General features: G+C 38.5%; 3 protein-coding genes across 3 annotated transcripts; 1 reads left to right on the top strand and 2 right to left on the bottom strand.

Annotated features, from left to right (window-relative positions):
- Positions 1-26,927: 26,927 nt before the first annotated feature.
- Positions 26,928-31,623, bottom strand: LOC149375839 (uncharacterized). Its single transcript, XM_089597013.1, has 6 exons — positions 31,615-31,623; positions 31,405-31,557; positions 30,920-31,291; positions 29,798-29,977; positions 27,588-29,699; positions 26,928-27,473 (listed from the first exon to the last, which is right to left on the bottom strand). The coding sequence occupies exons 1-6, from the start codon at positions 31,621-31,623 to the stop codon at positions 26,928-26,930; spliced, it is 3,372 nt and encodes a 1,123-aa protein (XP_089453139.1).
- A 2,441-nt stretch (positions 31,624-34,064) lies between these two features.
- LOC149375838 (uncharacterized) lies at positions 34,065-45,485 on the top strand. The gene is made up of 4 exons (XM_089597001.1): positions 34,065-34,214; positions 34,313-36,424; positions 36,539-37,063; positions 45,378-45,485. Exons 1-4 carry the CDS (start codon positions 34,065-34,067, stop codon positions 45,483-45,485), a joined length of 2,895 nt encoding a protein of 964 aa, XP_089453127.1.
- A 740-nt stretch (positions 45,486-46,225) lies between these two features.
- On the bottom strand, positions 46,226-47,884 carry LOC149375837 (uncharacterized). Its single transcript, XM_089596996.1, has one exon. It carries the CDS (start codon positions 47,882-47,884, stop codon positions 46,226-46,228), a length of 1,659 nt encoding a protein of 552 aa, XP_089453122.1.
- Positions 47,885-63,815: the final 15,931 nt, after the last annotated feature.

Raw genomic sequence — 63,815 nt, 5'->3', positions numbered from 1 at the left:
TAAAAGAAAGTATTAGAGTATCAAAGAAAGTATTATTCTAGTTTTTCACTTCAACAAAAGGCAGAGCACGATTGTTAACGGCCCTGCAGTTGTTAGCAAACAGGTCGGATTAGAGGTGACGGCTTCTCATCAAAGCCAGCTGCGAGACAAGGAATAGGAGTTGGTACTGGTGTATCTAATAAAAATATTGAAACAAAGTAACGCGTTACTATTACGATTATTTATACATTAATAATTTATTGAACTTATCTGAGTATTTAATAGGAAGGATTGCAACTCAAGAACATCAACCGCTGCTAAGTTTAGGGCTTGAATCGGACCAACGGTGAATAGCATTAGAGCGGGATAGTAGTAACGGCCACCCAGGTGAGAGGAAGAGCACGACCGCTCATGACACTGCAGTTGTTGATAAATAGGTCGGATCAGTGGTGACGGCTTCTCATCAGAGACAGCTACGAGGTTGGGAGTGGGAGATGGTGCAGGTTCATCTAATAATACAAAGTAAAAGTATAGTGTACTTACTATAATAATTATTTAAGAGTAATACACAAGAACTTATCAGAGAAGGGAATTATTAATAACATATTCTTAAATCAATTAGGAACAATAAAATGGGCACTTAGTACTCGGGGACTCTTATTAAATAAAAAATATGTTCTGGGCTTGTATTAGACCTTTAGACTACAGTAAAAGAGCAGAAACAGAAAGGAACTTTATTAGTGCCTCAAATGAAATAGGAAAAATATCACATGTAAGAATAATTGTATAGCACATCAAAGTTAAATTAAAAAAAAACAATAATAGAGTTTTCATGATGAATAAGACCGTGAGAAATTGCAAAATACTATAAATGGTTTTAACAAGCATATTCAATTGAAGATGAGAGCATATATAATAAACGTCTATTGCACAGTTGATTATGCCTATCCGAGCGTTCAAACCACGTCGTTAAGGCTATGGGATAATTCACTCCTCTCTTACCCCCTAACCCCTAACTCCTAACCCCTCCGTCGACTCTTGCTTCATTAAGAATTTATCACGCGCTCTTCTCCAGCAGGTGCAAACGGCGATCAAGAGTCAAAAACAATAAATATACATATATATGTGTGTATATATACATTATAAGGTTGTAATGGTTCATGCCGCCTGTCAAACTAACCTCATGACAAATCGCCATCCTCAACAATTTTTTTCTAAAAAACTAGCCATTTGTTTGGAAAAAAATAGTTGTATCTTATTCAGGATAACTTAATCTGTAATAAATAAAATTTTCAGCCAATTTAACCGAGAGAGAATATCCTAAGGGTTTGTGCGGGGTCCTTTTGATAATTATTTTATACTTCTTCCTTTTATAAAAAAACAAAATTACACTATATTATCATACGCAGATATCGTTTTAACGCATACTGTTTTGTTTTATTAAATATCTTTGATTGAAATAAAATTTCTCTTAAATGACTAATTTATTTTGAAAAATTAAATTTGTAACATTAAAAAATTAAATTGTAACATGAATACATATACATTAAAACATGTACATCAATATGTACATCAAGTTTTTTAATAATATGGAGTTTTTATTGCGCACAATTTCTTTTTCTTTTAAACATTGCCCATTATCTAAGTTGAAGACATAATAGTAAATTTTACTGAAATATTTAACATATTTCCATAAAGAGGAACAGATAATTTTTACCTTTTTCGCGATAAATAAAGCTACCAGCGAGGTCTAAGGTTAAATGGTACATTACGTCACTAGGGCACAAAGTACAAACATGAGCGCCCGAAGGGCGCGCTTGTTGTATGTTGGTGCCCGAGTCGTATAATAATTTTCTTACCAAGGGCGCAAAGTGTAATTTTGCGCTTGTGGGCACACTTTGTGCCCAGTAAATCCGGGTCCAAAGTACTTTTCTGCCCATGAGCCTAAGGTGATTACAAGGGTGCAAAGTGTGACCCGAGGGCGCAAAGCGTCAGTTGCACTTTGTGCCCATGGTAAGAAAATATTCCATAAAATTGTTCATTGTTTTTTAATTAAGTGAGAAAATATCATGTCATGCTTTTCTATATATATTCAATAATGCAATTATTAAATATATTGAGAATTTGAAAGAAAAAAAAAACCAGTGTGGTATAGTACTACCTGAAGGGTGGTATGGAGATGTATTAACAGATTGTATGGATAAAATGATTATTAAGGAAGAGCTAGAAAAAGTGTCTAAAGAGGATGAAAATAAATATTGAAGTATTGCTCAGAAAATGCTATTAATGAATTGTAACCCTTTACGTAGGCTTTGAGGTAAGAAGCAAAAGATTTTACTGAAAATCTAATACTCTATCTTAAAATAAGAATTGTGTGATGTAACATAACTACTTTATTTTTAGTGTTTAATTATGAGTCGCGTGATTTCGTAACTTGTAAAGTAGTAAGTAATTTTAAACCGCATGAATGGAGCAGAATCCATTGAAATGTTAAGGTTAGTTAACGCAATACTTTATAGTTAATTTAAAGATGCTGTTATTGCTTTAGGTTAAGTGGAACACGATTTACAAATTCATAATATTTTTGAGGAAGCACGTAATGTTATGCTGCCATGCCAATTGAGAATTTTTTTTGCATAATTCTTAATGTTTGAAGATATTGAAGGCAAAAACGTATGAAAAAACTAAAATAAGTTATAATAAAGATTCTAAAAAAGAAAAAGAAAAAGAAAATTATGCTTTATTACAGCTAAATTAAATTTTCAAATTTTAAAAAAAGTCCTAAAAATTGCCAAAAAAGCTTTTGACTGACAAAACATTTTTAAAATTACTATTTGATATTGAAGAAGGAAAAATTGAATCATTGCAAGTGCCAGATCAATGGGAAACAACTGATGTATGTTCCGATATTTTTGGCAAAGGTACCTATTAACTTTTCAATATATTACGTTATGCTTACTTCTCATAACAAATAGAATTTTTTTTCAAGTAGTAAGATTCTAAATCATGTAAAAAAGAAATGAGAACATGCTACAGCAGAGATCATGCTGCTTACAAAGGCGATGATAAATCTGATAGTGATAATCATATAACTTTCGATTGAATTTCTAAACAATAATAATGAAGGTTATGTCCGTAAAAACTTCAATTAAAAATTAAAAAGATTGTTTTGTTCATATGAAATATTGCAATCAACAAGCTGATTCAAAATAAAAGATAACACAAACCACCACAACATAGCACTACCTCAAGGGTGGTGTGGAAATGTGTTAACAAATCACATAGATAAAATAATTCCTGAGGAAGTAGTGGAAAACGTCTGAAGAGGGCTGCAACAAATATTGGAACTTTGCTCAGACAATGGATTTAAAAACTGAAGAGGCTGAGATTGTTTTCTTGAAAAGTGTAGAAAAACCTGACTAAAAATGACATGAGAATCCACATACTTTTATGTCACTTAGAGATACAGCTAAAAGGTGGCTGGAGGTAGTTTTTTGAAATGATGAGGTAAACTTATTGGGTTATATAGCTAGGGATAATAGTGAAGAGGAGAGGGGGCTAAACAAAAATTTAAGCTAGTAGAAATAAGGTAAAAGTTGATAGGATTTTACTTCAATTAGAGGGGGGCTGAAGATGGGCTCTTTAAAATCGAGTAGGGGCTGTGGGGGTTGGAGGGGGGCTTAACAGAAAGTTAATCCAATAAAATCAAGGTAAAAACCAACAGAATTTTAACTTATTGAAAGGGGGCTGAAAGGGGTGGAGGGTGATTGGGTTGAATGACCCTCCAAAAGTACTATATAATAGGTATACACATTCGACGGTATAGCTACTTATTTGACTAATAATGTTATTTAGTCGTTAAGTGAAAATAACTTATTGAGTGAGTAAGGAATCTTAAATTTTATAGAGACTGTCGCTTGGTCAAATAGTTACAAAACATAATAATGAAATAATTATTTATTTGTCACACGCTTATTTTTTATAGGGTATCTTGTCTATTAGCGTTGGCTCAATGTCTCCATTAAAAGTATGACTGATATTTGCCACTCCTGACTTTCACCTGTTTACGTAAACCATCGCCAAGAAACAATCTAAATCATATGTTAGTGATTAAATGATTAATTTCGTTTCTTTATTTTTCATGATCCCACGCTTTTATAGTAGATACTTTAGCAGTACTTTAGTTATACGATTCTTATGTTAACTTTCTAATGACGAGAAATAATATGATTTTCCAATTAATTCTTGCAATTCAAATTTTTTGCTATGAACTAAACTAAACAAATGTAATAAATCGTTTTCTTTTTAGATCCATCTTTTTGAAGCTGTTCAAATAATAGATTATGGAGGTGTTTATGGTCCATTAGATTTTGAAAAAAATAAAGTACTAGAAAATATTTGCCAAGTCTTGGAATATTTTTCTAAAACTAAAACAAATTTTGATAACGTAAATCCTGAACTCTACAAGTACGTTCAAAAACATCTTGAACACGATAAACACATAATGTTTATTATATGTAACCACATAAAAAAAAAAGTAAGTATAGCTGTTAAAAACTTGATACTTTTGTATAATTATTGTAAGTGTTCATAAATACATACTTTATCAAACCATTTTTTTCAGCATTACATTCAAACATCAGTTGACAGTCTTATAGATAACATGAAAAACTGGAATTTGAACAAAGAAAGAAGATAGTTAATGGTTATAAAACTACTTGCAAAAAAAAACTAATTTTTTAACAAACTTATACTAAGCAATATTTTTATACCCGTGTGTACACTTTTAGAATTGGTTTTAATTTTAATTTAAATGTTATTCACATATTTGTAAAAAAATATTTATAATTAATCTGATAAGTTTTAATTTCATACAATTCAAAATTGAATTTTTTAATTTTAGTACAAAAACGACCATTCGTAGATCAGTGATACCGCAGTTAATAAGCAACTGACGTTTATAAATCCTTTTTTTATTCAAAAGTACATGCTTTGAGGTTAAATTTGAGTCTAGGCGAGTTAAAATAATGCAACAGCAGATGAGTAACATGTGGTCGAAGGTCTTCAAAATGCATTTTTTCGGTCTTGAGTAATTTTTTACTCAAATCTACGGGGTTTAGGTATGTACATCCCTACTGGTTTTTTGTTCGAAATGTACCAAAGAATGTTACCAAATTTTTTTTGAAGCAAAACTCCGAATTTTTAATTTGTTACTAAAACTTGTTAATAACAATTGATTGGCAATGATTCAAGTGATCCACCCTTGCTTATCGTATTCAGGGGGTCAAAATGTATAGAATAAAAAAGGGTGGATCCGTGGACCTCGATCGGCCACGCGCACATACTGCTGGACCCGGACATGCAACACGCCTGGCTGCGTCATGCCAGGAGTGAAAGAGATGACTGTAAGAATGCACTTTTTAGTCCGTTTCGCTTGATTGTTAGTCTTGGTAAGTATACTGTGTATACTGTCCGTAGGTCTAGAGTGTATTTAGCAAAGTACTAAAACAGGAAGGCCCTCTCATAAACATCGCTCTCACTCACTGGAATATTAGTAGTATACACAGTTTAATAGGCATCGCGTGCACTATTCTTACACCTCTATGCGCTGTACTGACCTTTCAAAACCGATAGCGATGAGCTTGTGACGGATCCACTTTTTCGTGATAATATTATGTGTGATGTTTATAATATATTTGTGTGCATATGTATGTGTTGGTGTAGGTGTCCCGGACAAAAATGTAAAGCTGTAAATTGATCTATTACAAACAGCTGTTTTTACAGCTGTTCATACAGCTATAACTACCTATAGTATAGCTATAATCAGGTGTATGAATAAGGTGTGCGTAAATATTTATTTACAGGTATAAAATAAATGTATGATACTCAGTCAAAAATATATAGCAATATATAATTACACCTATAAATTATAGCTATAACTAACTATAAATACAGCTGTAAACTATAGCTAAAAATTTTGCTCAAATTTTACATAAAAGTTTGATTTAAAATCGCATTTTTTTAAAGTTTATCAGAAAATTTATAGCTATAATTCATACGAATAATTATACCTATAAATAAACGTTTACGTACACCTTATTCATACACCCTATTATAGCTATAATATAGGTAGTTGTAGCTGTATGTACAGCTATCAAAACAGCTGTTTGTAGTAGCTATATTTTTGTCCGAGATGAATTAATCTGCTTGATGGCTGTATGACACAGGTAAGGTATGTAAATAGTATGAATATACGAGTGGTTTTAATTTTGATTTAAAAGCTGTTTTATTATGCCAAAGGTATTACACCCGAATGGCAACTACCGATATACAAAAATTTTTTATAATTTTTAAAATTTCATAAATTTTAGGCAACTATTACAAATTTTTACAGAATTTAGTTAATGACAAGAATAATACTGCCAACACAGCCATATCAACATAATCATAAGCGCTTCATAATGTTACATATATATATCTCGTGAGTCCCCACGTGCTTGGTGGTCAATCGCTTTGTTTTTCTTAATAAAAGCGATAAACGGTTGTCTTTAAGTCCTCCCACCTAGAGCTTGGCTGCAACCAACTCAGCCTTTATAATACTGGGAGAGTGATGCATCTTGCCTCAGACGAAAGGTCAGGACCGAACATCAGTATTGCACAAGTGATCAAGCTAGTCCTATGTAAACCAAACAAGCATAGTCGAAATGAGGCACAACGAGACTCACGGCAAGAGTAGTCCTGAGTTGAGGTGAAAGAGTACCGCTCCTATACCGAAGACGATACAGCACCCAATGAACCTTTGAGTATATTGATGCAACATGGGCGTTCCATAAGAGATCTCCCGATCAAGTCGCCCCCAAGTCCGGAACCGAACTGGCGAACAGGATCACTCTACCGTCAGCCAGCAGGGGGGGCAGGGCATCACTGTTGATTTGCATCAAGTTCTGGCAAGTGGCCAGAAGTATGGCGTACATCTTTCCAAAATGGAGTTGAAGGCCAAACTCAGACGTCCAAGCCACAACCCTCGAAATATCCTCACTGTACGTACCCACAGCCACAGGCCTACATTGTGTATATACATATGACTGCCAGTCGTTTGCGAAAAGTATACCTGTACTATGAGAGAGTACTGATAAAATAGAATCTATAACTATTAGAAACAAAATTGGACCCAAAGAGGAGCCCTGAGGCACACCTGACGTACATGGAAGAAAATCAATCTGAGCTCCATCCCGACCGACAGCCTACGATCGATCGGACAGGTATGAGTGAAACCACCTAATGGCGTCCGTAGAAAAGTGTTTTCAGCTCATAGCTCACAGTAAGACCGAGTAGCTGATAGAGTCAAATGCGCGCCTGAAATCGAACAACACTAGTATTATGACCCTTCCGCATTTTATCCCAAGGCAAACATCCTCCGTTAACTTAAGGAGAGCGGACTGTATAATGTAGCCCCTCTGAAAATCCGATTGCATAGGCAAAAGAAGTCTTTGACTCTCCAAATAAGCCACCACCTGTCGTAACACAAGAACGTCTTGAAGATTTGAAAAATGCGTCATATTCGCGACCAAACTCACATCAGAAGGGCTGGTGGGCTGCGCTATCTTGGAAATCGGAACAATAATGGATTGTTGCCAAGTTGCAGGATATTTGCAGAACATAAACAAACGATTGATAAAGCCAGTAACGAATAGCATAACTACAGTGAGGGAGCCCCAAAAATGTGAAAGGGACAACCCATCAAAGCTTCTACCTTGTGAACGAACCAATGCAGTACGCAATCGCTTGAGATACTTCCATACACAACACCAGATCCAATACGAATCCGTCAGGCCGGGCAACTACATCCCTCAAGATACTCTCCAGCTCCCACACAGTGCACGGCAAATGGGCATAAGACATCGTTGAGAAATGCCACAGGTGAAATGAAGTGCAATGGTGACCGTAGTAAAACCCTAACTATTCCAAATCTACTGAGAATACTCCAACGCTTAGACGCGTCATGTGCAGCCTCCGAAGTATTACGTTGGTACACGCCTCACGCCACTTTTATGTCATGCTTCAGGGCTGACTTTAATCTCTGATACTGTTGAAGAAAGCCAAACAACGCCATACAGATGATCTCGTACCTCACAGCGCTCACCTAGGTCTTCAGTGAACCATGGTGCAGGCTTACGATGCGGCCTTCTCTCTACAAGCGGCGCATGGATGTCCAAAGACGACCTCACTAGATACCTCCTGAAAGTGTCCAAGCAACACATCCACGTTCGCACTACCGTCTACATGAACCACAGACAATTTTGACGATACCTCCGCTAAAAATCCATCAACCGAGAAATAGTGAAAGTCACGATTCTGCGGTAGAATCCTTACCAACGGCTGAATCAATGCATAGTCTACGTACAAAAAATCATGACCATTGATATATGGAGCGTCAGACGACACTACAGACCGCACCACCTCCCTTGAGTTGGTTATTATTACATCAATCCAATTATCAGTTGACGAACGGTGGTGTATTGCACCTGTAGGCACGAGGTACATCGAACTTTCAAGCATCAACTGCCGTAGATAACGCGCATAATGATCTTTTCCCAGCATATTTGAGTTCAGATCACCCGCTATCACAATATCTGAGAAACGTCCCGAGCTAGCTTGAATCATACTAAATAAATCAATGAGTACATCACCTTCCGGATGCCTGTATACAAACGCAAAGAGCATACCGCGCCCTCACCCAGGACGCAAATTCAATAATATATACTCAGTTTCGTTCAGACGCGTTATCTGTGACGTTGCAATAATTCGAGTATTGAGGGCAAGTCGTGTATAACAAGCGACACCTCCACCCTGCATGTACTCCCGCCTCCCATTGATCACCCTGAGGCCTCTGTCATTCCATACAAGAATGTAACCGGACATTTTAAAGAGCAACAAACAGTGGCACGGTGTTAGCCATGACTCTGAGATCGACAATATATCAATATTGTTTTAACAAAATATGCGCATTTTAGATCAGTACCATTTGCTTTGAAGGATAAGATAGAAAAAGAATTAGATAGACTAGTAAAAGAACGGAAAATTGAGCCGACTGAAACGAGTGAATGGGCTACACCGATGGTATCCGTATTAAAACCAAACGGAAACGTAAGAATTTGTGCAAATTTTAAAGTGACAGTTCATTCACAGTTAAAAATAATTCCTTATGCACCTCCAAATTTTTATCTCACGGTAATTAAATTATAAACAAACTCAAACAAACAAATTAATTATAAAAAACGTTATTCGAAAATTGATTTAAAAGAAGCATTTTTAAAAGTACCAGTAAAAGAAAGTTCGCAACAGTTACTGACAATAAACACACATAAAGGATTGTTTAAATGTAAGTACATGATGTATGGTATTGCCTCAGAGCCTGGTTGTTTTCAAAAAAATATAGAAGAAATTCTAAAAGGTATTGAGGGGACAGCGAGCGTGATTGATGATGTAATCATAATAGAAGGTACTGATAAGAAGCATTTAAGAAATTTAGATTCGTTATTACCGTGTTTAGAATGGTGCGGTCTTAAAGAAAGAATATCAAAATGCAATTTTTTCAAAGATGAAGTTTGTTATTTGGATAATAAATTACGAGGTAATACTATTCAGGTGGATGACCAGAAATATAAAGCTATAGTTTAAATGAAAACTCCTGAAAACCATGGTGAATTACAAATATTACTTGGAAAAATTAATTACTTTGGGAGGCTACTTAAAAATCGTGCAAAAGCTTTAGCCCGTTTATATAATTGCAATAATGTTATAAAATTTGAATGGAATAAAAAATGTAAGGACGCATTGGAAATGGTAAAAATAGAAGAAAAACAATGTAATTGAGAGTTACAACCCATCTTTGCCATTAAATTTAACTTGCGATGCTTCTCCTCATGGGCTAGGGGCTTGGATAAGCCAACCATAAAAAAACGGGAAAAGGCCTGTAGCTTTTGTATCGATACGATTAACACAAGTGCAAAAGAACTATTCACAAATCGATAAAGAAGCAGCAGCGATTATTTTCAGCGTAAATAAGTTTTATAATTATTTGTTTGGACGAAAATTCACATTGAAAACTGATAATAAACTATTATCCAGAATTTGGCTCCAGAAAAAGGTATACCCAAAAATGGCTAACAGTAGACTGCAAAATTGGAGTCATTTTTATCAGCGTTCGATTACAACATAAAATGTATTAGTACAAAAGATAATATCTTTGCCAATACTTTATCCAGATTACCCGTAGGCTATGTAGATAAGATTAATATTTTAGAAACTTAATTAATATTTTAGAAAGGCAGATTCACATGTTTACATCATATTTACACAAATAATTATGCTTGTTTAAATTATAAAACGGTTGCGCGCGAAACACTATCTATTGTAAAAAGAATGGTAATCGAAGAATGGCCAGAGCGATCTGTAAAAAATTTGCCAAACGAATTACAACCGTATGTATTGCATAAAGATGAAATTCTCCTCGAAAAAGAATGCCTATTGTGGGGTTCGAGAGTAATTATTCCTCTAAAATTATGAGAAGCAGTTATAGAAAAATTCTACGAGAGCCATTTTAGCATTCTTAAAATGAAAAGTACGGCAGAATCGGTTATATGGTGGCCTAATATAGATAAACAGTAAGTAGAAAAATGTAAATTTTGTAAATATTGCGCCAAAACTAAAGACAATCCAATAAGAATGGAATTAACTCCATGGTAATGGCCTAGCCAATCTTGGCAAAGAATCCATGCCAATTTTGCAGGGCCATATTTAGGATACACATACCTTTTAATATTAGACGCTTATTCAAAGTTGCCCGAAATTTTTACTATAAAAAATGTAACAACAGAAATGACTGCAAAAATTTGAAGAAGTTTTTACAACTCATGGATTACTAAGTCAAATCATTACTGATTCGGGAACATAATTTACGAGTAAAGAGTGTAAAAACTTCTTCAAACGAGTAATATTGGTGAAACAAAATTTTTGTGCACCAAAACACCCAGCAACAAACGGGGCAGAAGAAAATTTCGTAAAGACGTTCAAGCGTAAAATTAAAGCAATTATGAACAATTCAAAAGTAGATGTCAAAGCAGATATACATATATTTTTTTTCTCTTATACAACAACCAAACATGCAACAATAAATAAAACACCGGCCAATCTGTTATTTAAGAGAGAACTTAAAACTCTTTTGTCGTTACTACGTCCCGATACAAGATCTTATGTTGAATCTAAACAGTATGAACAAGTAAAGAATTTCAGTGGTAACAGAAAAGAACATTTTTACGAAGGTGACGTGGTAACAACAAATGATTTTTGAAAAGATAAGCCCAAAATGTCAGAAGCTCAAATTGTAAGAAAGTTTCAAAGAAGTTATATGATTAAATTTAGAGAGGGAGGAGATAAAGAGCATAAAAGACATTATGATCAAATGTGATATTAGTGAAAAAGCGAAAACTATGTAAATAATGATAAGGTCAATAATATAAACAGTGAAAATCCGACACCACCTCAGAGAAAATCTACTAGACTTAAACGAAATATAACTTGATATGATGCCGTGGATTATATATAATACTAGCAGCCCCCCGTCTCGGCTTCGCCCAAGACTTACTAAATAAAACACTGTAGTGTGTTGACATGTAATGTAAAACATTTTCAGTTAGAAATTTTACATATATTCCTGATACATCTCAGAACAAAAATGTTCTTATAAAAACATAATTTTTGGGAATCCATATAGTTTATTTGGTCAAACAATAAGGTATAAAAATTCAAAAAAATAATTATGCTGAAAAGTACCGTGCGTTCTTTATGCCATAAAATGATCGGTGGCCATAAGAAGCCGTTGATTTACAGTTTCTCCCGTGTAATTCACGAAAAGGGCTACTTTTTAAAGCTGTTAAGATTTTAAACCCCCAAAAAATATATATTAAACAAATTTTTTTTTCTCATATCTTACAACTTTATTACCAGAGCAACAAAGTCCTGGACCTTAAACCCTACATTTTTATTGCCACAAAAACACAAATACATTTTCTACTCATTAAAAAATCTGAAGTAGGATCTTTAAAGATTTCAGAGATTGCTGTGAGGGTACAATGAAAAGCTGACATCTCACGTAATGGACTCTTTAGTTGTCGATTTTGACGCTGCTGTTTTAATCTCGATAAATTTTCTGCGTCAGTTTCTTGACGCCAAAGTAAAATTGTATTTATTAGATACACTTGAAGTTTTTCTTCCAATTCACCCTCTTGCGACTTTTGGCATGCTTAAATTTTTGTAACCACTAAAAGCTGTTTTCTGTCAACTTTGTTAAGTTCTACTATATTTGTTGGCAAGGTAGTTCAACGTCCGATGGCCCTAAAAAAGACTGGTGAGCTTCTTAAGTTAACTCTTTCTTCGGGAGAAAAATTACAAAGTCCGAAGCTTTGGGGCTAGTTGTAGTGCTCTTTCCCAACGTCTCCCGGTATAACGTCGAAGACGTTGGTGTCTGAAGCACCTTTTTTATTTGCAGATTCAGTTGTTTTAGTGATCTTAGATGGGGAGATTGGTTAGTGATACTTTTCCAGTGGAGGCTGTCCCGTTGGCTCAAGTTTTTTAGAACGAAGTTCTTTATGTCGCGTTACTCGGGGGGCTGGAATTTTTAAACCGACAGATTTTTTTTTTTTGAAACGAAAGTGGTTTACTCTTCCTCTCAAGTTTCCCCCCTTACCCCGTCCCCCTCACCAAATGTTCTCTATACACTTCCCCTCTCCCCACTATATATGTATATCTGCTAACCGTGCGGTGTTACTCTTCTGCACACCTTTACCCACCATTCCCCCTCACACTCCTAAGCAATTAATTTTTAAACAAATTTTAATTTTATTTTCTCACAATAATTTTTATTTCACTTTGAATTTTTTTCATTTACAATTCTAAAAAAAAAAAAAAAAAAAAAAAAATAAAAAAAAAATAAAAAAAAAATTAAAAAAAAAAAAAATAAATAAACATGTAGAATAGAGTTGAAGAACGTATTAATGGTTTTTAAAGGCACTTATTTCAAATTCAAGAGATAAATTATGTTACGTTATCACATAATTACATAAATAAAGTAATTCATTAAATCAATTATAAATGAATTAGTAAGATCATTATATAAATATATTTCGAGTTTCATATCATTTTAATGGTTTTTATGGGCATTTATTTTTGAATTGATAATTAAATAGTGGAACAATGTCTTTGAGTAATTATATAAAAATAAAACAAAAATGGTATCAATGGGCTATAAAATCGCAAAAAAATAAGTGAAAAAAAAATTTTTTTTTAAATTGATGAAATGAAATATAAATATAACATAAAATAAAATTACAAAAGACATAAATAAATACAAGAGAATGAAAAAAAAATGAAATAAAAAATGGAAAGAAAAAAAAAGATTAAATATGAAAATAAAAAAGAAATTAAATAAAGGAAATACAAATAAATGAAAAAAATGTTATAAAATGAATTATGAAAAAAAAATAAAACAAGAATTTAAAAAAAAGAATACAACAAGAAATAAAGAAAAAAATAAAACAAGAAATTAAAAAAAAAAAAAAAAACAAAGGAAACAATTATAAAGGAAATTAAAACAACAAACCAGGGGGTATTAATGGGTCATGGGACCCACGGTAAGAACGAAGTTCTTTAAACATGAGATGAGTATAGACACAATTTCTCAGGTAACAAGGGGGTCGCCAGACCCACAGGAAGAACGAAGCTTTGTAAACGTTACTACTGCATTCATGTTTTTTCCTAAAACAAAAACTTGAAAAACGAATAAAAAAAAAATAAAATAGTTTAGTACTCACGATGGTTTAACTTCGTGAGTACTGTATTTATGCACGACGTTCTCACGAAGTTAAGCCATCGTGAGTACTAAACTATTTTATTTATTTTTTATTCGTTTTTCAAGTTTTTGTTTTAGTAAAAAACATGAATGCAGTAGTAACAAAAACTTGAAAAACGAATAAAAAAAAATGAAATAGTTTAGTACTCACGATGGTTTAACTTCGTGAGTACTGTATTTATGCACGACGTTCTAACGAAGTTAAGCTATCGTGAGTACTAAACTATTTTATTTTTTTTTTATTCGTTTTTCAAGTTTTTGTTTTAGGAAAAAACATGAATGCAGTAGTAACGTTTACAAAGCTTCGTTCTTCCTGTGGGTCTGGCGACCCCCTTGTTACCTGAGAAATTGTGTCTATACTCATTTCATGTTTAAAGAACTTCGCTCTTACCGTGGGTCCCATGACCCATTAATACCCCCTGGTTTGTTGTTTTTTTTCCTTCATAGCTGTTATAGGTTTGCCCAACGCAGACCTTAGAAAGGATCAGTGATTCCTGGTTGAATGCTTAGAGTCGAGAGGGTAATATAGGGTCAACGGTCACTGGGGTTCCCAGCCTTGCGGCGAACAACTCCGCTTGTGACGTCTGACAGTGAATGACTGACTTTGTTCAATAGTGCCCGTCTTTAGTTAATATGGTCTTTTAGTCAACGAATTGCTTCCAGAAATGGTAGTAAAAATGTATTTGTTGGCAAGGTAGTTTAAACTTGATGAAATTGATGGTTAAGTAGCGAACGTAAATACTTATAATGGACCAAAAAAGCGCCAGTGGTAAAACTTTCAGGCTATTCTTTATTATTATTCCTGATAATAAAGAGCTGGCTACGGGTTGCTTGATTCTTACCCAGGGAGTCTCAATGTACGGAGACTGTGATGGAGGGAGGTACGCCGCTGACCAAAGGATATCTCGTCTCGGGTCGTTCCCCGGATAACCAACTGCTCATCTTTAGATGGGAACATGTGGGTAAGCGCGTTGGGGACGCGACGACCAAGAAGGTAGCCGTTGTTGCTGCCCATGCCCCTTAGAGCTGTTCTTCCCTGGCTTACATTTGTAGTCAAAAATGCTCTTACTGCATCAGGTGGGATGGTGGGACTGCCACACAACTCTGAAGAGTTGGTGCTTGGTGCAGATCGTGTTCTGGCTAGATATGTCTCCTGGTATTATGCCAGAGACGTCATCGGTTGGAATTAATTTTTTTTTGATCGCACTTGTCGAGATTCAGGGTAAATGGACACCTAGGTCCCTTCCCCCTTACAGAAGAGTGTCGTCCGTTACCGGGATACCCAGCTGCAAGACTTTCATCAGCATGTCCTGTACAGTTCATTGAACTGCCTGAGTACATCTGCATGGATTTCGAGACTCTCCTGCTTATTATAACCACACTTTTTAATTCTGTTGCAGGTAGCCTCGATTTTATGTCGACGCCACCTAGCGGATTTCACTGAACTAAAGTGAAAAGCTGGCGTTTTGTTGCAAAACTTTGAGCTCATTTATTGCTATTGTTATTTAATTTTTTATGATAAAAACTTTACTAAAACCATCTAGGGAGTATCATGAATCAGTGTGCAAAATTTCAGCAAAATCGGTTCAGTAGTTTTCGCGGTTAGCGATTACAACGTTTTTAGCGACTTTGCTTTATATATTAGTAAGAAAACTTGAAATAGCCTTTAAACTCAATTTAATTTACCATAATTTATTTTTAACGCTAATATTACTTTACAATATACAAATAAATTTACAAACAATTAAAGCATTGAAGGATGTAGAATACGTAGTATAATAGCGCTAGTGTCGCTATAGCATCAGTGTACACGAAGAAAGAGAAATAAAGAGACAGTCGATTCATAACTATGCTCGAGCGTGTTAGTATATATATTTACTTCTACCCTAAGATAGTATAATAGTTTTTTTCGTAATTCAAGCTTTTCCATCAGTAATATCTGAAAATAATAATTCCAATTCAAGTGCTCGTGTTTGTACAAAAATATTTACTAAGAAATTAAAACTTATTTTCTCATTGGCTAATTATTTCTCATATTCAATCATGTTTTGATAATTCTGATGCATTTTTTTTTTCAATTTTTTTCATCTAGTTCATATTTTTGTGAAATTCACAATGATTTCATCTTGGACAATAAACTTTTAACAAGACATTTTTACCCTTGTATCGATACTCACGAACAGCCAGAAACTACGGTTAAAAAAAATGAGGTGTGCACACTTAACGTATTTTAAGAATATCGATAGACATGCACAGGGGCATCATTACGATTTTTTCCGAGCCCTGGTCAGATTATTATTATATAACCTAGTACCTTGAATATATATATTAGCGCGGCTCAACGCCCGTGTCAATTATATATGTAATTAAAGTGTGTGTATATATATAGGCTTAAATTGCGCAACCTATAGTAAAGAACATATATTTTGAAAGATATTGAATTGGCATGAAAATAATTATTAAAAACAATTGATTCAACACTAGAAAATAATAAAAATAAAGTTTATTAGTACTAAAAATTTTATTTTTTCTTTACAATGGCAAAAGTTGTTTTTCTAATATTATGTTTTTCAATAAAATTATTTAACAACAAGTCAAGGTCTATATCGTCTAACATATCTCTATGTATACTCAGAATACTAAAATCATTTAGACGTTGTTGAAGCATGTTAGATCGTAAATAATTTTTCAATCTCCTGAGGGTTGAAACGATCGCTCGTTTGAACAGGAAGAAGCAGGAACTGTCAGTATTAATTGTATGAGTATAGTGCATTCGACAAATATATTCCGAGCTTCTGGTTTGGTCCTTATGTATTCAATTATGTCTTTTAATTTAATACTTTGGTCTGTCGCATCATCTTTATTTTTGGATTGTGTATCATTAGATGTTTTTTTTTCAGTGTTAAATTTTTTTCCTATCTTTAAATTTTCTTTTGGTTTCTTACTATTTCTAATTGCATTCAAGAGTAAGTCTCGCTCATTTTTCAATTTTCTCCCATCGAGTTCATGATCATTATCCGTATTATAAAAGTTAGTAATTTCGTCTACATCATCATTCCTACCCAACAAAAAGTTCTCAAAAGAGACTAATATATTCATAGTATCGCTGTCAAATCTACTGTTTCAAGAATTCGTAGTGTGATAAATAATTTCGAAATACATTTTTCTATAGTAATCTTTTGAATCAGAAAACACAAAACTTTTACTATTTGACTCGTAATCTATACGCTTTGGTACTTTTCGCGATCGTTTTAAAACCAGCTCCTTGATACCGTTGTTTTGAGCACTCTTATTGATTTTAGTCCAAATGACATTGAATTTTTCTTCATCTCTCATTTGTTGTATATTAGTTTTTACAAGATTAACACTAGCATATGATTCGTTAACGCAAAGATCCATTTTCTGAAGTGCATGTACATGTACTTGATGTACTCAATGTTCGTGATATGACTGACGAGCAGAAGATAGACACATAAACAGCAGATTGCAGTGCAGTCCTATATACATACCTTTTGATTGATCGACACTGCAGTGACACAGCCAAAAAAGTCCACAGTAAAGATGCAGAGGGCGCGCGTGAAATCTCTGGCGCATTATTCAAATTTTATGCACTTTTAGAACGAAGTTCTTTATGTCGCGTTACTCGGGGGGCTGGAATTTTAAAACCGACAGATTTTTTTTTTTTTTTGGAAACGAAAGTGGTTTCACCCGAAGTCTCTTCCTTTCAAGTTTCCCCCCTTACCCCGTCCCCCTCACCAACTGTTCTCTATACACTTCCCCTCTCCCCACTATATATGTATATCTGCCAACCGTGCCGTGTTACTCTTCTCCACACCTTTATCCACCATTCCCCCTCACACTCCCAAGCAATTATTATTTTCCCACAATAATTTTTATTTCACTTTAAATTTTTTCTTTTACAATTCTAAAAAAAAAAAAAAAAAAAAAAAAAAAAAAAAAAATTTTCCAATAAAGAGATTTGAACCCTCGACCTCCTACATGTGAGTCCAGTACCTTACCTACTCTGCTACGAGCGCTGCCGCCTATAATAACTTGGTTTCTTGTACTTATCGTCTGGTTCGTGACTATATAATTTTCCATTTTTATATGCATTCACTGATACTACATTTCATTCATGATAAATTCTGTATTTGTTTTTAAAAAAAAAAAAAAAAAAAGATTTCATTAGCATAAATATGGTTATGTAGATTAAACATAATAAGGCGTGTTATTACGCATTAAATATTTGTATTTTATGCATTTGATGCATAAAATACCGACCGATTTTTATTAAACCTGAGGTTTTTTTTGGCATTACAGTAATGCTAATAATGACTGTTATAAATAAATAAATTATTAGAATAAAGGAAATACAAAAGAATTAAAATAGAAAGTAATTAAATTAAAAATAAAAAAAAAGGAATGATATATGAAAAAAAAGAAAAGGGAATAAAAAAAAAGATTAAATATGAAAATAAGAAAGAAATTGAATAAAGGAAATACAAAAAAATGAAAAAAAATGTAATTCAACGAAATATGAAAAAAAATAAAACAAGAAATGAAAAAAAAAAAGTAAAACAAGAAATAAAAAAAAAAATGAAAAAAAATGTAACAAAGTAAAATATGAAAACAAAAGAAACAAGAAATATAAAAAAATAAAACAAGAAATAAAGAAAAAAAAAAAAAAAAAAAAAAAAAAAAACATCAAACCAGGGGGGATAAATGGGTCATGGGATCCACGGTAAGAACGAAGTTCTTTAAACATGAGATGAGTATAGACACAATTTCTCAGGTAACAAGGGGGTCGCCAGACCCACAGGAAGAACGAAGCTCTGTAAACGTTAGTACTGCATTCATGTTGTTTACTTAAACAAAAACTTGAAAAACGAATGAAAAAAAAATAAAATAGTTTAGTACTCACGATGGCTTAACTTCGTGAGAACGTCGTGCATAAATACAGTACTCACGAAGTTAAACCATCGTGAGTACTAAACTACTTATTATTATTTTTTTTTTTTCATTCGTTTTTCAAGTTTTTGTTTAAGTAAACAACATGAATGCAGTACTAACGTTTACAGAGCTTCGTTCTTCCTGTGGGTCCGGCGACCCCCTTGTTACCTGAGAAATTGTGTCTATACTCATCTCATGTTTAAAGAACTTCGTTCTTACCATGGGTCCCATGACCCATTTATCCCCCCTGGTTTGTTGTTGTTTTTTTTTTTTTTAATTTAATTCTGGATTTAAAACTAATAAGGTTCGGTTACTTTAAGTTAACTTAAAAAAAATTTTCTATTTCCGAGGCCTGGAATTCCAGGGCTGGAAAAAAGTGAGCCCTGGATTGTGCAATGGCTCCCCCGGTGGTAATGACGCCCCTGGACATGCACAAGATATACTACTTATTATAAGCAGGGACCCCATCAGGCATTATCTCAATTGAAAAGGAAGAGAATTCGAGGGTAAATAGTCACTCAGTCTTTCTCTCTCATACTCTTGCAGAATATGGGTATTGGAGAGACCTGCATGAGTAGCATTTTACTAACGCTGTCAGCAAAGGGTTTTTTAGCTAAAAGGTTGTAAAAAAAGAAATCAGTTTCAACTTTAACAAAAAATGGCAAATCTCATTATTTGTGGAGATCCAAAGTGGTTCTCTTATATTTTACGTACACGAAGTGTTTTATTGTTATATAAAAAACGGTACCTGGAGTAAATTCTTGAGTTGAGAGACGGTGGTGTCACCAGGTATTGATTGTTGTTTGATTCAGTTAATGTAAATGCATTTTTCGAATGCATTTATAATAATACGAGTATTATTATTATTTATGTCTGCTTTCTTGTATCAACAGAAATCAGGTATAATGAGCGAGTAGTGACAGCAGAACCTTTAATTGAAAAACTCACTGCTGGTACCAGTTCAAATTTAAAAATTAAACTGAAACTACAATTGAAATAAAGTAGACAATCAACTAACTCCAAATGACAATATAATACATTCTTAATATACAACATTGAAAATATTTAATGCAGTGTGAAAGTAAGTAATAATACATGAACAATCCACTTTACTTAATTTTATTTCTATGTACTGCATACAACAAGGCACTATTCATGTGAATATATTGTAATGTAATTTGACCTACAGAGAGAACGTACAACAAGGTGTTCTCACTTAACAAATCAATTTTTGGAATTATAAACAATGGACTGCTAATTTCGAGCGGGATCATCTATAAAAAAGTTTATTGCCAAACTTTATTCCCTTTATTTGGAAGAAGCAGTCTAACTTTTATTAGTCTTTGAAAGCAACATTGTAATCTTCCCTTAGCCCTCATCGCAGATCATTTCTTTCCGAGTATAATCTGTATACAGCATAATCTGTAATTGGGAGGTTGGTGTGCGGAACGCGCAGAGGTACGTACACAGTTTACTCAGTTGCAACACTCCAATACAAAATAGTGTCCATAAATGGGACCTATTATATAAATAACATCATACCCACAAAAACATGGCTACTGCGCGCACAAATGGAATGATCTTTATAATCTTCACTATTTACAGTATTTTGTAGAGGATTTTTGTGTTTTAATACAATACATATAGTTACGAGCGTTACAAATAATTTAGATGCCTCTTGTTTGTTGTGAATACTTATTAAGTAAAACGAAATGTATAAAAAAAATTCAAGAACATAAGTTTTTCCAGATTCCAGAGGATGGTCACAGATAATTATGATCATAAAATAATCACTTCAAGAAGTTCAATTGATATAAATGTTTCATGGCGGATAATCATTATGAATTTAATCTTGCGGACATGTTGATCTCAGTAATAATACTTTTGATGATCTGTACATCAATTACAGAGGTTTTTCTAAAATGTTAACCATACTTTTTAAATTTAAAAAATTTTTTATCATGTTATCAAATGCACGTATTTATGCACACTATCATTCCCTGCCATTTTATTAATATTCTGATTTTTACACCTAATTTATTCTTGAATTTTTGAATACGTATTTTTTATTAATAAACATTTTTACAATGGTTCTATAACGCTTCTTAAAACCATAACTATAAAGAAAACATTTGATTGCTATGTTTCATTTCAAATGAGTACTAAATTTTTAAAACCTTAATTGATTATTTTTAAATATTCCCGGGTTATACTCTCAAAAACATGTCGCCTGGTGGACATTTTTTACCACAGAGTGTTATAACTGTGTAAACTCATAAACTGTGGAACAGACAGAGCCCAACTAGTATATAAGTGCACGTGTGTCAAAATAGCGACAAACCGTTGAGCTAAGCATATGCGTTTTTTCGTGCGCTTTTCTTTGTGCGTTCTTTATTGCAGTTTTTTTTCTACAGTGAACGCAATGAGTACATTTCTGTCATTAAAATCTGTGTATCATCTTTTTTTTGAAATTTTGAACTATTCCTCGTCTAGTATGAGATTTTCTCTTCTGTCAACTATAAGTGGAGTAAAGGTGTTCCGCCATAACCTAATCACATAGTGTCTGAAGCAAGCCCTTGCTTTTGGGTGCTTTTAACATTTTGTGCTCCCAGTTTTCCGGGTTGCTCTGAACTTACCATGATGTTTTCTAACAATCGTAATGTTCTCGAGGATTTCAACATGAGTATGGAAATCACCGAGGAAAAAGGCAACCGATCAGGGCCTGATAAAGAGATCTGGGAACTCCTTGGACGAGGATTTTTCCAAGAATAAAAAAGTTGTTCAAGATGCTGACTCAAGTGTTAAAATCCACAATGCCAGAAGAATCACAAGAAAGAACTCTACTGCTTCAAAGAACCATTTCCTCTAAAAATACGTTACAACCAAATCAACCGTCATTTCATTTCGTGGTCAAGTGCTGCCACAATATGTTTATATTCATCATATAGCTCACTCAGTCCAAGTTTATATTGCTGAGCCCTGGATCTGCTACTCCTGTTTTCTACCTTGCCACTTTTCATCCAGATATTGAAAGTCACCCCTCTGCAAAAAATGTGGTAACTATAAGCATAAAGGAACTTGCACATTTGATTCACTCAACTGTGCCTCTTGTAGTGGTTCCCACTGCGCTATGGATAGATCCCGCCCTATTATTATCAAAGAACGTGCCATCCAGAGAGTTATGGCCTGTGAGAACAAAACTAGGGAAGATGCCATGGATATCGTGAACGGTAATTTTTCTTTTTCATGTTCTTCTGCTGCCAAAGAGAACTGTTCTAACCTATCCAATGAGCACCTTGTCACCATCCAGAACAAATGTCAGCTGCTCTATCAAAATTTCAGAGATGATCCAAAAGAGATTCCTTTCACGTATTCTCAATTTTTACTCAGAAAACCTATCAAACAAACTCCAAAAGGTCAATTTCAAAACTCTCCTTCCAAGACCTTACACAATAGTCAATCATTTAACTAAGAACACTTTTCAAAAAATCTTCACAGCACACAAAGGACCACTAAATCTTCTCCTCACACCACTTGTCATCGCAGTTATGCTGATTGCCGACTTTTTTTTCCAAGTATGCAAGTCTTTCGGGCGGGCCCCTTGCTAAGTTTCCCTCAGACGACTTAAACATCTCTCCTAGTAAATAATATTTACAGGGTCCAGCAATTGTCTCAAGCATATCTAAGGCTGCATATACACGCTGCAGAAATTTACCCGACGAAATTGAGGTTGGCCGATCGGGGTAAAGCTCCCCGTGTAAATAGTTATAGAAAGACTGTCTTGCCAAAGTTCTGCGGCGTCAATTTTCGCAGCGTGTTTACAAAGCCTAAGTTGTTATCGAAATTCGTAAAGGTTCCTTCTAATAAACTACCTAAGTCACTGTACCGACTTTTTTTACAATCGATAGTGACTTTACTGATAAGCTAGCTACATGTTAGTTTTCAATGAAAAGACAGAAGGGCCAAACATCATTTAGGACCAAAAATCCAATATTTGTTTTTTTTAGAAATTTTATATGACCAAGAGATATACAAACGAATATTGATACATCTTAATCATTGTATCAAGAGGTGCATATGTATAGATGGCAGCACTTCTTATACAAGTACTCTATACCCTCCACACAGCCCTTTTTCTCAATATCCAATATACTTAAGATTCATAATACTAAACGACATGATTTCTTTTTCAAGAAAATTTTTCGTCAAAAAATAAATAAGAATATGAAAAATATCCTCCCCAGGTGCAGATCGAACACACAACCTTCTATTTACTAGACAGTTGATCTACCATTTGAGCTACCAAGGAGCTATACATTCACTCGCACAGCAAGTTTAGATAAGTTTCTCATTCTTAATTTTCAAAACTGTCTTTCACCTAAGCTCAATAAAGTAGTTATATGATTCTAATGCTTGTCGGTAAACTGACAATTTCATGCGACCAATAGGTATACGAGCGAATGTTAATACATCTTAATCGTTGCATCAAGAGGCGCATATGTATAGATAGCGGCACTTTTTATACAAGCACTCTATATCCTCCATACGTGCCCTTTTTCTCAATATCTAATATACTATCCAATATACTTAAGATTCATTATACTATACCACATAATTTCTTTTTCAAGAAAATTTTTCGTTAAGAAATAAATAAAAACGAAAAAAATATCCTCCCTGGAGAGTCATATACCTACTACATCGAGCTTAGGTAAAGAACAGCTTTAAAAATAAGGAATCAGAACTTATCTAAACTTATGGTGCGAGTAAATGTACAGCTCCTCGGTAGCTCAAATATTAGAGCAACTGTCTAGTAAACAAAAGGGTGTGTGCTCGATCCGCACCCAGGGAGGATATTTTTCTCATTCTTATTTATTTCTAAGAAAATTTCTTGAAACAAAAAACAAAATAAAAGTTTGTATTATGAATCTTTAGTACCTATATTGGATATTAAGAAAAGGGCTTGTATGGAGGATACAGAGAGCTTGTATAAAAAGTGCTGCCATCTATACATATGCGCCTCTTGATACCATGATTAAGATGTACAAACATTCGCTTGTATACCTATATTGGTCATATCAAATTTTTATTACTATAATAGATATATCGCATCTTATCATATCAAAACGATGTCTGGACAACGATTAGTTATAGACATTATTTTAACTTACGAAACTAGTTATGGAAGTGTTATCATTTTTTTTCTTTTTAGCTGTATTAATATTTAGTTAAAAAATTATTTTTTTCTGTTGCGTTTTTAATAACATCCAAAACAATGCCAGTTAAAGTGATGTCTTATATGAGTAACTAAGATCTTATAGATATCTATAGTGCTAGATTTAATGATATCTTGCAGGTATCTGCTGTTCTAAATTATATGATATCTTAAAGGTATCGTTTGAATAGTATTAATAAGTAATGAAGAGTAGCATACACAACATAAAAGAACCACATATACCTTTAAATTAAATAAATTTATGATTCATTTGAATAATGGCCTTTAAGATATAAATTAAACAATCAATTCATTAACATTGGAGGTATCTATGGTTCTTGAAGTCGCATGATACATTCATTATAACATATATTTCTAAAAGTGTATTTTTACGATTACGTTTTTTTGTACGATTACAAAATATTTTACAATTATGTCATGCATAAGAGTAGGTAAACCATGGCGGTTCTGGCACCCCCCCAGCTCCCCCCCTGAGGTAGTGGTGGGGGAAGAGGCTCTAGCTATAGCTGTGGGTGGAGAAGAGGCGGTGGAGGAGAGGCAGTGGTGGGGGGAGAGGCTGACCGGGCGGTAGAGGAGAGGCGGTGGTGGGGGCTGATCGGGCGGTAGAGGAGAGGCGGTGGGGGCTGATCGGGCGGTGGGAGGAGGGGCACGGGCGGTGGGTGGTGCGGACTACTCGGATGGTAACGTCAGGGGAAGGGGGCCTCTTCCGGATGCTGTGATGTCGGATGGTATTGACAGCTCCCTTCCTTTCCGACCGCGAATCAAGCTCCAACGTCATCAGGATGGGTCCGAAAGGTGTAGGTGTGACAAGCCCAACGTACAGCGCGAGAGGAAGATGATCAATCATGAACGTGTATCAGTGGATGTAGCGGATCGCGTATCCCGTTCAGCTGCGACCAACGTTGGCTTACTCAACGCAGTACCTTGCCAAGTAATGGAGCTATTATTTCTTATCTATACGGATGTGTTAGCCGTGGCCGATGACTTCTCCCTTCTTATTTATAGGCGTATAATGTTCCAGTGTAATATTTTTTTCTTAGCAAGAGCGGGTGCAACGAGTCATGCTAGGATACACGTATGTGTAAGCCGTGGCCGATAACTCTTCGCTTCTTATTTAGGCGTATAATGTACCAGCATCATATTTTTTTCTCAAAAGCGGGCGTATCGAGTGATGCGTGTTGCCAGAGAACATGTATACCATTTCATAACCGAAAGCGTATCCCAACATTGCTTGGCTTACTCCTCTTCACCGCAGTACCTCGCCAACGAATAGAGTCAGTTAATACGATAAAGTAATTTTAATCGGCGCAGTAATGAGGAGCTGTAAATGAAAAAAATCGACATAGATTCATGAAGAACTAATTTATTGCATAAGTATTGTGTATCAGGTGTACATTGATTAAAAATATCGTTTTGTCGTTGCTGCTCTTTTAAAATCCATTTTTTTAAAGCTGTAGCATTCTTCACAGCACAATGAGCTGAATCAAATTGGTGATTCATGCATTCGATATCATCCATACTGAATTGTAGCAAGAGTGTTGCTGCCCTGTTGGCTGCGTCTATTTTGACGAAGTCAACTTATTTGTTACTTAAAATTTAGGAGGAATCGTGGTACAAAAACTACTCAATTAACAAATGATTAATCAAAATCCTCCTAAAAAAAGACAATTTTGCTGAATTTATCGGAACGGAGGATGGGAATGAACTATAGGTGAAATAAATTCAAAATGCACTGATTATGAGCCACGAACGAAGATATACTTCGTGGCTCAAGGGAAAAACTCCGAAGAGAAAAACCCAAGAGAAGAAAAATTAATGAAAAATACAAACGAGTGAGGTTGAACAATAAATTTAAGATAAACTTCCTGCAATCAAGAGTGTGTACTTGTGTATTGCGTGTAGAAAACGTATACGTGCGCGTCCGCACGTGTCTCGAAAAACTCACGAATTGACAAACGTCGCACGGTCCGTGAAGCAGATTTTCGCCGTGCTTTATTCGCAGCATGCCGAGCTTCTCGAAGATGATGCAGATGACGATGATGATAGAAAAAGGAAAGCGTGAGAAAAATTAACCCCATAAAGGTGACTCCCAGATACACGTGTGCGTGATGATGATGAGGAAAGATGTAGAAACCAGTAGGACGAATATAATACCCAACTATGCCAGATACTCGAGATCGCAGTTGACAACTGTAGACCGTTTTGTATAGACAGATAGTTCGGAACTGACCCAGCGCGCCCACCCAAAGTAGTCGCAAGACCCCCCTTCCCTTTTGAATTCTCCTACCCGCTGCAGTCGTCAGGACCCATCAATCTCTTACACCTTATGTGAAAAGCCGGGAAAAGAGAGAGAGAGAATGATGTAAGCAATTAAGAGAGGGGGAGAGACCTATGACCCGTGGACACTTAATGGGAGCAAAGGAGATGGAGATGTAGATGCATGATAGAGAAGGAGAGAAATGTTTAGCTAATGAGAGTATAGAGAGAGACTTAATGAGTTGGCGCGAGAGCGATTAATTGTACCGACTGACACAAAAGGAGAAAAAGGATGAAGGTAAGAAAGAAATTGACCGGCGCTTGCATATGTGAATATGTGATGAATTTTGTGTGAACTCGGTGTGTTGCCACCTTCGGCGTGCTGCAAGGTTGATCCTCCATCGCTCACGAGGCGGTCTACGAATTTTTGTCATTTCGACTAAACATGCTCCCCCCGTTGCGAGAGAAGGCGAGCAAATCGAAAACATCATATGTGTAGCGTATTCGAAAAAGTGCTTACTGTGCGAGTCGTACGATGGTGTGAGAGTGTAGTGGTGTGTAAGTGTGTTTACAATTCGAGCGATGTTTACACAAATCGGTTTAATATAAGACAGACAATACGATCGAAAATTTAGTCTTCTTGTGACGATGAGATCGGAAGTGGACACAACGATGTGACGTTGCGTTTGAAGCTCCCTTGCTCAGTTTTAACGGTGACGACTCGTACGATGCCATCAGCGCCCGGGTGGACCTCGATGACAACCCCCAGCCGCCATCGCATGCAGAGTTGATTTCTATCGATGAGGAGGACGACGGAATCGATACCGATCTCGTGATTGGACTTGCTTCACTTTTGTCAACGTTGAAGTTCGTGCAAATATTCCAGGTGCCATCGCTTCCAAAAATCTTGTCGTGCTCTCGTAATGAAACGCCATGCTGACAATCGGTTACCTGGAGCACAAGAAAGGTCAGCTTCCGGAAAAAATTCAACGGTCTTCCGGTTAATAAATGTGCCGGCGTGATGGCCGCTATATCATTAGGATCACTCGATATACTATAAAGTGGTCTAGAATTAAGAATGGCTTCGATTTCGATAACGAGAGTATTAAGTACTTCAAAGGTTGAGAGTTGTTCGCTGATCACTCGCTTAAGATGGTGTTTAAACGATTTTACTGCCGACTCCCAAATCCCACCAAAGTGTGGTGAAAGCGGCGGATTGAAATGTCAGATGATGTTTCTCTGGACTGCGAAATGATCAACATCGTCACGAAACTGGTCGGAGTTAAACAGAGCAAAAATTTCTTGTAATTCATTACTTGCTCCGACAAAATTCGTGCCGTTGTCCGAAAACACGTGTTTGGGAATGCCACGTCGGCCGCAAAAACGCTTAAACGCGCCTAAAAATCCTTCGGTGGTTAAATCGCTCACTATTTCGATATGCACTGCTTTCGATGCCATACATACAAACACACAACCATAAACCTTGACGCGATCACGATTCCGCAGTTTCTTCTCTTTAATGTACATCGGCCCAAAAAAATCTATTCCCACGTGAGTAAACGCGCCTGACTCGGTAACGCGTGCTGATGGCAAATTTACCATTTTACTATGAATCGGATTAGAGCGATAACGCACGCAATCTACGCATTTTCGTACGATTTTTCGAACTTGTTGTTTTCCGTCGAACAACCAAAAACGCTGTCTTATAGTGTGTAATGTAGTTTGGATTCCCGCATGCAAAGTACGATAGTGCGCATCTCGGATTATCAAATCAGATACATGATGGTGCGATGGTAATAAAATTTGATACCTTTGATCGAAGGAAATTTTCGCGTTTTTTAAGCGTCCGCCAACTCGTAAAATACCATGCTCATCAACAAATAGATCGAACGCTGCTAACCGTGCACTTTTTACCTTTTTAGATGCAGATACACGCGCAATTTCTTCAGCCAATTGCTCTGCTTGAATTAATTTTAACACCCGACGCTCCGCTTCAAGATTTTCTTCAACGCTGATTGATTTCCCTTTGAACTTATTTGAACGACGCATACGAAGACAATACGCAATCACGTTAACTAACTTGGAATATGAGGAAAATCGCGAAAAAATTTCTACCCCTGAATTTACTAAAAGACACGTTTTGCTCTTAAGACCTAGTAATTCACTCGGTGACGTTAACGCCATTCTCGGCCACTCGCTTTCGAATTTTTTCAACCACTCAGGTTCATTCAGCCACATTCGATTTTTTTTAAACTCGGTAGATAATTGACCTCGGGACAGTGCATCAGCCGGATTATCTTTCGTTCGCACATGCATCCATTCGTGAACGACGTCCAGCGCTTGAATTTTGCTAACTCTGTTTGCTTCGAAAACTTTAAGAGTTTCCGGTGATTTTCTACGCCAATGCAATACGATCGTTGAATCCGACCAGAGTACTACTTTATGAATTTCAAATTCTAGAGATGGACGCATTTCACTGTACAATCCCACGAGGAGCAGGGCACCGCATAGTTCCAGTTGCGGGATCGTTTTCGACTTTACCAGAGCTACTCGAGACTTCGCACATACCAGACGCACAACGCAATTTCCATACCGATCTACTGAACGCAAATAAAAACATGCACCATAACCTAATAGACTCGCATCGCAAAATCCATGTAACTCGATTTTCGTAGGCCTATCGATAACGATTTTCCGGTCTACTGCAAAATTGCGGATGAGAGACAGCTGGTTCGCAAACTCCACCCATCGCGAATACAACTCCTGCGGTACCGATTCGTCCCAATCACACTTTTGTTTCCAACACTCCTGAATAATTAATTTCGCGTACAGAACTACCGGTCCCAATAAACCCGGTGGATCAAAAATCTTTGCAATCTCGGAAAGTATATGGCGCTTCGTGATTTTATTTGGAATTGTAATTTCTTTGACGGTATAAATAAACGTATCCGCTCGCGAATCCCAAGTTACCCCGAGTGTTTTCGAAACTGCTTCCGTCTTTACCGCACAATCACTCTCAAAAATTTTCCAATCTAGCGTATCGAACGCGTATTTATCGTTGGATGCCCATTGGCGAATATTGAATTTTCCGCGCCCCAAGATACCGATAATTTTGTCGCGAAGTATCGCAAGTTCTTCGATCGAATTTGCACCTGTTAACAGGTCATCAACGTATAAGTCGCGTTTTAAAATTTTTGCTGCTCGCAGAAAATCGCGCCCCTCATCGTCCGCAAACTGGTGAAGCGTTCGTATCGTGAGATAGGGAGCAGAGGCGACTCCGAACGTAACCATGTTCAGCTCGTATACCGCGATCTCTTTCCCATGATTCCAAAAAATACGCTGATATTGCCTGTCGTCGGGATGCACTAAGACCTGCCGATACATTTTTTTATGTCTGCGGTTAAGACGAATGCATAAGATCGAAATCGCATTAAATGTTCGAAAAGTTTCGGTTGAATGGTGGGGCGTACAAGTAGTTTTTGATTCAACGAGACGCCTCTGTCAGTTTTCGCGGACGCGTCGAATACTACACGCACATTTGTCGTACTGCTCGACGATTTTACGACCGCATGATGTGGCATGTAGTATCCGTCTGGTGTTTCGTTTTGCAACAACGTCATACGTCCGAGTGCTATGTATTCGTCAAGCACCTTCGTATATTAACGATTGAGTTCATCGTCTGCTTGCATTTTCCGGCGCATCGCATGAAACCGACGAAGGGCTTGCGCCCGAGAGTTTCCTAAATCTGCTACTTAGTCGTTAAATGAAAGACGCACAATATACCGCCCGGTTCGATCGCGTGTTGTACTTTTTACATAATGCCGCTCGCATAGAGACTCCGGATCTGATACGCCCACTACGTTTTTAACCTCTTCGATTTCCCAAAATTTCGCTAACTGTTCGGTTAAAACACTTAAGTTACACGTCACTGCTGATTTTTTGAGGTTGTCATTCGCAATACCGCCCGCAATCACCCAACCTAATTGTGTTTTTTGCAACGTTAAATCGCTCCCGTTCGAAACGCGTATTTGACCGACTGATAGAAGTGATAACGTGGCTCCAGAGCCGATAAGCATATCTACTGGACTCGGAATATGAAAACGGGGATCGGCAAGTTTCAAATTTGGTGGGATCGCTATTGACGACCGCGGAAAAGGCTCATCGGGTACGAAATAGGCTATTTTAGGGATGGTGAGAAAAGTTAAAGTTTTCGCGAAATCGCTTGTACGTGACCGGAAATTAATCTCGATCTGATACTTTGTAGTCGTTTGTAATGCGTTAATCGCGCCCACGGGGATAGAACACGCATTTAACGAAAGTTTTAATTCACGCGCGAATTTTTCGGTTATAAAATGGGCCGTAGCACATGTGTCAAGAAACGCGCGTGCTTCGACGAAATTACCCTGCGCATTTTTGACTCGAATAACTGCGCTCATCATTAGCTGTGACTGTGCGGCTCGGGTGATCGTCTCTAGCTCGCCCACTCCAAGTCACGCGCTTGGTTTCGCATTCTTCGAGTCGCAATGGAGAGACGTGTGATGCCGCTCGCCGCATATTTTACAGGACCCTGCTTTACAGTGCTCTGAGTGTACTCCTTCGCAATTTTGGCACAATTTTTTCAGTTGAATAACTTTCCATCGCTCTTCGACGCTCAACTTGTTGTATTCCGGGCAAGAGTAGATGCGGTGTACCTCTCCGCAACTCGAACATTTAAATGCATTCGTATTAGTGACCATCGCAGTCGCCTGTCCCGTGCTCTTCGCCCTTTTCGCAGCTGTCTCGAATTCTTGGTCCTCTTGACGCTTCGCCCCCTTTTCCTGATTCACCCGCCTGATTTCGTCCTCCATCGTAGACAAATGGAAAGTTGTCGTGTGGATGAATTTGAAAAGCTGGTCAAGCGTTGGAAAAACATTTAAATCCAACGACTCGTCCCATTTGTGTCTGATGGGGATTGGAATGGCCCGCTTCAAAAAACGCACGATCATCGATTCATCCGGTTTTATGCCTAACGAATGCAAAACATTCAGATGTGACGTGTATCATCGACTTATCTTGATAACGCCTGTGCGTTGGCAACCTCTAACGGTTTGATGATAACATTCATCAGAGCATCTAAATGTTTCGATGTGAAAACCATCTTCTGATTGTATGAATCAACAAGAACCTTCCACGCATTTTTGTAATTTTCTGCGGTCGCGTCGAAAATTGAAATTTTGCTTAGAGCCTCTTCCTGTAATGGGTTTTGTAAATAGAAAAATTTAACCAGGACATCGATATCCGTACGCACGTCTACCATGGTTTCGAACGCGTTTTTAAACGTGATCCATTTTTTGTGCTGACCGTCAAACTTGGGGAGTTCGGCGACTGGAAGTTTTAGAAGCTTTTGCTTCTCGAAGAAAGTTGACGAGCCGAGAGGTTACGTGCCGTTTATGGGATTGTTTACGGCCCCACCTGGCATGGACGTGATACGTGCCGCAAGTGAATAATATCGGTCCCTAATATCCTCGATAGCGATGTGATTTTCATCGTCCGGATCAGGCTTGGCAAGTTCCTCGAAGGCTTCGCAGTGCAACTCTTCATATGTAATGAAAATAGTTTTTAACCGCTCGAGTCGCAGTATCGCATTGGTTTTGTCGATCGCTTTTTGTTCAAGAGCGTTCACGATTGTCGAAAGCTGACCCTTCAGGGCGGCACGTTTTGAAAGGACGGCCCTATTTTGCACCATCCTCACTTAACGAATGTAACCCTGTTAAAGGTAGAACTAATTCTTAGAGCAGAACGATAACAACTTGATAAAAAAATACAAACTTGAAAAAACAGAAAAAAATCAATAAAAACTTGATAAAAAAATGAACTTAAAGAAAAAAAAAAAAATTAAACTTGTTACAAAAAATAAAAAAAATTGACTATTCGTTAAATTTGCTAAATATTGAATTGAAGTGAACGAAAAAACTATGGAAGAGATTAATTGATTAAACTAATTTGTAAAATAACTGGATTGGAAATTAAATATACTAAGATAATAACAAATATAACTAAAAACCCAATTGAGTATCCTTGACGAATCAATTGTAGTTAATGCTACCCGAATAATAGTATCAACTGTTATGGAATTGAAAGGTTAGAATGCTGAAAAATCTCATGCGATCAGATATTTAAAAACCACGTGACCGCAGCCCTTGGCGTGCAAGATCAAGCGCGTCTTACCGCCACCCTTGTTATTGTCAGACTCTCGATTCTCCTCTACTAGGCCTAGCTTTGCCGCGCGCGCGCGTTCCCGCTCATTAACGACGCGTGATCACGTCTCCCAACGAATCTTTATTTGTCTAAAAATTCTCAAAATTCGAATTGGATGTTCGCACTGAATTTCTCGCTAGCACAAACCGACACTCGCGGGCCATTCCAATCCCCATCAGACACAAATGGGACGAGTCGTTGGATTTAAATGTTTTTCCAACGCTTGACCAGCTTTTCAAATTCATCCACACGACAACTTTCCATTTGTCTACGATGGAGGACGAAATCAGGCGGGTGAATCAGGAAAAGGGGGCGAAGCGTCAAGAGGACCAAGAATTCGAGACAGCTGCGAAAAGGGCGAAGAGCACGGGACAGGCGACTGCGATGGTCACTAATACGAATGCATTTAAATGTTCGAGTTGCGGAGAGGTACACCGCATCTACTCTTGCCCGGAATACAACAAGTTGAGCGTCGAAGAGCGATGGAAAGTTATTCAACTGAAAAAATTGTGCCAAAATTGCGAAGGAGTACACTCAGAGCACTGTAAAGCAGGGTCCTGTAAAATATGCGGCGAGCGGCATCACACGTCTCTCCATTGCGACTCGAAGAATGCGAAACCAAGCGCGTGACTTGGAGTGGGCGAGCTAGAGACGATCACCCGAGCCGCACAGTCACAGCTAATGATGAGCGCAGTTATTCGAGTCAAAAATGCGCAGGGTAATTTCGTCGAAGCACGCGCGTTTCTTGACACATGTGCTACGGCCCATTTTATAACCGAAAAATTCGCGCGTGAATTAAAACTTTCGTTAAATGCGTGTTCTATCCCCGTGGGCGCGATTAACGCATTACAAACGACTACAAAGTATCAGATCGAGATTAATTTCCGGTCACGTACAAGCGATTTCGCGAAAACTTTAACTTTTCTCACCATCCCTAAAATAGCCTATTTCGTACCCGATGAGCCTTTTCCGCGGTCGTCAATAGCGATCCCACCAAATTTGAAACTTGCCGATCCCCGTTTTCATATTCCGAGTCCAGTAGATATGCTTATCGGCTCTGGAGCCACGTTATCACTTCTATCAGTCGGTCAAATACGCGTTTCGAACGGGAGCGATTTAACGTTGCAAAAAACACAATTAGGTTGGGTGATTGCGGGCGGTATTGCGAATGACAACCTCAAAAAATCAGCAGTGACGTGTAACTTAAGTGTTTTAACCGAACAGTTAGCGAAATTTTGGGAAATCGAAGAGGTTAAAAACGTAGTGGGCGTATCAGATCCGGAGTCTCTATGCGAGCGGCATTATGTAAAAAGTACAACACGCGATCGAACCGGGCGGTATATTGTGCGTCTTTCATTTAACGACTAAGTAGCAGATTTAGGAAACTCTCGGGCGCAAGCCCTTCGTCGGTTTCATGCGATGCGCCGGAAAATGCAAGCAGACGATGAACTCAATCGTTAATATACGAAGGTGCTTGACGAATACATAGCACTCGGACGTATGACGTTGTTGCAAAACGAAACACCAGACGGATACTACATGCCACATCATGCGGTCGTAAAATCGTCGAGCAGTACGACAAATGTGCGTGTAGTATTCGACGCGTCCGCGAAAACTGACAGAGGCGTCTCGTTGAATCAAAAACTACTTGTACGCCCCACCATTCAACCGAAACTTTTCGAACATTTAATGCGATTTCGATCTTATGCATTCGTCTTAACCGCAGACATAAAAAAATGTATCGGCAGGTCTTAGTGCATCCCGACGACAGGCAATATCAGCGTATTTTTTGGAATCATGGGAAAGAGATCGCGGTATACGAGCTGAACATGGTTACGTTCGGAGTCGCCTCTGCTCCCTATCTCACGATACGAACGCTTCACCAGTTTGCGGACGATGAGGGGCGCGATTTTCTGCGAGCAGCAAAAATTTTAAAACGCGACTTATACGTTGATGACCTGTTAACAGGTGCAAATTCGATCGAAGAACTTGCGATACTTCGCGACAAAATTATCGGTATCTTGGGGCGCGGAAAATTCAATATTCGCCAATGGGCATCCAACGATAAATACGCGTTCGATACGCTAGATTGGAAAATTTTTGAGAGTGATTGTGCGGTAAAGACGGAAGCAGTTTCGAAAACACTCGGGGTAACTTGGGATTCGCGAGCGGATACGTTTATTTATACCGTCAAAGAAATTACAATTCCAAATAAAATCACGAAGCGCCATATACTTTCCGAGATTGCAAAGATTTTTGATCCACCGGGTTTATTGGGACCGGTAGTTCTGTACGCGAAATTAATTATTCAGGAGTGTTGGAAACAAAAGTGTGATTGGGACGAATCGGTACCGCAGGAGTTGTATTCGCGATGGGTGGAGTTTGCGAACCAGCTGTCTCTCATCCGCAATTTTGCAGTAGACCGGAAAATCGTTATCGATAGGCCTACGAAAATCGAGTTACATGGATTTTGCGATGCGAGTCTATTAGGTTATGGTGCATGTTTTTATTTGCGTTCAGTAGATCGGTATGGAAATTGCGTTGTGCGTCTGGTATGTGCGAAGTCTCGAGTAGCTCTGGTAAAGTCGAAAACGATCCCGCAACTGGAACTATGCGGTGCCCTGCTCCTCGTGGGATTGTACAGTGAAATGCGTCCATCTCTAGAATTTGAAATTCATAAAGTAGTACTCTGGTCGGATTCAACGATCGTATTGCATTGGCGTAGAAAATCACCGGAAACTCTTAAAGTTTTCGAAGCAAACAGAGTTAGCAAAATTCAAGCGCTGGACGTCGTTCACGAATGGATGCATGTGCGAACGAAAGATAATCCGGCTGATGCACTGTCCCGAGGTCAATTATCTACCGAGTTTAAAAAAAATCGAATGTGGCTGAATGAACCTGAGTGGTTGAAAAAATTCGAAAGCGAGTGGCCGAGAATGGCGTTAACGTCACCGAGTGAATTACTAGGTCTTAAGAGCAAAACGTGTCTTTTAGTAAATTCAGGGGTAGAAATTTTTTCGCGATTTTCCTCATATTCCAAGTTAGTTAACGTGATTGCGTATTGTCTTCGTATGCGTCGTTCAAATAAGTTCAAAGGGAAATCAATCAGCGTTGAAGAAAATCTTGAAGCGGAGCGTCGGGTGTTAAAATTAATTCAAGCAGAGCAATTGGCTGAAGAAATTGCGCGTGTATCTGCATCTAAAAAGGTAAAAAGTGCACGGTTAGCAGCGTTCGATCTATTTGTTGATGAGCATGGTATTTTACGAGTTGGTGGACGCTTAAAAAACGCGAAAATTTCCTTCGATCAAAGGTATCAAATTTTATTACCATCGCACCATCATGTATCTGATTTGATAATCCGAGATGCGCACTATCGTACTTTGCATGCGGGAATCCAAACTACATTACACACTATAAGACAGCGTTTTTGGTTGTTCGACGGAAAACAACAAGTTCGAAAAATCGTACGAAAATGCGTAGATTGCGTGCGTTATCGCTCTAATCCGATTCATAGTAAAATGGTAAATTTGCCATCAGCACGCGTTACCGAGTCAGGCGCGTTTACTCACGTGGGAATAGATTTTTTTGGGCCGATGTACATTAAAGAGAAGAAACTGCGGAATCGTGATCGCGTCAAGGTTTATGGTTGTGTGTTTGTATGTATGGCATCGAAAGCAGTGCATATCGAAATAGTGAGCGATTTAACCACCGAAGGATTTTTAGGCGCGTTTAAGCGTTTTTGCGGCCGACGTGGCATTCCCAAACACGTGTTTTCGGACAACGGCACGAATTTTGTCGGAGCAAGTAATGAATTACAAGAAATTTTTGCTCTGTTTAACTCCGACCAGTTTCGTGACGATGTTGATCATTTCGCAGTCCAGAGAAACATCATCTGACATTTCAATCCGCCGCTTTCACCACACTTTGGTGGGATTTGGGAGTCGGCAGTAAAATCGTTTAAACACCATCTTAAGCGAGTGATCAGCGAACAACTCTCAACCTTTGAAGTACTTAATACTCTCGTTATCGAAATCGAAGCCATTCTTAATTCTAGACCACTTTATAGTATATCGAGTGATCCTAATGATATAGCGGCCATCACGCCGGCACATTTATTAACCGGAAGACCGTTGAATTTTTTCCGGAAGCTGACCTTTCTTGTGCTCCAGGTAACCGATTGTCAGCATGGCGTTTCATTACGAGAGCACGACAAGATTTTTGGAAGCGATGGCACCTGGAATATTTGCACGAACTTCAACGTTGACAAAAGTGAAGCAAGTCCAATCACGAGATCGGTATCGATTCCGTCGTCCTCCTCATCGATAGAAATCAACTCTGCATGCGATGGCGGCTGGGGGTTGTCATCGAGGTCCACCCGGGCGCTGATGGCATCGTACGAGTCGTCACCGTTAAAACTGAGCAAGGGAGCTTCAAACGCAACGTCACATCGTTGTGTCCACTTCCGATCTCATCGTCACAAGAAGACTAAATTTTCGATCGTATTGTCTGTCTTATATTAAACCGATTTGTGTAAACATCGCTCGAATTGTAAACACACTTACACACCACTACACTCTCACACCATCGTACGACTCGCACAGTAAGCACTTTTTCGAATACGCTACACATATGATGTTTTCGATTTGCTCGCCTTCTCTCGCAACGGGGGGAGCATGTTTAGTCGAAATGACAAAAATTCGTAGACCGCCTCGTGAGCGATGGAGGATCAACCTTGCAGCACGCCGAAGGTGGCAACACACCGAGTTCACACAAAATTCATCACATATTCACATATGCAAGCGCCGGTCAATTTCTTTCTTACCTTCATCCTTTTTCTCCTTTTGTGTCAGTCGGTACAATTAATCGCTCTCGCGCCAACTCATTAAGTCTCTCTCTATACTCTCATTAGCTAAACATTTCTCTCCTTCTCTATCATGCATCTACATCTCCATCTCCTTTGCTCCCATTAAGTGTCCACGGGTCATAGGTCTCTCCCCCTCTCTTAATTGCTTACATCATTCTCTCTCTCTCTTTTCCCGGCTTTTCACATAAGGTGTAAGAGATTGATGGGTCCTGACGACTGCAGCGGGTAGGAGAATTCAAAAGGGAAGGGGGGTCTTGCGACTACTTTGGGTGGGCGCGCTGGGTCAGTTCCGAACTATCTGTCTATACAAAACGGTCTACAGTTGTCAACTGCGATCTCGAGTATCTGGCATAGTTGGGTATTATATTCGTCCTACTGGTTTCTACATCTTTCCTCATCATCATCACGCACACGTGTATCTGGGAGTCACCTTTATGGGGTTAATTTTTCTCACGCTTTCCTTTTTCTATCATCATCGTCATCTGCATCATCTTCGAGAAGCTCGGCATGCTGCGAATAAAGCACGGCGAAAATCTGCTTCACGGACCGTGCGACGTTTGTCAATTCGTGAGTTTTTCGAGACACGTGCGGACGCGCACGTATACGTTTTCTACACGCAATACACAAGTACACACTCTTGATTGCAGGAAGTTTATCTTAAATTTATTGTTCAACCTCACTCGTTTGTATTTTTCATTAATTTTTCTTCTCTTGGGTTTTTCTCTTCGGAGTTTTTCCCTTGAGCCACGAAGTATATCTTCGTTCGTGGCTCATAATCAGTGCATTTTGAATTTATTTCACCTATAGTTCATTCCCATCCTCCGTTCCGATAAATTCAGCAAAATTGTCTTTTTTTAGGAGGATTTTGATTAATCATTTGTTAATTGAGTAGTTTTTGTACCACGATTCCTCCTAAATTTTAAGTAACAAATAAGTTGACTTCGTCAAAATAGACGCAGCCAACAGGGCAGCAACACTCTTGCTACAATTCAGTATGGATGATATCGAATGCATGAATCACCAATTTGATTCAGCTCATTGTGCTGTGAAGAATGCTACAGCTTTAAAAAAATGGATTTTAAAAGAGCAGCAACGACAAAACGATATTTTTAATCAATGTACACCTGATACACAATACTTATGCAATAAATTAGTTCTTCATGAATCTATGTCGATTTTTTTCATTTACAGCTCCTCATTACTGCGCCGATTAAAATTACTTTATCGTATTAACTGACTCTATTCGTTGGCGAGGTACTGCGGTGAAGAGGAGTAAGCCAAGCAATGTTGGGATACGCTTTCGGTTATGAAATGGTATACATGTTCTCTGGCAACACGCATCACTCGATACGCCCGCTTTTGAGAAAAAAATATGATGCTGGTACATTATACGCCTAAATAAGAAGCGAAGAGTTATCGGCCACGGCTTACACATACGTGTATCCTAGCATGACTCGTTGCACCCGCTCTTGCTAAGAAAAAAATATTACACTGGAACATTATACGCCTATAAATAAGAAGGGAGAAGTCATCGGCCACGGCTAACACATCCGTATAGATAAGAAATAATAGCTCCATTACTTGGCAAGGTACTGCGTTGAGTAAGCCAACGTTGGTCGCAGCTGAACGGGATACGCGATCCGCTACATCCACTGATACACGTTCATGATTGATCATCTTCCTCTCGCGCTGTACGTTGGGCTTGTCACACCTACACCTTTCGGACCCATCCTGATGACGTTGGAGCTTGATTCGCGGTCGGAAAGGAAGGGAGCTGTCAATACCATCCGACATCACAGCATCCGGAAGAGGCCCCCTTCCCCTGACGTTACCATCCGAGTAGTCCGCACCACCCACCGCCCGTGCCCCTCCTCCCACCGCCCGATCAGCCCCCACCGCCTCTCCTCTACCGCCCGATCAGCCCCCACCACCGCCTCTCCTCTACCGCCCGGTCAGCCTCTCCCCCCACCACTGCCTCTCCTCCACCGCCTCTTCTCCACCCACAGCTATAGCTAGAGCCTCTTCCCCCACCACTACCTCAGGGGGGGGAGCTGGGGGGGTGCCAGAACCGCCATGGTTTACCTTCTCATAAGAATCACTGGTTCAAGTACAATTGGAAAATTAATTATTTTGTAGGCTGTTGATTCACTCCTGTCTTTTTTTCCTGCCTGTCAGAATGGTCTACGCAACCAATCTTTGATGCGCTCTTGAACATCCGTCACAGTAGCTGCATTCTTCTTTTGTGTAGCACCTAAAAAAGTATGTTAGTGATTAATAAATTTCAAAAAATACATAACATGTTTCCAGAATTAAAGTACATACTTATGACTATCGATGGAAAGTGGAGATCCTTTATAGCAAGAGTTCCGTGAAAGCCGAACTAAGTTAGCTGACGACATAGTTGATCTGTTGTAATGGTAGGAATAATCTTGTTGATAGTATGAGATAAGTTTATTTTTACCAGGCTTGAAAGTTTTTTTTTCTAAAGAAAAATATTCAATGTTTTTATCAAATATAAATGCTTAAACTAGAACTAGGTAATTTGTAAATAAACCAAATACTTACAAGTTGAGATGACAAATTTTTATTTAAAAGAAGGTCTCTATCAAATTGCACTAATTTCTCTTTTAAGTTAAATGACATATTAGGCAACAAGTCGTGCATTTCTGGCTGTACCTTCATTACCGATGAATTTTGTTAGTTGGACGTAACAAGTTTTGTTAATTAATTGATCTTTGTCAACGGCGAAAAGAATAAACCGCCACAAGAGCCTTAAATAAAAAAGTATTTATAAATATAAACGCATTTCAACGGTAATTAAATAAAAATGTAAAATATATTACACATACTTTCTTTGCTGAAAGCAGCTGTTACGTCGGCGCAACGTATTATTTGAGCCTAAGCTTTTGCTCAATAGCTCGGGATTCACACTGGGCGCGTAGGTGGGACGCGAAGTTAAAAGGGTAATTCAGCTTAAAGACGCGTTACTCAAAAAGGGGTACAATTGCTTTCACGCGACTAAGATTGACTGCTGTGCAATATTCCGATGCACTTGCTCGCGGTTTTCCTTTGTCAAGAGCGGTGTATACTTCGTTCACGATCTAAAAACAGTTAACACCGTCACGAGTAAGGATATCGTATGTAATTTGACCTTGACACACTAATATAACGGTAAGCATTTTGCATTTGGCATTTAGCATTTGTCTTAACCCGATCGTTCGTTGTTATTCTAACAGTATTATTACCACGGAGGGCAACGGATTGTCCGTGGCTAATTTGATATTATCGATGACCGAAGGATGCCAATAGTGTGGCGAGTAGTGGCGTTCGCGGAAAACACTTTATACTTCCCGGTGATCCACGGGTATTAATATGGTATTCGCGCAGACAAAACACTTTATACTTCCCGGTGATCCACGGGTATTAATATGGTATTCGCGCAAACAAAACACTTTATACTTCCCGGTGATCCACGGGTATTAATATGGTATTCGCGCTAACGAAACACCTTATACTTCCCGGTGATCCACGGGTGCCAATACTATGGCGAGTAATGGCGTTCGCGCAAACGAAAACACTTTATACTTCCCGGTGATCTGCGGGTATTAACATGGCGTTCGCGCAAACGAAAACACTTTACACTTCCCGGTGATCCACGGGTACCAATACTAGGGCGAGTAATGGTATTCGCGCAAAAGGAAACACTTGGTCAAAAGAAAGAATATGATATGTTGTCACTTACTTTTATTTAAACGTGAAAGTTGTTATACAGACGTTGAACCAGCGTGAATGTAAGTCGCTCTCGAGGAAGATCAAGTGGCAGTAGAGACGGACTCTGGCAACCAGTTGATCGTACGAGGGTGGTAGCGAAATCCGACAGTGTCCTCGCTTCGCAGAAGACTGGGTTGTAGCAGAGTCGGGCTCTCACTACTCAGTCTACTTCGAAGGGTATCGTCGAATTTCGCGTGCCGAACTGAAGTGGTTTACCTCGCTTCGCAGTAGACTGAGTTGTAGCAGAGGCGGACTCTTACTACTCAGTCCACTTTGAAGGGCTATCTTCGAGCCAAGTCGAGTCGAGTCAAACTCTGAACTACGAACTGCAAACTGATTTTCCTCTGGGCCTACGGGCCTTTTTATTGCGAGAAGCGGACCTCGGTCACGCGCTGGCTCAAAAACGCAGAAAAACTTGCCGAGGGAAAATTTTGAAGAAAAGACAAGAGCCGAAAATCTAATTAGCTAGAACTGCTCTAGTTTAGCTACTCAGAAATTGGCACATCCCACATCCGGCTTGTTCTCCTCAGTGCGTCAAGAGAAGGGAAGGTGATTCACTTACTCATGCCCTTCCTTTCTCTTTTACATCAAAAGTTGACAGAATTTCAATACATTTTAATCTTAACATTACGACCAGGTAATGTTAATATTTACTAATGCTACACATTGGTTGTTCGTTCAGCTAAGTTCATTGCAAAAAGAGCGGTGAAAATCGCTTAACAATTCGGTTGATGCTAGGGTGAACAAACGATTGGTGAGTTGTTAGTTAATACTACTACTTAAGCGCCAAAACGGTGGCTGCGGCCGTACTAACTTATAATTAGCGGTGGTATTTATAATAATAGTAGTAACAATAATAATAATAATAATAATAATAATAATAATAATAACAATAATAATAATCATAATAATGATAGTAAGAATAGCAGTTGTTAGAATACTAAAGCTTTGCTTGTTGTGAGTTAACATAATTTGTTTTACCGGTAGTTTGAATGTTTATAATGTTACGAAAATAATGCGGAATTTTGGCATAATTTTGGTGAACATGTTTTTCTGCTGCTAGTAGTTGGAGAGGGAGTCGTCTCGTGGTACCCTGGGGAATCAGGACTCTGTTACCCCTATTGGAGGCAGGCATACGGACTCTCTCTCCGAGTCAAGAAAAAGGGAAGGGTTATTTTCCGTTTTTCCTTTACATTCGGGAAAAGGTGTTAGCAATCAACTAGATTACAATTTAGACTATTGCAGTATGTTTATGAAATTATTAATTCGATGAAAAAATGGTTACTCTGTAAATTATGAGTTTGCTAACTTGAATGGTAAAAATCGGATAGTTCTTTGAAGGTTACTAAAGTTGTGTACCAAATTTGTTATAGTTAATATGTAATGTAGTTGTTTGCTAGTGGTGTAGTACGTACTGGTTGTTTGTGATGATTCTGGCTTGTAATAATATTTTCGCTTATTTCTATGCATTAATTCTAAGCTATCCTTATGTTCAACCTTATGTTTATCTAACATTATATCTGAATTTAATTTTTCAGTTTAACTGTTCCCAGTTAAACTTTTGTATCTATGGTTGTAGAAAAATGTTTCATTTTGCATTTCCGGTCAGCGTGGGCCAGCGTGTATGTAAGTGAGTCATGCATGGTCGTAGTACCTTAGCTACGAGCATTCTTATAGGTGATTCACCTCTTTGCAGATGCACATTGGCCCCTGCGTTTTGTATTTTAAAATCGGCACGGAAAGATTTGAAGCAAGAGGAAAAAAAAATTAATGTGGATACACCGATGTTACACAGCGTTAAGGTGGCTCCAGTGGCCTCAATGTTAAAATTATAAATAACCCAACCGTGGTTAATAAAATTGAATTATATTCTTTGAATCCCCATCTTTCTATTCGTATAAAAAAAAATTAAGGTTGACGATGAAAATTGTAAGAAACTATGCTTAAAAAATCGTAGTTTTAATACGGGTTCCATAGGAAATGCAAGCTTACGCGATATACAACCTACTGCTGCACTTATATAAATAACCCGTAAGGTGTAAAAAATATACTATCTTGTATATATTATTACGCAGTTTTCGATGACATGAGAAAAGTGTCTTGTTATCGAACAACATCTTTAAATAATCGGAGACTAAGTATACAGTTGCGAGTGCAAGTCAGCTCTCAGCTGTCTGCATTCTGCAAAGTACATATATATAAGTATAACTACTCTTGAACTTAGGAGCGTACCGTAACAGTTCATCAATTAGGGCACCATAAAACTTTTTTGTTTTTTTATATTAACTCACTAAAGTAACAGATAAAATGTAGAATATGGCTTACAACAGTCTCTACGATAATTTTATACCATATTTTGAAGAAAACAATGATTAATTTTAAGTCTCCCCATTTTGATACGGCACTAGGCGCTGGAGCCACCTTAATAAATTCATTGTCTTCCTCATTTAAAAAACTTAGACAGTTATTAACAGGCTCTACTGATTTATTAGGTGCTTTGTCGTCAAGTACCTCATTTTCAGATTCACTTGGTAATTCCTCATTAGAATGGTCAAATATGAGGAAATCATCTTGGCCATGAACATTTCGTTCGTTTTCCACAGATACAGACGACTCATCTTGGTCAGTAATCGATGCTACATTTAATCCAGTCCTTGATAGGTTATCTTTTGAGATGTCATCTTCATTTAAAAATTAAAATTCCATCGGAATTAAAGTTTTATTTACTAGTGTAATTTCCGGACCGGTTTGATCTAAATATTGAAAAGTACTTATATGTGTAAAAAAATTTTTAACCAATTACCTACAATTAATAGTACGTACGTAATTTATTTTAGTCGAACATTGGTATCAACATAGATATTGTCATAGAATTTAAAATGAATTATTATTATTTGTTCAGAGAAAAAAAAACAAACCTTAAAAAAAATATGAGTAACTAAAACTATCTCTTGCCATGAACTTGAACTTGTAGAAATAGTACCTTGTAATTTATTCAGTAATAAAATATTAGGTTCCCCACTTTTTATTTTTTGTTTCACAATAAATTAATAGTAATAATAGTACAAAATTTATTAATATAAAGTAAAAGTGTATGTACACTAAAAATTTATTAATTTTGTTAAATAATACCTTGCTTAACCTTGAAAACAAAATTGTTCTGTTTTTTCAAAATTAAATTTAAATCAGATTGGCTCAGTGGTTTATTAAGTCCCTTAATTCCTTGTTTCTTAGCAATTGATTGAGTTAAGCTAAGATCAACTGTTGTACGAACATTTGAAGCTGCTTTTGACAGTAGTACATTTTGTGCCGTTTGGTCAGGTTTAACAAGATTGTTCGAGGTAGTGGGCATTGAAACTCGTTGTCAGAGGACCTTTTATTTTTCGGTAAACTTTTCGTACCTAAGTTACATCTAGCGTTTGAGTCAATAGTGCATTTCGAGGAATTGACAAACTAACGTTACTTATATCTTTGGCTGCAAACAAGGTAGAAATTTACATATGCAAGCGCGCGCGTGTGTGTGTATATAAAAAATGTAATGCATCACAGAAAATATCAAACAAATAGCTGTGATATAACAAAAATTGTATTATTATTACTATTACTGTTATTATTATTATTATTATTATTATTATTATTATTATTATTTCATTATAAGACTTTTTTTTCACTCACGTTTTAAGTTGATTGTATTATTTTGTGTGATACTGTACTTTTTGTAAAACCCATTTTTCTATGATGTTTTAGGCAGTTACATACAAATCTAAAAAAAATTAAAAAAAAAGTATCAGGTAACTTAACAAAACTTATATATACATGTTTAACTAAAACTTAGACTCCATGTAAGATTGATACAATTAGAATTAAATTAAATTGAATACGAGCTCGCATATGTGGCGCTATCGCACTACTTGATAAAAACTTAAACTTTATTTGTTACTCATTGTGAATAGAGTATAACTTTTACGATACATTAAAATTTTAGAAATAAAAAAATAGTTAATAATTAATAACTTCATTTAGTATAAAGAAGAGAGAGAACATAAAAATTATTATTAACTGGAATTCTAATGGAAAAATTAATCATATGCACTGGACATTGACAAAGCTCAGATAGATTGTTTACTTTTGTTTGGTAAAACACTTTATTAGATATTGTACAAGAGGGTTAATTACAGCGTGAGAGGCGTCGTGAGTGTGAGCGGGACAAGCGTCCGGTCGTCTCGGAGAGCAGTGCTCAAGTGCCCGAACGCAGAGGCGGCTCCCGGCAAGGCCGAAGCTCGTGAGCATGGCAGAAGTGCACGCAGCGCTTTGCTCGGCTGTTGTGCTCGGGCGCGAAACCAAACAATCCGCCCGCCTCGATCCTGGATCGAAGATTTACGTGCCGCCCGCCAAACCAGGGTCAGTCGGGGAGTCTTCTGGAGGCGGCGGAGCCGCGGGAGGCCCTGACACAGGCAGCAAGACCATCTTGGTGATGGATCGCTCGTACACGCCAATCGCCGTCTTGAGGGTAGCAGCGCGGACAAAGCCGTCGGCTCCCGGGTGGACGCTGATGACACGGCCGATCGGCCATCGGCCGCTGGACTGCAGAAGTGTAGCGTCGAGCAGGACGACCACATCGCCGACGATGAAGTTCTGGCGAGGAGTAGTCCATTTTGACCGCTGTTGACCGGACCCCCCGAACGAGCTTCCAGTGGGCGAGCGCATCCAAGCTCTCCGCAGGGGGGCCGGGCAGAACGATGGAGTTAAGAGGGCCACCGACGAGGAAGTGCCCTGGGGTTAGGATATCGAGGTCTCCAGTGTCTCCAGATAGCGGTGTCAGTGGTCGGCTATTAAAGACCATCTCGATGCCAACGAGCACCGTGGAAAATTCCTCGTAGGTGAGATGGCGTGACCCCATGACGCGCCGGAGGTGACTTTTGGTTGACTTGACGGTGGCCTCCCACAAGCCACCGAAGTGAGGAGCACCCGGTAGAATGAACTTCCAAGCAACTCCTTGATCGGCGAGAGAGCCCGCGACCAATCTTCAGTCCAGCTCGGCTGTCAGCAAGGCATCGCGCAGCTCAACATCAGCGCAGCGGAAGCAAGTCGCGTTGTCGCTCCATATCTCGCCGGGCCGACCGCGGCGTCCAGCGAATCGGTGGAGGGCGCCCAAGAAGGACGCAGCTGAGAGATCGCCGACCAGCTCCAGGTGCAGGGCCTTGGTGGCGAGGCACACAAAAACGGCGATGTAGCCTTTCATGGTCCGGACTCCTCGTCCTCTGGCGGAGAGTACATGGAAAGGGCCGGCGTAGTCCACTCCGGTGCAGGCAAAGGCAAGAGAAAGGGAGACTCGAGACGACGGCAGTGGGGCCATGAGTTGAGTCGCCGGTCGCGCTCGCAGCCGGGTGCAGACGACGCACCTGCGGAGGTGAGCCTTGATCCGCCGGGGCCCACCGAGGAGCCAAGCGCGCTTACAGACGTAGGCACTGGTGACACGGTATCCACCGTGCAGCGCCCGAGAGTGCGCCCAGGCGATGACCATGGAAGCGAGGGAAGAGGCGCCGCTGAGGATCGGCGGGTGCCGCTCCTCGTAGGTCAGCGGCGAACGCTCGAGCCGCCCGCCGACGCGCAGAATCCCGTCGTCATCGAGGAAGGCTGCTAACGGTACGAAGGGGTTCGTCTTCCACAGATGTTCGCCCCGTCGAAGACACTGGAGGTCGTCCAAGAATGATCTCTCCTGGCTGAGGCGTACACACGCGAGAAAAGCGTCGTGGAGTTCGGTCGGCGTAAGAGGTGAAGCGACCGAAAGCATGGGGCCCCTGCTCAAGCGGCTCCGGACGAATCGACGAATGCGTACGAGGAATCTAAGTAGCATGCGTAAGTTGAAGAATTGCTCGAGGTAGCTGGCGTCGAGCTGCTGCACTACGCAGCAGATGGATGAATGCTGGTTCGGTGCGGGGAGTGGGTCTAGGGGCCACGAGTCGACGTCCTCGGCGAGCCAAGCGGGGCCCTCCCACCAAGTGCGCTGCGAGCGAAGGCCGGTCATGTCGGCACCTCTGGTCGCGAGGTCGGCTGGATTTGACTGGGTCGGCACGTATCGCCAGACGCTCGAAGGTAGGATTTCCTGGATTTGGGCGACATAGTTGTCAATCAGCACGTTGTTGGTTGGCCTGTCTGAACGCAGCCAGTGCAGAACAATCTGTGAGTCGCACCATAAGTGACAGCGGTCGACAGGTACGCGTAGCTCGTCGGCAGCGGCCTGCAGGAGCTTGGCGGCAATCAGTGCGGCGCGGAGCTCGAGGCGCAGAATCGTCACGTGCGCGGATGTCTCTGGCGCCGGCTTGAGAGAGCGAATAGGCGAGAGCTTCGTCCGAGCCAGAAGAATGTGGCAGAGCGCCGGCCCAGCCCCGGGCGCGAGGCGAAAGTAGATGACGGCTGCCATCGCGTGGCGACTGGCGTCCGAAAAGCCGTGCAGGTGAAGCTCGGACGAAGGCCTGACTCCGATCCAGCGCGGTACGGTGAAGGTGGAGATGGCCTGGAGCTCGGTGGTAAATTCCGCCCATCGGCGAGTCATTGAGATCTGTGCAGGCTCGTCCCAGCCCAGTCTGGCGCGCCAGAGATCCTGGAGCAAGAGCTTGTCATTCAACACGATCGGCGCGAGCCAGCCGCATGGGTCAAACAGACCCGCGAGCGCCGCGAGCATCGTCCGCTTTGTGCTCTGCGGCTGGAGTGGTGGAGGCGTCAACTGAAAGCAGTCCGACGGTGGATCCTACTTGACCCCGAGCTCGCTGACGAGGCCTTCAGTGCTGAGCTGCTCCCAGGTCGGACGTAAGCAGACGTCCTCAAGCAGATCGTCGAGCAGCTCGCGGACATTGGCCACCCACTTCCACAGGGGAAAGCCGCCGGCCTTCATGAGCCCGCTCAGCTGGTCGCGGAGGCGCCGAGCCGCGGTGACGTCGTTGGCTCCGGAGAGAAAGTCGTCGGCGTAGCAGTCACACAGGGTGGCTGACACAGCTTCGGGCCAGTTGTGGCCTTCGTCCTGGCATAGCTGTTGGAGGGTACGCAGCGACAGGTAAGGCGAGCACCATTCGCCGTAAGTCACAGTGAGCAGCTGGTAGTGGGTTGGAGGCTGGCTGGGATCGGCAGCCCAGACGATCCGCTGCAGGTCGACGTCACGGTAGTCGATCCAAATCTGCCGGAACATCATGCGGATGTCGCTGCAGAAGGCGGCGCGGTGCCGCCGCCAGCGCATGAGCACCGATGGGAGCGCGGCTTGGAGTCTGGGTCCAGCATGGAGGACGTAGTTCAAGCTGTGGCCACTGGAAGTCGGGTTTGACTCGTTGAAGACTACTTGGAGCTTGCGCCCGCGATCAGCATGCTGCCAGATGCCATGATGATGGATGTAGTTGACGGGCCCAGCTGTAGCTGCAAGCTCAGCGCTGGTGAGTGGGCGCATGTGGCCCATCGCGAGATAGTCAGCCATGAATCGACTATACTCCACAGCCATGTCGGGGCTTCAAGGCCTCGGCGCTCTGAAGACTGTCACCAAGAAGAAGCGAACCGCTGCCCTTCAGCGGGAGGCGCACGATGTACCGCCCGTCCGCGGCGCGTCGGTGGTCTGCGAACGCACGCTCGCACTCGATGTCCTCATCTGAGCGGCGGTGAGCCTGAGGAAGATCCTCCATCTCCCAGAACCGCTGTAGCAGATCGGTTAGCTCGTTGTGCCAAGGCGGAGCCACGTCGGATTGGGCGGCTGCACAGACGGCCGACGTACCTGGAGCGAGCCCGACGGCACGGCCTGCCAATACCCAGCCGAAGACTGTGCGCTGCCCGACGATTTCTCCTCGTTGAGTGTAGCCGAGTCGTAGCAGCAAGTGGTAGTAGTCGGCGCCGATGAGGAGGTCGACGCGTTGTGGCGTGCCAAACGAAGGATCGGCGAGGTTCTCGCAGTCAGCCCACTGCCGGATTGCCTCCAGGTGCAGCGGGGTGGAGGGGGATACCAGGCCGAGCCTGGTCAAACACAGCGCTGTCAGCGCGACCGGTGGTGCGGGCCCTGGAAGCTCAAGGCGGAGATGGGCCCGGACTCTGGACCGGACGGCGGACTCGCCGCCGACGCCGGAGATGCTGGCTTCGATGGTTTCTAGTCGTGCGCCGACCAGGCGCGCGAGAGTCGCAGAGATGACGGTGACCTCGGAGCACGCGTCGATCAGCGCTCGGGCCGGAACTTGACGACCAGGAGGACCGCTCAGATGGACGAGGGCGATCGGAAGCACGGCTAGTCACGCTTGAGGTGACGCGTCAGTCGAGTGCTCTCCCGATGAAGAGGTGGGCGGGTCCGTGCGGGGCTGCTTTGATGATGTAGAGCCGTCGGGCTACCCCGAGCGGAAGCTCTCCCAGTCTTCTCGTCTCCCGGAGAAGTTCGGAATGCTGATTCGCGGCAAGCGAGGCCCACGGCCCGAAGCCGGGTTCCCTGGGCCCGGAAATGGCCCGGAAGGGACAGGTGCCGGCGCCAGGGAGTCTCTCGCGTCGTAGAGGCAAGACCGTGCGTCGAGGTAGTGCGCTTCTACGTTAGTGTACAGCTGGACCAACCGAGACGCCTTTTCCGGTGGCGGAGCTTTGATGTGCTTGAGATGGTTGGCTTGAAAATCACCCCAATATCCGCCGAGCAACTCCAACCTCGCTTCTAGCATGCCCGAGCTGCAGCGGGCTGGCTCAATCTCATGAATGGTGCGGGCTAGGTGGCCAACAACCTCGATGAGAGCCGACTGAGCACCGAACAGCGCGGTCCAGCCTTCGTCCATTCTGAAACATTAGTATTCGACGCTTGAGTGGAATATGCCACCGAGCCACAGCTAGCGGTGTAAGGGGGGTCGACAATTCGAGTCGAATCGGCAGGCGACGCGCTTGAGACGCCAAGATAACCGCCACGGCCGACAAGGAGGCCGTCGGCGGATTATTGCAACAATGGCGGCTTGATGAAGCCGGGGCACGTCTATACCACTCGTTAACTTTGGCCGTCAGCGACACAGCCTGCTTGCCGCCGTGGCTGGGCCAAATGACTGGACCGCGAGCTCTGTCAGCCGCGGCAGTCCCTCACAACATTTCACGCGTGCAGGGCGACACGGCTTCGACATTGCCGTGGCCGAACGACTGGTGCCGGGCCGCGGGCACTATGGCGACTGCGGCGGCCATGTTCGCTCTTTGTTTGTCACTTATACTTACATTGCTTCAAATAATGTGGAACCACTGGCTGTCCTCTGGGCTGCTGGTCGCTGGTTATCTCCGCGGAATCCGGCTCTCAAAGGACCAAAGTTTGGTAAATTACTTTATAAGATATTGTACAAGAGGGTTAATTACAGCGTGAGAGGCGTCGTGAGTGTGAGCGGGACAAGCTTCCAGTCGTCTCGGAGAGCAGTGCTCAAGTGCCCGAACGCAGAGGCGGCTCCCGGCAAGGCGGAAGCCCGTGAGCATAGCGGAAGTGCACGCAGCGCTTTGCTCGGCTGTCGCGGTCGGGCGCTGTCGCGCTCGGGCGTGAAACCAAGCAACTTTAAAAATTTGAAGAAGATTAGAATTAATGGGGTAGTTATCAATTGAAGAATAACTTAAAAATTTGTGACCGAAAATAACTGGTTGGGAAAATTCATCATGACATATATGTTTAATAATGATAACGAAGTCATCCGACAAGTAACAGCAATTTTCTCCGTGTTTCAAGTTTAAGAAAGAATTTTTAATTTTAATCTTAACGCAAGGATCGAAATAATCTCTAGGAAGATCTTCATCACAATTTTACCCTCTTATCAATGCAATGGCACTATCATTACAATTGTTACTTCTCAAAAAACTAGATGATCTTTTAGAAATCCTATTACTTGTTTGAGATAATAGATAAGCAGCTTTGACTACCGTGCTATCCAATACTCTCAAATAATCCTTAAATATATAAGCACTAAATCGTTCCAAAGCCCTGAAACCTAAAACGTCGTCACTTATATGCGTCAAATTATGTACATTATAAATAATATGCTCTTCCCCATAAATATCTTTCATTTGTTTAACGAACTCTAGCAGTAACTCTTTAGCACATGTATTGTTTTCTATACAATGTTTTTCTTCACTCAAAACTCTAACTGCACAATTTAATAAATTAAAGTAGTAAATATGAACTGTAGACATAAATTTTCCAAAAATAATCCCAGTATAAAATAATATCAATTTGTACTGAGTACATTTAAAATTACTACAATACTTAAAAGAGCGAGTGCCTCTCACAAAATCACTTGAAATTCATTTATTCATGCTTCAATAATCGTTGTTCAATTAAATTTATTTTTGGGTAATTTTGTTGCCCTGTCCTAAAGAATTATAAAACATCAAACCTAGTTGTTTCCTTACTCCAGAAAATAAGTGCATAGTGTCCAAGGAAACATCTTTTACTATGTCAATGCTTACTTTTTTGAAGGAGATTTGACGTTAATAAATTGAACAGGTAGATTTTCCATTTCACGGTAATTACTAGATAACCTTAAAGAAGCATAATGATTTTAAAAAATTCTTCTATTGGAAACAGTCTAACCAATTTGCGCACACCGACCACATCTTCTATTGTGAGCAGAAAAAATACAAATATAATTTCTTGCTACTGTATCAGCTACTATAGCAATGAGTTTTATTTTACATATGTTATTGCTGTACATGAAGCCATAAAGATTTAGATCAGTATACTCTTTTAATACAGGATCCAGATACTCATCAACATTTGATGGTTTGCCCGAATCATGCCACACACAAATAAAAAAGGCTTGAGATTTTTTCATATTTGTGATTTTGCCCAAATCTGGCCATAGCTGATCATTACTGCTTTTAGATAAAGACAAACCATCGATGCCAATCTGTATTTCAATAATTGATGAAATCTCATTTGGTTTATACAAATTTGGTTGTTTACAAATAGCTTTTTGTAAATCATAATAAATAAATGCACCCGAAGTTAAAGATATAATTTCATTTTTTTGCGAGGTTTGTAGTAAGGTTCGCGAGTCTACTGAAAAATTTTAAAGATCAAAAATATTTTTTAGTCCTTTTAATGAAGTAAAAATAGCATTTTGATGAACTGAAAATTGAACTGAATACGTTACGAGAAACTGTTTTAGCAATTCACTAGAATCTTCATTTTTATCTTAATCAATTGATAGAGCATCTTTGATTGAGAATGTATTAAAATACATATTTTCAGGGTTATCAGTACACGAAGTATCATCTAAATTTTCAAAGCTTACGTTTTTTTATGATTGCATTATTGTTTTTAGGATTAATATTTAAGTTGTCACTATCATTATTAACTGCGTTTCTAGTTAAATTACTACTTAAAATCATTTTTTTTTTTTAATGTGTTGATACATTTTCAAATCTACGTTTAACATGTTTTTCAATCTATTTCTTTGCTGTTGTTAACTCAAACTACAAAAACTTGTTGTCTTCATTGCTACAATAAAATAAGAAATTTTAATTATTTAAATAGCTTACTAAAAAACATGTAAAATAAAAAAACTCTTATTTTTAATACAAAAAAATTTAATTTAACTGATGAAGAGATTATAAAAAAATTTATTAAAGACAACAAATGTTTTTTCAGTCCAACCAAAAGAGTTTTTACCCTGATTACACATTCTATAGGAGCGCATTATCTCTCTGCTGCAATAAACGTGGGTGCAAAAGGGAAAGAAAAAGAAAAAAAAGTAAAGAAGAGCATAAAAGAGTGTGCGAAGAAAATAAAGCTTGAGAAAGTGATATGAGAAACAAAGTAAAAGCAAAATCTTTTATTCGGTACACAATAACTTAATAAGTAAATCCCAAGCTATTTAACCCAATAACCCAACGCAACAATGACCAGTCTTATAAGCTTCAGTTATTAATAAAATCACATTGATTATCGCAAGCGCCAATCATCGAACAACTCAGGGCACTTACTGGAAAATTTTTTTATTATTGAATTACACAAGCGCCAATCGACGCAGAACCCACGGCGCTTACTGATCATTTTGTTAATAAATGATAAATAACACAAGTGTCAATTACCATACCAGTAATAATTTATAGAAGTGTGAGCTTGCAGTCAACCAACTTTCACTTATTAAATATTCTAATTCTTGACTAGAGTAATTGATGACATTTCATTTGAACACAAAATTGTACGAACTGAACAGTATACTCTTGCTATTTGGTTTACTTAAGGTAGCAGTTTAATTTTTCGTTTCGTCAAGAATTCGATATTCTTACTAAGAAAACGTAGTTAGTTGAAAACTGTTCCTTGATAACTGCTCTATCAGGCTTTCACATTCATAGGTATTAAGGTTTTTTCTTTGTAGAGTTTCCTGAGCACAAAGCAGCTATTATAATTTTTATCAAAGTATACAATTCTTTTGCCCAATATTTCATTTTAATAAAACAGTATTAAATATTTACGAAACAATACATGTGGATCCACAGATTTAGATGATGTCTCTGCCAATGACAACAACCAGTACACCCTTTATTGTGTATAATTATGGGACTTTGTTTTCATTAACTGTACTTCATCGTGTACGATGCAGACGTTTGTAAGTGTTGGATTTGCGACTTACACGAGGCGGTGTGATCATGTTATATTTATGATAATTTTTATGTTTAGATGTGAAACAACGTTAAACATTGAAACTCCTTCAACTTTAACTGCGTACTCTAATCTTGTGGTGATGTTTGAACACCCTCTTTAACAGATAATCCCTCTTATACCTTTCATTGAATATTGGCGTTCAAATGTCAAAACTGTTCTAAGCGTTTTAAAAATGTACATTTTTACAATCAACATCAAAAAATTTACAGCCAAGGTAATAATGTAGAAATTAGTTGTTTACATAAAAATTGCTCTATGACGTTTCACTCGTACTTGAATTTTAAGCAACATTTGTTACGCAACTATACGTTTGCCAAACAAAAACTATATGTATGCGTGAGTAAAACGTGTACATTTACATGTAAAAGTGAGAAATTGTTGAGGAAACATTATTTGACTCGCGCAAGAATCAATAGCAAGTGGTCTTGTCGTATCTGTGGTACTACAAAATCGTTTCTTACTCGAAATGCTCTTAACGTGCATTTCTCAAGATACTACAGATATGCTACACTTATGGGTGTAAGTATAATTACATCGCAGTCAAAACCTTCATTAAGTGATAAAACAGTCAGTGTTATACAGGTACAGCCATTAGAAAATGAAAACTCCGAGTTTCCTCACACATTGACTGTTTCAGAAACCACCGAAATTTTTCTAAGTTATTCTGACAATATTCAACCATTGGGGGATAATATAACGAATAATGATTTTTCATTGCCAGACTTGTCAAATTCATGTGCAAATATTCACAATAAAAAATTGAATACCAGCAGTAATTACGCCAGCTGGGTATACGAAGCAATAGCAGAAGTACTACTCACTCTAAATGCCAGATTTTTAGCGGCAGAACCACTGCTTAATTACATTGTGCAAAATTTTCTTGAAATTGTAGACAGTTGCTCACAAAATTTTTATCGTTAAAAATATGTTTGTGCATGATTTTCAAAGCATTTATTACATGCTCCACCCTAGTCATGGGTCGTTACGAAATACGTACAACAGAAAGAATTTCTTCCATCATTCGTTCAACTATGTTCAACCTGCTGACTTAAAATTTAAAGACATAAACAGGTTTGAAACTAATTTGGATTTTTCATACGTACTGATTTTACAAATTCTTGAAGTTTTGTTAAGAAACAAAGAAATTGCTTATTTTATTTTTAGACATCGTGAGATCACACAAAAAAATATATATTTTGATATTAATGATGGCGATGTAATAAAAAAAAAATGTTCTTTTTCACAGCCACATTTTTTGAAGTCAGGGCTTTACGTCGATGCATTTGAGATATGCAATCCTCTAGGCTCATCTCGGGGTAAGTTTAAAGTAGTGGGCATCTATTTGATAATTCTCAATTTGCCTCCCTATATGCGTTCAAAGGTGGAGAATATCAAATTAGTAGCGCTCTTTAAGGAAGTAGACTTGAAAGCATTCGGATGGGACCAAGTCCTATCAGTACTTATTGAAGATATTCAGCACCTTGAACTGAATGGTCTCGATGTATTCGTCGATGAATGTAAATATAACTGTAAAGGTAGCATTGTTTGCGCAATTGCTGATAACTTGGGCTCACACCAAATTGGTGGCTTCACTGAAAATTTTAGTAAAAAACAATACTTCTGTCGTTATTGTGAAAATACAATGTTGGAATTTAAACGTGATCCACTAAACATAAAACCGTTTAGATCGACACAACAGTATGATACGTGCTCGGTTGAAGCTTTCAATGGTAGCACTATTGTCAAAGGAGTTAAAAAAAATTCCCCTTTGAACAGACTCTCGCACTTTCATGTTAGTAATCCTGGTCTTCCACCGTGTATCGCACACGACGTTTTCGAAGGTTTTCTACAATACGATTTGTATCTTGCCGTAATTATTTCGCTAAGTCCACGCGATTCAATAAATTTGATAAAGAACTTTTTGATCCAAAAATATTGAAAACAGTAGATGGTTTAAATAGATCTGCAGAGATTGGATACATATTCACAGATGTATCTTTTAGGGGGATTTCTTATAAGGTGGGAGATTATCTTTTTATTGGTAAGTCAGAGTATGGAAACTTTTTAATATGCAAAACAGAGCAAATTTTTACAAATGTTAAAAAAAATAATATTTACTTCTTTGGGGAGACTTTCGAAATCATTGAAATTTCTGAAATCGGTTTTTATGAAATTCTTCAATACAAAGGTCACCAAAAGAGGTCAGTTTATCGAGCGTTGTTCCTATATTCCACTCTTTTGTCTCCTGATCCCATCTTTCAGTACGAATTAAGAGGAAAGCCAATTTTCTTGACAAAATACGAGTCATTTGATATCCATGTCTAAGAAATCATGAGTATTTATCTTAATAAGCACTCATTTTTAATAGAGACTGCAAATAAAATGAGTCTGGAACTTTATGAGCTATAACTCGTATTTTAGGCAAAATAATAATTATAATATTAATAATCATAAGAAAAATAAAAATAATTATAGTATTAATATGTAAATGTATTTCTGTAATCTACAAGTGTCATGTTATTTCTTTTTGTTTCACTTTGTTGCAGATGACGCTTTTCAAAGAGTGGTCTGCATGTCGTACTCAAAAGTGTCTCGTAATTGTAAGTGAGCCAACAAATATTCGACAAGCAGTGATCAGTAGAGCTAGTGAAAAACTCGGTTTACAAGAAATTAAACTTGTGTTAGAATCTGACGGCACGGATGTAGACGAAGATGAAATCATTCTCATATTGGCACTTAAGGACGAAAAATTTATCATTTTGGAGGAAAATCAGTTGTGGTCTAAGTATAGCAGTAACAACATACCCAGTAATTCATTAGAATGTACTGGATCTATGGACAATGGGCCGAAAAATGTACCTGTCAACGAGCATGAAGGGACAAATAGTGGCCAACCTCATTCGCTTCATACAAGTTCAAGTTTCGAAAGCTGTGCCATTGATGGAAAAAATTAAATCCAGAATCAATTACATTATTGAATAAGACTGAACCATGTCCTAATAAAAAAAATTAAAAGAAACAAACCAGGGGTTATAAATGGATCATGGGACCCACGGTAAGAACGAAGTTCTTTAAAAAGACATGAGTATAAAGACACACAATTTCTGAGGTAACAAGGGGGTTACCAGAACCATAGGAAGAACCAAGCTCTATAAAAATAAGTACTGCATTTATGTACTTCACTGAAATAAAAACTTGAAAAACGAATGAAAAAAAATAAGAAAATCTAGTTCAGTACTCACGATAGTTGAACTTCATGAGTACTGTATTTATGCATGACGTCGAGGAGTTAGGACATATACAGGAGGTCTAGGATTTAAATTTCTTTATTGGAAAGTGTTTTTTTTTTTTTTTTTTTTTTTTTTAAATTGTAAAAGAAAAAAATTCAAAGTCGAATAAAAATTGTTGTGAGAAAATAAAATTAAAATTTGTTTAAAAATTAATTGCTTGGGAGTGTGAGGGGGAATGGTGGGCAAAGGTGTGCAGAAGAGTAACACGTACGGCACGGTTGGCAGATATATATAGTGGGGGAAGGGAATTGTGTAGAAAACAGTAGGTGAGGAGGACGGGGTAAGGGGGGTAACTTGAGAGGAAGAGACTTCAGGTAAACCACTTCCGTTTTAAAAAATAAATCCGTCGGTTTCAAAATTCCAGCCCCCCCCCCCAAGTACGCTACATAAAAAATTTCGTTCTAAAAAAAAAGAAATGAAAAAAAAGAAAATTAAATGAAATAAAATTAAAAAAGAAATGAAAACAAAAAAGTTAATAAATAAATAAAATATAAAGGGAATTTGAACAACAAACCAGAGGAAATAAATGGGTCATGGGATCCACGGTAAGAACGAAATTCTTCAAACATGACATAAGTATAAAAACACAATTTCTCAGGTAACAAGATGGTCACCAGACCCGTAGGAAGAACGAAGCTCTGTAAACGTTAGTACTGCATTCATGTAGTTCACTAAAAAAAAACTTGAAAAACGAATAAATCAAAAAATTTTAAAAAATCGTTCAGTACTCACGATAATTGAACTTCGTGAGTACTGTATTTATGCACAACGTTCTCACGAAGTTCAACCATCGTGAGTACTGAACGATTTTTTTAAATTTTTTGATTTATTCGTTTTTCAAGTTTTTTTTTAGTGAACTACATGAATGCAGTACTAACGTTTATAGAGCTTCGTTCTTCCTACGGGTCTGGTGACCCTCTTGTGACCTGAGAAATTGTGTTTTTATACTCATGTCATGTTTGAAGAACTTCGTTCTTACTGTGGGTCCCATGACCCATTTATCCCCCCTGGTTTGTTGTTTTTTTTAGCAAGAGCGGGCGTATCGAGTGATACGAGTTGCCAGAGAGAACATGTATACCATTTCATAACCGAAAGCGTATCCCAACATTGCTTGGCATACTCCTTTTCACCGCAGTACCTCGCCAACGAATAGAGTCAGTTAATACGATAAAGTAATTTTAATCGGCACGGCAATAAGAAGGCGTGAATGAAAAAAATCGACATACATTTGTGAAGATCTAATTTATTGCATAAGTATTGTGTATCAGGTGTACATTGATAAAAAAATTTCGTTTTGTCGTTGCTGCTCTTTTAAAATCCATTTTTTTAAAGCTGCAACATACTTCACAGCACAATGAGCTAAATTAAATTGGTGATCCATGCATTCGATATCATCCATACTAATTTTTTTAGAGCTGGACATTGCTTAATATCATAAATGTACCTATAAAAATAATTATATTATGCAAATATTTAGTTAAGCGTATAATCATACTATGAGTAATGTACCTATTAAATAGCACACGGCGCAATCCTTCGGTTTTTTCAAGACCTTTTACGTGAATAACATCATCTTCATTAATAATAGCTCGAAAGGTTGTAGCTAGATCCTCGTAGGGAACTTCTCTCGAGCTCCAACGAAGACCGTGGTAATTAAACTTCAACCATCGATTTTCACATTTGTTCTTAGGTAAGAGCTGTGCCCAAGAATATGAGGACTTAAAGACAAAAACTGACGGTGTAGCATTTTCTTGTAAAGTTATAATAGCAACCTCCTTAAAAATAAATTCGTTGTGCATGGTTTTAAAGCCTTGAACATCAACCACGTACTTCGTCATCTTAACGTTGTGACGACTATTAGTTAACTAACCCCTCTATCGATGTGTCATCTCTTTATATACAACTGCTAGTTACCGCTAGTTATCACTCGTATCGCTTTCGCAGAGGCAAATCAGTATAAAAGAAAAGTCCAAGCAGCTTGTCATTCATTTGAGTACGTTAACGCGAGCTGTAAGTATAATGGAGCAACTCCGCGATAATTTTGCTAACGCCAACGCCGCGCCGTGGAGCGTTACGTGATTTTCTGTGAAATAGCGTGAATAGAATATCAACGCTTGCTGCATAGTGATAATATGATGACTGAGATACGAGATTTTATTGATGATAGTGAAATAGTGCTTAAAAGTATTTCTGACTATAAGCTGTCTGTAAAATTGTCATCGCCAGTAGAAAATAAGTTGTTAAATATTGAGTGTCTTTTATCAACGTTTTTAGCAGCATTTTACAAAATTCTAGAAGTGCAAGGGTCAGGGCTCGATGAAAAATAAGACAATCAAGATGATTATAATTTTGTGACATGGAAAGATCTTAATAGTGCTTTCAAAAATCGCATAAGAACGGCTGTTATAACAAATAGTGGGCATTTAGATATAATAAAATTTCTTAAGTCTGCGGAAAAAATATTCATTTTAAAAGTGCGAGAAATTCTCGATGAGCAACATGCTTTAAAAATTAATACAAAATTAGCAGCAGAGTTTTTGACCCTAAAAAATGACACAGAGACTGTTAAAGTTAAATATTTTAATACTAAACCTGATTCCATTTTTGATACGACAGACCTACATGAATGGTTTAAAACGAATGTCCAGAAGCCTATTTCTACAGATGTAGAAGAGTTTCAGGAGCGCGATTCTGGATGGACTTTACGCTCAATTTTAAATTTAGTAGTAAATGTAAATAAGTACAATGCAATGAGTGGTAGTTCTTACATAAAACTCCCTACTACTATCGAGAAAAAAAAAGCTTGCGTGAATGTACAGAACGCAGATCAGCAATGCTTCAAATGGGCCATTTTGTCAGCTTTACATCCAGTGAATAAAAATGCACAACGAGTGTCAAATTATACTCAATACGAAAACAGTTATAGTTGCGAGGGGATCACCTTTTCAGTGCAGCCTAAGCAAGTTACAAAATTTGAAAAACAGAATAATGTGTCTATTAACGTGTATTTTTCGTTGGAGAAAAGCAAAAATAGTTATAAAACTTTACCCTTTCACTTGACAGCAGAAAAAGGATTAACATATTAATTTTCTGCTTATACAAAATTATTATATTGATACGTATAGTGAGGGAAAATCAAGAAAACAAAAAAATATTGACGGAGAACGTGATGATTTCGTTAATGCTGAGGCAATGGATGAAGATGAGGTAGAATAAGATAGAGAAGAATATTTAGAAGAAATCCAAGATGGTGATAATAGTGCTTATAATGATATAAAATACCACTACGTATATATCAAAGACACATCTAGGTTGGTTAGAAGTTCTTTAACAAAACATCAACATACAATATATATTTGCGACCGCTGTCTTCATTACTTTACAACTGATGAAATGTTAAGAACACATACGGTGGAGTGCGTTAAAGTGAATAAGTGTAAAATAAGCTTGCCGAGGTATGATAATAAAATTTTAAAATTTGAAAATCACATAAATAAAAATCGTGTACCATTTATAGTATACGCAGACTTCGAGTGTTTATTAAAACCTGTGCATAACAGTGAGCGAGCAATACAACACCATGAAGCATTAAGTGTTGGATATTGTGCAAAGTGCAGTTTTGATAACGTGAAATCACGAAACATTTTCTACAGAAAAAAACTGAAAGCAGTAAGAATCCAGCTACCTGATAAGTGAAAGAAATGCAAGATCTTGCCTTAGATTTACATAGAATGTACAACAATCCAGTGCCAATGAGATCATTAACTAAAGAAGAGGACTTTGATTTTTTCAATGCTGATATATGTCACATACGTGAGAAGTCTATTAAAAATGATGTAAAAGTTTACGATCATTGCCATTTTACTGGAGAGTCAGTATTATATTTATGAGTTTGTAATTGAGAAAATTTTTCCCTTTAAACTAAAATTCGCTTTTTTTACTCAGATATCGAGGCCCAGCTCACAATGCATGTAACCTCAAGTATCAGGACTCGTGAGCAGTACCAATAGTTTTCCATAATCGCAGCAATTATGATGCCTACTTATTTATACAAGAACTTGTAATTTGCTTTCCCGGAAGAGTAGAAGTTATTCCTCAAACTAAAGAAAAATATATTTCTTTTACGAAGTACGTTAAAGGGACACGCATAAACTTACGCTTCATTGACTCGTATAGATTTTTGCCATCGTCGCTTGATAAGTTGGGATCTTACTTACAGCAGTATGATACTCTAGAAAAGGTTTTCAGTCAAGATGATAAATACTCTTTCAAGCAAATCAATATGCTGAAGAGGAAGAGTGTATTTTCATAGGATTATGTAGCATCATTCGAAAAACTTGAAGAAATTGGGCTCCCATCTAAAGATGATTTTTATAGTAAATTATATAATGCACACGTAAGTAGTGAAGATTACATACATGCTGAAACAGTATGGAAAACTTTTGATATTATAACTCTTGGACAGTATTCAGATCTTTACCTCAAAACTGATGTACTTCTGTTAACAGAAGTATTTGAAAACTTTAGAAATAATTGCCTCAAGTTTTATAAATTAGATCCTGCCCACTATTTCACTACTCCAGGTTTCACTTGGGATGCCATGTTGAAAAAAACGAAAGTAAGTATTATGTATTAGAATATAATGTCAATTGTGCTTTAGTTATTAATTGAGAATTTTTTTTAGATTTCACTAGAACTCATTACTGATATCGATATATTTATGTTCATTAAAAAAGATATACGAGGTGCAATAAGCCAGTGCTGTAACAGATATGCAGAAGCTAATAATCACTATATAGAAAATTATAAAAAAGATGAAACTGAAAGACATATAGCATATTTTGACGTAAATAATTTGCATGGTTGGGCAACAACTAAAAAACTATGGTGGATTTCAGTGGGTCGAAAATGTTGAGCAACAGCCTCATGATTTTTATAATATTGGAAATAAAAGTGCTTATGGATACATTCTAGAAGTGGATTTGGAGTACGCAGAGGAGCTCCACGATTCTCATAAAGATTTGCCATTTTGTTCCAAACACATTTCAGCGCCAGGTTTAAAGCAGCCTAAATTAATGACAACATTAAGTAACAAACATAAATATGTACTTCATTATGAAGCCCTCAAGCAAGCCACAAATCATGGATTACGACTGACAAAAATATATCGAGCCTTAAAATTCTGGCAAAGTGCATGGCTCAAAAAATATATTGATCTCAATAGCATTGAGCGGAAAAAGGCTAAGAATGAGTTTGAAAAAATGCTTTTCAAACTATTCAATAATGCTATTTTTGGAAAAACGATGGAAAATGAGACAAAGCGTATCGATGTCAAACTTCTCAATCATTGGGATGGACGCTATGGTGCGGCATCGTACATTGCAAAGCCAAATTTTCACAGCTGTGATGTTTTTGATGAGAATTTTGTAGCTATACAGCTAAAACGTGCAGAAGTGATGATGAAAAAGCCAAGATACATTGGGCTTAATGTCTTAGATTTATCGAAGACACTTGTGTATCGTTTTCACTACGATTCTATGCTCTCCAAACTCGAAAATGATTGAAAACTCTTATATACTTATACAGACAGTCTGATATATGAGGTAACAAACCATGATATTTTTAAAATGATGAAATTGGATATTAATGAATTTGACACATTAGATTATCCAGAGAATAATAAATTCATGATGCCGTTAAAAAATAAAAAAATTGTTGGGCTTATGAAAGATGAGTGCAATGGAAATATTATATTGAAATTTGTTGGGCTCAGAAGTAAGATAAATAGTATTCTTCTTGAAAATGAAAATATTATTAAAAAAGCAAAGGGTGTTAAGAGTAACGTCGTAAAAGCAACTATTGATTTCAACGACTATACTGAATGCCTACGTGACCAAATTATAAACATTAATCGAGAGCAAATTAATATAAGATCACGTCATCATAAGCTTTACACTGAGAGGCAAAATAAATTTGCTTTTTGTTCCCAAGATCATGAACGATATATTTTATCAAACACTACAGATACGCTACCTTGGGGCCATTATAGGATTAAAATAATAGAAGAACAAAGAGCTGGAGAGTGTGTAGAAAATTATAGCAGACCAGTAGCCAATGTAGAGGGGGATTTCTCCAGTAGTGGGAGAGTCCCTATATCATCGGCAGCATCAACCAGCAGAACTCAGTCAGAGCTGTAGTGAGCAGATAAAAGTATCGACTGCTTCATCATCCAATGCAAGCAGCTCAGGTCAACAACAAGCTTTCAAAAGAACAGGTTTAGAGTTGAAAAATTTCTACAGAGACAAGCAGATCTGTTTAGAACAGCAAAGCTCAGAAATAAAGGTTTGTTACGTGTTTTCTTATTTATATATATTTTTTTTTACCATTTATAAAACTCATGTAATTTTCTTATATTTCAGATGGCTGATTTAGCAGCACTTAATCGGCTAACCTGTGAAAGATTCCTTCCAACAAAGAAGATCAACGCAATGATCAAGGGGCAAAGTCATGTAGTGTCGAAGCTGAGAAAAGCCAACACTAAATTTGGCACGAAAGCTATCGCTGAACTAGACGATCACTTCCAAATATTTTTACCTAATCAAGTATCTGAGTATCTTGTGAGTAACAAACTATCGTTTAATAGTTTATTGGAATCTATTCATAGAAAGAAGCTGTGAGTTTGCTATAAT

Source organism: Copidosoma floridanum, unplaced genomic scaffold, assembly GCF_036245765.1.
Source record: "Copidosoma floridanum isolate Cflo_tuat_1 unplaced genomic scaffold, Cflo_Japanese_pri ptg000004l, whole genome shotgun sequence".
Lineage (NCBI taxonomy): Eukaryota > Metazoa > Arthropoda > Insecta > Hymenoptera > Encyrtidae > Copidosoma > Copidosoma floridanum.
Note: the sequence above shows the minus strand (reverse complement) of the source record. Positions and strands in the feature narration are given on the sequence as shown.

Coding starts and splice junctions, on each gene's coding strand:
- LOC149375837 (XM_089596996.1), bottom strand. CDS start 47,884: ATGCTCGCGGCGCTCGCGGGTCTGTTTGACCCATGCGGCTGGCTCGCG.
- LOC149375839 (XM_089597013.1), bottom strand. Junction 29,700..29,797: donor CGTTGAATCAAAAACTACTT/GTACGCCCCACC, acceptor ATGTATCGGCAG/GTCTTAGTGCATCCCGACGA. Junction 27,474..27,587: donor CCGACCAGTTTCGTGACGAT/GTTGATCATTTC, acceptor CACCATCTTAAG/CGAGTGATCAGCGAACAACT.
- LOC149375838 (XM_089597001.1), top strand. CDS start 34,065: ATGACGTTGTTGCAAAACGAAACACCAGACGGATACTACATGCCACAT. Junction 34,215..34,312: donor CGTTGAATCAAAAACTACTT/GTACGCCCCACC, acceptor ATGTATCGGCAG/GTCTTAGTGCATCCCGACGA. Junction 37,064..45,377: donor AGAAGACTAAATTTTCGATC/GTATTGTCTGTC, acceptor GGTTAATTACAG/CGTGAGAGGCGTCGTGAGTG.